At 36.7% G+C, this 72,089-nt stretch overlaps 4 protein-coding genes across 4 annotated transcripts; 2 read left to right on the forward strand and 2 right to left on the reverse strand.

Annotated features, from left to right (window-relative positions):
* Positions 1–8,608: 8,608 nt before the first annotated feature.
* LOC140812584 (ethylene-responsive transcription factor ERF096-like) lies at positions 8,609–9,145 on the forward strand. The gene has a single exon (XM_073170899.1). The coding sequence runs from the start codon at positions 8,621–8,623 to the stop codon at positions 9,008–9,010; it is 390 nt and encodes a 129-aa protein (XP_073027000.1). The 5' UTR covers positions 8,609–8,620; the 3' UTR covers positions 9,011–9,145.
* An 18,791-nt stretch (positions 9,146–27,936) lies between these two features.
* LOC140808156 (uncharacterized) lies at positions 27,937–30,267 on the reverse strand. Its single transcript, XM_073165202.1, has 3 exons — positions 29,825–30,267; positions 28,062–28,126; positions 27,937–27,980 (listed from the first exon to the last, which is right to left on the reverse strand). Exons 1-3 carry the CDS (start codon positions 30,265–30,267, stop codon positions 27,937–27,939), a joined length of 552 nt encoding a protein of 183 aa, XP_073021303.1.
* Positions 30,268–31,356: 1,089 nt separating this feature from the next.
* On the reverse strand, positions 31,357–32,004 carry LOC140808160 (uncharacterized). The gene has a single exon (XM_073165211.1). The coding sequence runs from the start codon at positions 32,002–32,004 to the stop codon at positions 31,357–31,359; it is 648 nt and encodes a 215-aa protein (XP_073021312.1).
* Positions 32,005–38,794: 6,790 nt separating this feature from the next.
* Positions 38,795–39,175, forward strand: LOC140808171 (ethylene-responsive transcription factor 14-like). Its single transcript, XM_073165222.1, has one exon. The coding sequence runs from the start codon at positions 38,795–38,797 to the stop codon at positions 39,173–39,175; it is 381 nt and encodes a 126-aa protein (XP_073021323.1).
* Positions 39,176–72,089: the final 32,914 nt, after the last annotated feature.

A 72,089-nucleotide genomic window follows, 5' to 3' on the forward strand; every position in this document is an offset into this window, starting at 1 on the left:
ATTTATTTAAGATGAGCATGTTATTTATGTTATTATTATTATGTTCTCTTTTTAGCTAAAGTTGCTACTATATCTGCTAATCTAAGTTCAGTGCCGATCCTAAATGGGACAAATTTTAAGGAGTGGAAGGAGAACATCCTTATTGTTCTTGATTGCATGGATCTAGACCTTGCAATCTGGACAGAGCAACCTGCTGCTCTTACAGATTCTGACGTGGCGTACCTGAGGCTTTTAGGGGTGCGGTGTCCGACAGTGTCACCAAAGCTAAGGATTATCTCGATGAGATAGAGAAGCGCTTTGCCAAAAGCGATAAGGCGTAAACAAGCATGATTCTGAAGAGTTTGATTTCCATGAAGTATAAAGGAAAGGGAAATATCCAAGAATATATTATGGAAATGTCTCACCTTGCATCGCAATTGAAGGCACTTAATCTTGAATGGTCAGAAGACACGCTTGTTCATTTAGTGCTGGTTTCTCTTCCAAACCAATTTAGTCAGTTCAAAATCAGTTACAACTGTCAAAAGGTGAAATGGTCTCTTAATGAGCTCATTTCTTATTGTGTTCAAGAGGAAGAGAGATTGAAGCAAGACAAGACTGAAAGTGCCCTATTATGCAAGAACCTCTAAAGATAAGGGCAAGGAAAGAATGAATGAGGCTGCTAAAAGTCTATATGCAAAGATGAACAAGCAAGATAATGACAAGAAAGGTTGTTTCTTCTGTGATAAGGATGATCATGTCAAGAAAGATTGTCCTAAGTACCATGCATGGCATGCAAAGAAAGGTACATTTTCAAGTTTGGTATGTTCGGAAGTAAATTTAGCTTCAGTACCAAGAAACACTTGGTGGTTAGATTCCGGTGCTACTACTAATATAAATGTTTCAATGCAGGGTTGCCTGAGCTGTCGAAAGCCAAGTGATGTTGAAAGATGCATTTATGTAGATGATGGCAAGTCAGTCGAAGTGGAAGCAATAGAGAATTTCATATTGTTGTTAAGTACTGGTTATTATTTACACTTAATAAATACTTTTTTTTGTACCGTCATTTAGACGAAATTTGGTTTCTGTTTCTAGTTTGGACAAATATGGTTATTGTTGTTCTTTTGGAAACAATATGTTTAAGTTATATATTAACTCTAATGTTGTTTGAACTGTCGTTCAGCTACACCATTCATGCTTGGTGAGCCTCGCATGGTGTACTGCAAGACGATTCCACATTCCTCTAGTTATTGAGCAAAATGTCCTGGACGTTATTCCCCTGAACCGTCATTTCTACCATAATATTCACCACCACGATCAGATCTGACTTTCTTAATTCTTTTGTCGAGTTGATTCTCGACTTCAGTCTTGAATGACTTGAAAACGTCCAATGTCTGTGATTTTTCATGAATAAGTATCATGTATGCATATCTAGAGTAATCATCAATTAATGATACAAAATATTGTTGACCATTCCAAGAAGGTGTTGGAAATGGTCCACAAATATCAGTATGTATCAATTCCAATATTTCGTTGGCTCATTATGCATTATCTTTCTTTCTTTTGGTATGTTTGCCTTTGATGCATTTGACACAATTGTTCAAATCTGTAAAATCAATGGAGTCCAAAATTCCATCTGATACAAGTCGTTCAACTCTATTTCTAGAGATGTGTCTTAATCGCTTGTGCCATAATGCACCAGAATTTTAATTATTAAACTTACTCTTAGTACCACGTGATTCCACATTTAGGGTTTCAATATAAGAAGCGTTTATTTCAAAAATATATAGACTGTCATAAACTATAAGTGAACCAGTTCCAACAACATTAGAATTAATAGATAACCTAAACATATTGTTTCCAAATGAACAACAATATCCTATTTGTCCAAACTAGAAACAGAAATTAAATTCCATCTAAACGACAGTACAACAAAAATATCTATTAAGTCCAAATAATAACCAATACTTAACAACAATCTAAGATGCCTTATTGCTTCCACTTCGACCGACTTGCCATCACCTACATAAATGCATCTTTCAGCATCATTTGGCTTTCGACAGCTCAGGCAACCCTGCATTGAAACACTTATATTAGTAGTAGCACCGGAATCTAACCACCAAGTGTTTCTTGGTACTGAAGCTAAATTTACTTCAGAAAATATCAAACTTGAAAATGTACCTTTCTTTGCACGCCAAGCATGGTACTTAGGACAATCTTTCTTGACATGATCATCCTTATCACAAAAGAAACAAACTTTCTTGTCATTATCTTGCTTGTTCTTCTTTGCATATAGACCTTTAGCAGCCTCATTAATTCTTTTCTTGCCCTTATCTTTAGAGGTGCTTGCATAATGGGCACTTTCAGTCTTGTCTTGCTTCAATCTCTCTTCCTCTTGAACACAATAAGAAATTAGCTCATTAAGAGACCATTTCACCTTTTGACAGTTATAACTGATTTTGAACTGACTAAATTGGTTTGGAAGAGAAATCGGCACTAAATGAACAAGCATGTCTTCTGACCATTCAAGATTAAGTGCCTTCAATTGCGATACAAGGTGAGACATTTCCATAATATATTCTCGGATATTTCCCTTGCCTTTATACTTCATGGAAATCAAACTCTTCAGAATCATGCTTGTTTACGCCTTATCGCTTTTGGCAAAGCGCTTCTCTATCTCATCGAGATAATCCTTAGCTTTGGTGACACTGTCGGACACCGCACCCCTAAAAGCCTCAGGTATGCCACGCTTGATGATCAGAAGACTCGTGTGGTTAGAGCGTTCCCAGTACTTCTCATATCCAGCCCTCTGCTAAGAGGAACTAGAATCTGTAAGAGCAGCAGGTTGCTCTGTCCTGATTGCAAGGTCTAGATCCATGCAGCGGAGAACAATAAGGATGTTCACCTTCCAATCCTTAAAATTTGTCCCATTAAGGATCGACACTGAACTTAGATCAGCAGATATAGTAGCAACTTTTGCTGAAAAGAGAACATAATAATAATAATAATAACATAAATAATATTCTCATCTTAAAAAATTAGAAGTAAATGGCAAATCCCATCTCAAGATACCTAGTGCAATATCAATACCAAGTTTTTGGACAATAATATCATTTGCAAGTCGTACTCTTGTGGTAATGATCAAACATTAACAATAATACATGACAAATAAGAAATCTATCTTTGGATAGATTGCTTATTTTCATAAAATAAACAAGTAAAATCTTGTAATTGTTACATGTTCATTATCACAAGAAAATGAACCATTTTGTCAAGTATAAATTTTCCTTTGGGCCGATCAACACTCACACAAACATACTCATTTTCACTTTATTTAAAACCTTAATAATACCCTAATATCTCAAATAAAAATAAATAAATTTAAATAACAGCGGTCACTTTGGCGACATATAATTTAAATTTAATTTAATTTGAAATATTAGATATTAATAGACGTATAAAATTTATTTAAAAAATTTAATCCATTATGATAAACTAAATGATTAAATTTAATGAAATCAAATATAAAACTGTGGCAAAAATAAATGACATTTATATAAAAAGTATTGTCATTATTTTAAATAATAACCGTGCCCTTTATATAAGGATTTGGAAAATTTTTCACTTGTTTGTTTTGATTTGTATTTCCAAAAACCATAAACGCACCGTTCAATTTTCAACCAACCAATAATCACAGACACCGATAGAGTCATTTTGGAAGGGAAAAGAAAATTTGGTTTCAAATGCTCAGAATCGGTGGAGACCCAATCACCATTGGATTGTGCATGAAGAATAATTAATTAACAAATCCACAAAATCCATTCGAAATTAATTTGGAAGGGAAATAAAACAAAAACGAAAAAAAAGGACAAAACATTGTTTAGCCCACAAGATTACGGCAGATTAAACATAATTTGTTAAATAACAAAAAATTATAATCTTAATCTTCTAATCGACCGTGGAACAATCATGGATATGACAAAAAAAACTTCTGAAAATTTTCATAATCATAATCGACTGTAGTGAAATCGAAACAATTAATGAAGGAAAAATAGTTTCTTAAGAATTTGGAATAGAGTGCTCTGATACCAATTGATGAAACGAATTGGATTTCAAATCTCGACACAGGGAAAAAAATCCATAAATTCTATCTAATTCTCAAGAAATCACTCAAATAATAATCAGAATTGCGGAAGCGTACCGGAATCCATGACTTGTAGACGATTATTGGAAATGATCTTCAATCTTGCATCCAAAACCAGAGAGTTCTGTTGATGGGAAACAAAACAATACGCCGTACTACAAAATTGGGACCATAACCTCATTTTATAATAAAAAAAATTTCATTATTTCTAATTTGGCCCATCAACAAACCAGAAATATCATATATGGTATCCACACAATAATATCATGATAATTAAGACATTAAGTTAATTCTTATTCTAAATTAGACCACATCAATTAATGACTTAATTAATTGATGACATTAAACATTTATAATTGCAATTATGACCCTTAAAATTCTAACACTTTCTCGATATAGCATTTATGAGATAATCAAAAAATACCTCGAGAACGATCCCGATGTATCTGAATACCCAGTATAAAAGATGCATCACCAAGATCTTTCATCTCAAAATTCTTAGCTATAAATCTTCCTTTGGGCCGATCAACAATCACATAAATATACTCATTTTTACTTTATTTAAAACCTTAATAATATCCTAATATCTCAAATAAAAATAAATAAATTCAAATGACAGCGGGCACTTTGGCGACATATAATTTAAATTTAATTTAATTTAATTTGAAATGTTAGATATTAATAGACGTATGAAATTTACTTAAAAAAATTTAATCCATTATGATAAACTAAATGATTAAATTTAATGAAATCAAATATAAAACTGTGGAAAAAATAAATGACACTTATATAAAAAAATATTGTCATTATTTTAAATACTAACCGTGCCCTTTATATAATGTTTTGGAAAAGTTTTCACCTGTTTGTTTTGATTTGTATTTCCAAAAACCATAGACGCACCGTTCAACTTTCAACCAACCAATAATCACAGATACCGATAGAATCATTTTGGAATGGAAAAGAAAATTTGGTTTCAAATGCTCCGAATCGGTGGAGACCCAATCACCATTGGATTGTGCATGAAGAACAATTAATTAACAAATCCACAAAATCCATCCGAAATTAATTTGGAAGGGAAATAAAACAAAAACAAAAAAAAAGGACAAAACATTTTTTAGCCCACAAGATTACGGCATATTAAACATAATTTGTTAAACAACAAAAAATTATAATCTTAATCTTCTAATCGACCGATGAACAATCATGGATATGACAAAAAAAACTTCTGAAAAATGTTATAATCATAATCGGCTGGAGTGAAATTGAAACAATTAATGAAGGAAAAATAGTATCTTAAGAATTTGGAATAGAGTGCTCTTATATCAATTGATGAAACCAATTAGATTTCAAATCTCGACACAGGAAAAAAAATTCCATAAATTCTATCTAATTCTCAAGAAATCACTCAAATAATAATCAGAATTGCGGAAGCGTACCGGAATCCATGACTTGTAGACGATTATTGGAAATTATCTTCAATCTTGCAGTTTTCTTCCAAAACCAGAGAGTTCTGTTGATGGGAAACAAAACAATATGCCGTACTGCAAAATTGGGACCATAACCTCATTTTATAATTAAACAAATTTCATTATTTCTAATTTGGCCCATCAACAAACCAGAAATATCATATATGGTATCCACACAATAATATCATGACAATTAAGACATTAAGTCAATTCTTATTCTAAATTAGACCACATCAATTAATGACTTATTTAATTGATGACATTAAAAATTTATAATTGCAATTATGACCCTTAAAATTCTAACACTTTATCGATATAGCATTTATGAGATAATCCAAGAATATCTCGAGAACTATCCCGATGTATCTGAATACCCATTATAAAAGATGCATCATGAAGATCTTTCATCTCAAAATTCTTAGCTAGAAATCTCTTGGTGTCATTTAATAACTCTATATCGTTGCTAGCGAGCATGATGTCATCAACATATAAAACCAGAAAAATATACTTACTCCCGCTGAACTTATGGTACACACAATCATCGACCAAATTCATCTCAAAACCAAAAGAGATGATCACTTGATGAAATTTGAAATACAATTGTCGAGATGCTTACTTGAGCTCATAGATAGATATCTTTAATTTGCAAACCATATTATTTGTGTCTTTGGACAAAAAAATTTCTGGTTGCATCATATAAATCGTTTCATCAATGTCACCATTTAGAAACGCAGTTTTTACATCCATCTGATGAAGCTCAAGATCGAAATGCGCCACCAAAGCCATTATAATTCTTAAAGAGTTTTTCGAAGAAACCGGAGAGAAAGTCTCTTTATAATCAATGCATTCTTTCTTTGTAAATCCTTTAGCGACAAGACGAGCCTAATATCTTTCCATATTTCTTTTCGAATCCCTCTTGGTTTTAAATATCCATTTGCAACCAATGAGCTTCTTACCTTTAGGCAATGGGACAAGATCTCATATGTTATTTTCCTTCATGGACTTTATCTCTTCATTCATGGTATCATCTTTTGAGAGTTAGAACTTTCCATGGCTTGACGGAAGTTAATAGGATCATCCTCCATTAATCCAATTTCTGTCTCATGTTCTTGAATAAATACAATGTAATCATCTGGCACTGCATTTCTCTGCTCTCTAGTGAATCTCCTTAATGGCATAGGTGCTGAAGGTGCTTGAGTTTGTTCATCTGGAATGAGGGGATCTCTAATATTATCTTCCTGTATTGTGTCTTGTTCAAAGTGAGGAATGCGATCCTGATCAATGTCTAAGACACCTGTGGGAATATTTATATATTCCTCTTCAAAGAAAATATCTCTTACTTTATCTCCCCCGCAAACTCAAAATCCTCAAAGAATCGGACATTTCCTGACTCAAAAATCGAATTATTTGTGGGATCATAAAACTTGCACCCCCTGGATCTTTCAGAGTATCCAATAAAATAACAACTAACCGTCCTTGAGTTCAGTTTCTTTTCATTAGGCATGTAAGGCCTTGCCTCAGCTGGACATCCCCAAACGTGCAGATGCTTAAGACTGGGCCTTTTACCCGTCCAAAGTTCATAAGAGGTTTTGGTCCCTACCTTAGTTGGAACTCTGTTAAGGATATATGATGTGGTCTTTAGTGCTTCTCTCCATAGTGATTCTGGTAAGATAAAATGACTTATCATACTCCTCACCATGTCGTTAAGCGTTCTGTTTCGTCTTTCAGCAACACCATTCAGAGTGGGCGAACCCGGAAACAGAGTTGTACGCTAAGTGCTGTTAAAAGAATCTACGTCAGGAACCATACGTTGCGACTACATGGTTATGCTGTTAGAAACGGTCTGTAAAACCATATTAATATAACCCACGACATTACAGTCAAAAAGGTAAAATGTTTAGTTTATTATACAGAATCATGAAGATATATATATATATATATATATATATATATATATATATATAATATTGTCACGTATCAAATTCAAACAGCGATAAATTTGAAAAGATTTATGAAAATAAAGAGCTCAAATAAAAATTTTAGGGGCTAGTACTGAGTTAGGATAAATTGAAATTTGAGAAAAGAGAGTAATTGTCGGTAGCATAAATAGTATTGAGAAACCAAACAAATGTTTCTCGTAAATAGTACGAAAGAAATAAGTTAAACAAGAAACTAGAACTTAAATAAACAAAAGACATTAAGATGTGTAAAAAAAAGACGTCATAAATTGCTAAATCATGTTCGTAATATTACCCTTTAATCCATTAACAATATTATGCACTTAGCAATCAGAATCTGTCCTTCCATTTATTAGCATCAAGACATTCCCGAATTCCTAATTTCATCCCAAAGTTGAAACGACGCCCCCCTGCTGAGGCAATACATGCGTCACCAGGTGACATCATGGCAAAACTGATCGATCATACGGAAACGCCATCAATTTTTTTTAAATCCCGAGTGCTTTGAAACTTTAATAATATCGCCAGACACGAAAACAATTACTATTTTTAGATTCTTACACTTCCACAATTGGGGTCGCTTTCTGCTTATCACAAACCAATCTAAATTACCTCACGATTAAATCTTGTTCCAATTTCATTTGAATTTCCATTTTCTTTAAATTTCTCTAATTTTATCTCAATAATAGAGTATACTTGTTTTTTTAAATAAATAATTAAATAAAATCAACAATTTTAATTGTTGGTTTTGAAATAAATTATTAAACACCTTCGAATGAGAAATTTTTTGTGTTTGGATATTGCATCTCACGATAATCTCAAACGATACGCCTTTTAATCAATTATTTTTCTATAACTTAGTGGGCATCTAAATACCATTAACCCCTAATCACCTAATTAGGGTTTAGGACCACGAGAATTTTGACCTTCTAGCCAGATTCAACTCTTTTTCCACCCCCAGTCCTAATACATACATACACACACACACACACACACATATATATATATATACACATGACACGACTATATATACAAAAGGACCCAGTCTTGTTTACTGTGAACGAGTAAAAATCAACATGGATGGAAACCGGAGAAAGGAGGCGAAAGAAGACAAAGAAGTTGGCGGGGAGGTGAAATACAGAGGCGTCAGGCGGCGGCCATGGGGGAAGTTCGCGGCCGAGATTCGGGACACGAATAACTACGGTGCTCGAGTGTGGTTAGGGACCTTTGCGACAGCAGAAGAAGCTGCAAGAGCTTATGATCGTGCGGCCTATAACATGAGAGGTTCTTTAGCAATCCTCAATTTTCCTAATGAGTATCCTTCATTTTCTTCTCATGCATCGTCGTCATCAAGATCGAACTACGAGGCCGGGAAAGGGAAGGAAATCTTTGAATTCGAGTACTTGGATGACCAAGTGTTGGAGGATCTTCTTGACTTCGGAGAGAAGTCTGGCAAAAACAAATAGTTTGGTCTCGATTCTGTAAGAAGGCGCATTTTTATGACGAATCATATCGATATGATAAGCGATTGGTGGGTTTTTTTTTGTTGAAAGCAAATTTGTCGCACTTTTTCTGTATAATCGTTACTATATAAAAATGGATATTTGGCACCTTACTTACATGCATTAAGCGGCAGTCTTCTTTGATCCAATCTCCGATCAATCAACATTTTCTTTTTCTTAAGTTTTTTGTGTTCTTGGTTTGTTTCTTTCTTTTTGATTTGTTGACAGCTGAAAGATAATCAATGTGATTGATAATACACAGCGTTGATCCTTTCTCGGAATTTAATTCGATCTTTTTTGGTGATTGTGTTGGGTTAAACCTTTTGCCCTTTTTCTTTGGGGTGGAGGACTTTATAAGTTTGGCTACAGAAAAAAGTTTAACCCTTATAGAACTCCAGATCCATTCAATCAGAAGGTTTTATTATCGTGGCTAGTTTATGGATCTCCTGACACCAAATTAAACTTCAAGTTTGGGACGAGATCTCGGGTCCAGAACCATTTGTAACAAATTATATACATATTTTTTAAAAAAAACAAAAAAAATCAATGAAACCGTAAGACGGGTCAATTTTGTTATATGGATTTTCTATCCGACCCAACTTGGATTGACTCATCTCAGGGACATAGATCATGGAGATTGTGAAGTGAATATACCTGCTTGTAGAAAAATATTTTATTATACCTTTTTCGTTCCCAAATGGTGTTTAAGTCTGAAATTCAAGATCGACTCAAAAAGGGTAAAAAAATTCGAGCTCAAGTTTTTGCGTCAGTGTTCCAATTCGACGCAAGCATGAGCTATTCAAACAATAAAGTCAACATATTTTGCATGACATCATCTAAATTACATCACCAATTAATCATCATAAACCAGTTATCTCATAATCGCAAACATTGTACTTAGTAATCTTTTTGTTTTTTAAAAACTTATGAGAACGTTTTACGTGTCAATTTTGTGACAGACTCTTGAAAAGATATTGTTTTTATGCTAAAAGTATCACTTTTCAGTGCATGTTATGGAATGTATCAACTCGTCTCACATATATATAGCCATCATCATACCGTCTCACATGAGATACTTATAATTATATATATATATATATATATATATATATTGTCGCAAGCGCATGTTGAATTAATGAACCAAGGCTTGCCGAATCACGTACGTAAGCGGGCGGTGCTCCATTTGTTTTCTTAATTGTTGATTAAATCGTCAGCTCTGCTAATTTTATAATACTAGTATTTAAATACTAACTTATGCAATATCATGAATTTTGAAATCCTTATCACCAAATCCATGGATCCCAAGTTATATTAATATAATTATTCAATAATTTAAAGTTGTAGGCTGCGTAGTCATGTGTATAATAATCCCAATGTGATATATCATTCTGTTTTTTTTAAATAATTATTGTTATATATAATAATACAAAAACTCTCATGAAACCATATTACCATCAATTTTGTGAGATAAATCTTTACCCCGACTTGGTTCATGAAAAAATATTATTTTTTATGTTAAAAATATCATTTTTTTTCTTACGCAAATATGATCATCGTGTCAACTTATTTTATATATATAAATCCATGATATCTTATAACAACAGACTATCTCAAAAAAGAATCGACGAAGTGATGTAATGGAGCGAAGATCTCATTCCATCATCATGACGTCAAAGTTGCAGCCGTCATCTTGTTTATATTTGTTCATCGTATAATAATGTAATAATTTATTGTATCATTACACTAACTAATTTTTGTGGACCACTCTTTTACGATGTCGAATCACTCTACTGAAAAATAACTACTATTAATGCTAAAAAATATAATAATTAATTAATTAATAATAGGAATAGTTCGTTTATGAAATGATAAAGTATATAAGACATTTCAAACTTTTACGCTCAAACTCGAATCGACCCCAAATATATCGATTATTGATTGAATACGATTCTTTTTCAACTACGAGTTTATATACAGCTCATATAAATTTAAGCATCAATGCATCTTTAGCACAATGATTGGCTTTCTCACTAATGAATGAAGAATAATAAGAATTTTCCAATCAAAAGGACTTGTAAAAGTGGTGTGCATGCATATGCAAATATTCAACGAGTAGAGATAGTTCCGATAGATAACTAGTAAATCTCATAACCACACAATCTGTGCATTTAGATTAAATTTTGTTTAAAATATAATTCTATATAGAATAAATTTGTGTGGTATATATAATTATTGATATTCAGGTAATTTTTGTTTATGTTTTTGTTTTTATGATTCGTTTTCTTCGAAAATAATTATATTAAAAGAAAGGAAATCTTGAGAAAGAAAACTTGGTGCGACTTTGATGTAAAAAAATAAACAGTACGACATCTGAAGTTTTACAATATAATATAGAACTATAAAGAATCATGAGAGGGTCCAGTGACTAAATAATGTCCGGACCAACTTAATGCGCAGATAAAATAATCATTATATTGTCTTTATTTTATACGAAACACTGAATAACAAGGACTAAAATTAAAATAAATTATCAATGTATTGGATTAAAACTAAATTTTGACCACTTTTATGAGATTAAACATTGAAAAATTATTAAATTATAAAACTAAATATGTATTTATTAGATCAATTAAATTTTGATAAGTTTAACAAAATGTCAACTGAGATAAAATGAAAACTAGAACGGTAAACTAATTCGTGAAGACTACCGAACCGGTAGAATGTCAGAATTCTGCAAACACCATTTTCAATATACGATTGTTAGAAAGGACAATGACGTGAAAAACGACGTGGCTAACTACTACCTAGTTTAGAACGATAATCAGATTTCATTTTGCCGACCGCTGGATCAAAGCCTATAAATAGAGAAAATGAGCTACAGTTTATCTCTCTGGAAATTAAAAAAAAAATCTATTATTCTCAAGTTACCAAGAGTCTAACTGATCGGAATTTTCAGAAGCACACATTTAAAATATTATATCATATCATAAGCATCTATTTTTAGTGTTGTTTTTCATTATGAAATACTTGTATTTAGATAGCAAGAAGTCTTATTGATCAACTTATGTTAAGTTTGCGAGATACTAGGAGTTTCAGTTATATAGTGGTAAGCCTGGCTGAATCGAGTTATTACAAAGTGTTGTAATTTCCATTCTTCTAGTGAAAATCCTTCCTGAGTGAATAAGAGTTATTCACGTCTCCGAACATCCAGAAACAAAATCGTGCAATATATATTTCAATTACCACGTCCTTAGCTTTATTTTCACAACCAAATTGATTATTATTTTAACTATTTTTATTTTCAAACTGTATCAGTGAGCTTCCTTCCGTGCAGTACCCAACTTCTAGCTTGTTGATATCTAACTGACTAGAATTCCATTTCAGTATTGCTAAGCCTAACTGAATATTTTCAGAATTTGTGATTATTTATTCAGTCTCTCTAAATCAATCTTCTCAGATACCAATCTTCGATCCTAACAAGTGGTAACAGAGAAGATTAATTATTGTCTTCGATCACTAAATCCTAATGACTTCCTTCAACAAAATTCGCATGTTTTCCAAAGAGGACTTTGACGGTTGGAAGATCAGGATGCAGGATAATTTAGTTGCACAAAATGATGATACGTGGTACATCATCATAGATGGACCAACGAGAATCATGAAAGCCAATATTGCCATTGCCATTTCTGACGGTGCTCCACAGATGATTGAAAACATCAAAATGGAATGGAATGGTGAAGATAAGAAAAAAGAAAAATCTAGATAATGTTGCCAAAACACTGGATAAAAATACCTTTGCGATTTAGGGTAATGTTGGATAAAAATCTGGATAATGTTGCTAAAAAATTGGATAAAATACCTTTGTGATTTAGGGTAAATTTGGATAAAAATTTGGATAATGTTCCCAAATCTGGGAGAAACTAAAGCAAATGTGCAAGGGTAATGATCAAACTAAGAAGAACAAACTTTCTTTTGCGATTTAGAAATTTGACAGCATCAAGATGAAAGCTGGGGAGTCTATGTCAGACTTCGACGAACGAGTGAGAAATATCATAGTGGAACTAGTTGTTCTTGGCAAAGAGTATGAAAATCGTGAATTAGCCTTGAAAGTGATGAGGACACTTCCGCAAGATTAGGATACCAAAACTATGGATATGCATTAAGGCATATGAATTTGAACATGAGACGATGGCGAATCGACTGCCAAATTGACGAATAAGTCAGCCGAGCAGTTAAGTAATGTTGTTATGTCATTTTTTTTATAAAAAGTTTTGGTAAGTTATTAAGGAAGAACTAGGGAAATTATCAAAACCCAAGTAGACACATTCATTACAAGAAAGAGTATCCCGATGAGGATAAAATGTGTTTCAATTGTGGGAAAATTGGTTATTTCATAACCTACTGCCCTAAGCAAAAGAACAATGATCGAAGACCAACTGACAAAGAAGGATGATCTCACGACGAGAAGAAGAGATTCAAGGGTGACAACAAGACATTCAGGAAATGAAGATATCAGAAAGTTCTAGTGGCCGAGGAAAGTAAGGCCAAGGGGGCAGATTCTGATTCTGACTCATCTGAGTCATAGAGTTCCACTTGTGGGAGTGATGCTGAAGAGGTGCAATGACTCATGACCAATGTTGAACTAGAATCCATCATTGAAAAGGTATTCTGTTTCAGCTCAACTGACTTTACATAAGATGACCTTATTATTGTATTTCATGATATGATCAATGAGTACAACAGACTTTCTCAATCATTCGAGGAATTCAAGGCTAGGCAGTCAAGTCTGTCTGACAAAGATACTGAGCCTAACTCAAAAGAGTCAGGTGAATTGTTAGTGAGTATATGTTGAGCATTAACAGTTAACTTCCAAGAATAAGAAATTAACTGAGCTGATCAAATTTTGAAACAAGTCACCAGTCAATCTAGAAAAGATGCAACAGCTGCAAAAATCATCAGAAGATAAGACTGGTCTTGGTTTCAGTAGCAATGAAGGTACTTTTGAGTCAAGTACCCAATCAAAAACAAACATGTGCAAAGAGAAATACTTTCACTTTGCTAAGTCCAGTAGGAGAACATAAGGGGCCAACTGTTCAAATTGATAAACACGTTGAACAGATGAACAAGTACAAAAAGTTTGGTATTGGCTACGAATCTGAGAATTCTAATACTAAGCCTAACTGGTCTGGAAATAGATTCAGTTTGTTAAGGCACAACTCAATGAGAGGTAAGCCCAACTAATACTACAACTTCAAGCATGTTCAAAAGAGATTATGACATACCAATAATGACAAAAATACAAGACAACATTTTGTTTCCAATACACACAGAGCATCACATACACACACACACATGTTTTTGCACAACCTTTTCTGAACAAAGAAAGTGGACGGCCAGTTAGACTAATCCAAATGTAGGTTACTAAGGTACTAATCCCATTTGGACCCAAGTAGGATTGAGTACCAATTGATTTAATTTGTGAATGCAGGCCAACAAACAAGAAGGGCTGAAGATTTCAGTCTGATATTTGGACAGTGGCTGTTAGAGAAATATGATTGGCCAAGCCCAACTGTTGACTGATGTAATCAAATACAAAGGACTTGAGATTACTTTTGGAGACAATGTAAAGGGTAAAATCTTGGGTAAGAATAAGATTAGTCACAGATTACTATTTATGATGTGTTATTGTTGAAAATCAGTTATATAATTTGATCAATATCAGTAAGCTCCGTGACAATGGTTACTTAGTTGAATTTCATAAGAATAATTAAATATGTTGATAATCGTACTTTGTTAATTGGAATTAGAAATGTTAAAAATTATAAGATTGATCGGAATAGTTACTCTCTAGACTCACCGACATATTTTGCTGCCATTAATAATGATAAACAATGGTTATGAAAAAAGATTGATTATCTTAACTTAAGATAAATTAAATTTTGTGTAAATTGAACCTAAATGATGGATTGTCTAGTATAGAATTTCTTAAGAACCATGTTTGCTCTGCTTTTCAGTTAGGTAAACACATCAGATCTAACTTTAAAATAAAGAAACCAAACAGAAGAATAGATGTTTAGAATTATTGTTTATTGATTTGTTTGCTCCTATACATGTAATTAGCTTAGGGGGAATGAAATATATCATTGTTATCATTGATGATTTCTCTAGATTTATATGAATTATTTTCTTAAGTGGTGAAGATCATACACGTGGCCAACTAATTAGATTTCTTAAACGCGTTCAGAATGAAAAATCAAGTTCAGTAATAAGGATTAGAAGTGACCACGATAATGAATTTTCTAACAAAAATTTGGATGCATATTTATCAGAACAGAGAATTCAGCATGATTATTTTGCAGCAAGAACACCTCAACATAATGAAGTTGTTGAACGAAAGAACATAACTCTAAATGAAGTTGCCCAAACAATGTTTGCTGATTATGATGTTTACTAGATATTTTTGGCAAAATCACTTAACATCACATGATGAACAAAACCGATCTATGATCAATAAGAAATCTAGTAAAAATCCATATTATGTAAGCCTAATATCTCGTATTTTCATATATTTTGTTGTAAATGCTATATTCATACTAATGGTAATATTCATATTTTGCCTTCGATGCTAAATCGGATGTTGGCGTATTTCTTGGTTATTCATCCACTACAAAAGCTTACTATGTATTTAATAATAAAATATTAAATGTTGAAGAAACATTTCATGCTTTGTTTGATGAAACGAACTGATTGACGATAAAACTAACCAAACTGATCTGATAGATGAAATTTGTTGACTTGAGAGACAAAAACGAAGTTGAAATCAATGTGAACAAAAGGTTTCATCAGTCACATGAATAAGATATTTCAGATCAGTCAGCTAGACAAAGAAGTAAAGAACATGAGAACTACGCTTACAATGAGACTTATCTGAACGGAACTAACTTGAACCAGAATGATGATATTCAAGCTGCCGACAATCCAATTGATGTAATTCAAACCATTGAGAATCAAGCTGACGTGAATCAGATTGAGGGGAACCTAATTGATTCTACTCCAAACAACACTGACAGAAATCTACTTGGACCAAATTACAAATGGTGTAAGACACATTTACTATCACTGGTGATCCGTAACATTTCAGCCCCCTGAAGAACTAGACAACAAATTATTAATGAATTCTGGCATGCTGTTTTTATTTCAAAATTAGAACCTAAAAAGAAAAATGAGTCTCTTTATACATGAGTTGGATATAAGCTATGCAGGATGAATTGAGTCAGTTTGATAGAGTCTGCTTTGCCTGATCACGTGTTTATACTAATGGTATAAACATTCTTTGAAAACTATCAGTTTATCCACGATTTATCAGATAAAATTTTCTATATTGAAGTAGTTTTTTTATTACTAGTATAATTTCGTATTTCCACAAGCACCATTTGATGTGTACGATTGTCAGAAATGACAGTGACGTGGAAAATGACTTAACCAACAACTAGCTCATTTGTAATGGTAATCAGATTTTATTTTGTCGACAGTTGGTTCAAAGCATATATATAGATAAAATTAGCAATCAATCTATTGCTCTGGAAATATAAAAAAGTTTATGTTATTCTCAAGCTATCAAAAGCCTAATTGATCGAAATTTTCAGAAGCACAAACTTAGAAGATTATGTTAGATCATCAATGATCTATTGTGAACATTATTTTTCATTCTGAAATACTTGTATTTTTATAGTAAGAAGTTTAACTGATCATCTTATATTAAGTTTGTGAGATACTAGGAGTTTCAGTTAAGTAGTTGTAAGACCTAATGTATCGGGTTACACAAAATGTTGTGTTGGGTGCAATAATTATTTCTGCTTGATAGAGCGATCGAACCATGATGCTTAAGCTGTTATGCGGCTTAAATGAGTTAAGTTGCACCATTATCATCAGCTATAGCTTTTGGTAAAGTGGTAAGCGCTCAGCCCTATAATTGATATCAGAGCCAAAGTCACGGGTTTGATTTTCATTGATTGCAAGGAGTACAATTATTGAGAGGGGGATTGTTGGGTGCAATAATTATCCCTATTTGGTAGAGCGATTGAACCGTTGTGCTTGAGCTACTGTGCGGATTAAAATATTTGGGTTGCACCATTACCACCAGCTATAGTTTTTGGTAAAGAGGTAAGCACTCGGTCCTACATGTTGTAATTTTCAAAGTTTTATAGCGAAAACATTTCCGTGAGGAAAAAAGGGTGACATAAGAGTTATTCAACTCTTCGAACATCCAGAAACAAACTTTTGCAATTTAATTTAAATTACAGTTTCCTTGTCGTTATTTCATCACCAAAGTGATTATTAGTTAAGCCATTTTTGTGTTCAAACTATGACAGTGAGCTTTCTTCCGCGCAGTACCCAGCTGCTAGTTTATTGACATCCAACTGACGACAATTTCATTTCAGTGTTGCTAAGTTCAACCGAGATATTTTCCAAATTTGTTTGAGATTATTTATTCATACTCTCTAAGTCAATCTGTTTTTTTCTTGAAATTATAATTTAAGTAACGCTTTTGATATATGATTATATTTTGTGTAAAATTGATAGGCTCATATGCTATTATTTTATTTTATATTCCAAAATGGGGAAATGGGGTTTCGGTGTTTCACTTTGGACTCTAATGCTCACCGCCACCATTGATTATGAAGAGAAAATTAATTTAAAAAAATTAAACATTAAATAAATATCAAACACCAATCTTAAATTTCCAAAATGGATACTCTAAATTAAATTCAGTGTTTTCATACAATAATTCAATAAAAAAATTAAATTTTGATTTTTTTAAAATAAATCGTGGGTATTTATAGCCCATCCACTACCTATACTGACGGACTCGTTTTGATCCGTCTTCAAATAAGTCGGATCCCTAAAAAAATAACTCTAACTCTCCTATTTTCTATAGTAAGACACACCAGCTCGATATACCTAGCTAGCCTATTTTGATTATTCTAAATCGAAATACGATATATTTTTAAATTAAGAATTAAAAAAGTATGTAATATATACATAGATGTGACGAATTCAGGAAGATCTCACTCCATCATGATCACGATGACGTTATAGCTGCTGAGCAACATTTGGAAGTCGTCATCTAGTGTGTTTATTATATACATAAAGAGAATTTAACAAGAATCTCGAATTCGAGAGCTCGTCCCAAATTTTGATTTTGAGTGCCAACGAGCCAAAACGCATTTACATATATCGACTACTAGTCATTGGCCTCAAACTTCTACAATATTTTTTAAAAAATTTGGGTTTGATCCTTATACATCGATTAATATATTTCAATGGTTTGAATGAACATGTATGATTTTTTAACTATATATATTTTATGAATTTATTCATATTTATCATATGATCTGCTTTCCGTTCTATTTAAATTTGAAAATTAAGCATCATACATGTAATCAGCCTTTCCCAAATAAAAAATAGTTGTCAAAGTGGCCGTCTCCCAGTAGCCAATTTTTTAAGAGCAGAAATAGTATCTAGTGATTGGCCTTTAACATTAAACTAATCATCAATTCAAACAAATATAAGCCTCACTTCAATTATTATTATTATTATTATTATTATTATTATTATTATTATTATTATTATTATTATTATTATTTACGTCGTTATTCCGTTGGTAGTGTGACCAATAATTGTTTATGTTGGATAGAGAAATTGAAATGTGATGCTTGAATTGTTGAATGAATCATCGATTATAAATTTTGATAAAGAGATAAGCGTTCGGTCTATGTAATCGTCAAAATTTTATGATGTGAACTCCTATGAAATAAAATTTTACACTATTATATTGAGCAGATTAATCCGAACATAAATTTAATCATTAAATTAATATTATTATATTTATTTATTTATTTAACGTAGCATTTCCTAATTAAAATTCGATGGATCGAGTCGAACAAGTTAATCAGCAGATGACTATTGGGATGATGCAAAATGGTGATTACTCGTTAAGACGTAATCCATTCAGATGTCACCAAACAATACCCGCCTCATTATTAGTTATGTTAGTAAATTTTTTATTACATAAACAAATTGAAGACTTTGTTTTTTAAAAAAATTTATTGGACGAGGTTTCATGTAAAATCATTTAATAATTTAAATGGGTTGTGTTGATTCTCTCGGTTCTTTCTGGTCAACTTTGATTAGAATATTATAGCAGGTTTCTTGTTTTTAAATTAATTAATTGAAAGGAAAGAAACCAAACTTAATTAAATATTTAATATTTTCCATCCAAATAATTTCATACAGTCTAGGTGAATTTTCCTTAATTTTTCATGTGTTACAGACTGTTAAATTAATATTTTTAACGAAATTTTTTTATTTAGTCATGATTTTTCAAACGTTATGGTTTCGAGATGATTTTTCGGAGGAAGATACCCGAGCACGGAAGAAGTTTGATTTTTATAATTTACGCGGAAAATTATTGAAGTAAATCGGCTCTTTTAATAATTTCGGGAGATGAAAAATTTATTTGTTTAAAAGGGTATTTTTATTTAAACTTTCAGCACTTTTATTAAATTTTTTTAAGTTTTTTAAATGTTGAGTTTAACACCTTAAGTAATTTATAAAACACAATTTTAATAAATGAATAACACCTTATGCTAATGTAGTGACCCGTTCCAGAATCACCTACTAATCAAGAATTAAGCATGCAATTAACTAAATTAATAACAATCAGAGATAATTGCGGAAATGGTCAACAAACGATAGATATACAACCCAAATGAAGTCCAGAATAACTCAGAATAAAAATATGCGGTACAACCATATCGAAACAAACACTACTGAAGAACTAAACCAACCGGCTACTCAACGTCCTCATCATCCTCCTCCTGAGCCATCCAACCTGAGGCCTGCCCCGTGGGAATGGGGTGTCCAAGATAAACAAAACCGAGGACGTGAGCGATAAGAACGCCCAGTACAAAAGCATGAGTATACAAGCCTATATGAAATGCACATGCTATGATATGATACCAGGGTAGTCAAGAAACGGGAGTCACAAAAGATCTCAATATGCTCAGTCTAGAGGCGCCAAGTGGATAGTGCCGCGCGGTACTCCTCTGGGTCACTGCATCCACTACAAGATCAGACGTGGACCTAAAATGTCCCGGATCACCGAAGCCCTCCGGACCCGTCGGCCACTGTGTACTCTCGGTGTCCATGCGTCCACAAGACAGGGCTGAGCGGCCCCACAAGATATAGCTTATCTCGAAAGAGATACAGCTCAACAATAAAGGCTATCTCGAAAGAGATACGGCTCAAGATGAAATGCAACATGCAGCAATAAGCGTGACATAATAGCATGCATCATATGACATATATCAATGCAGCAAATAATCATGCAACACATATAAGAATGTATACTCGACCAGGATATCTCGGATAGTACTTTCGTACATCTAGTAAAGCAATCCTAGTCCACAGGAAATCCTATCAATCGGGTCTAGTCCGTCGTCAGCCCTGACAATATTGAGCTCCCTGACTGACCTTCTCGGACCGTCGGCTATGCCCGGCTGCTCTGTCCCGGGCTTCTCTTCCCTTTCTGGGCTGATCTTCCCTTCCCGGGCTGCTCTTCCCTTTCTGGCTGCTCTTCCCTTCCCGGGCTGATCTTCCCTTCCTGGCTGCTCTTCCCTTCCCGGGCTGATCTTCCCTTCCCGGGCTGATCTTCCCTTCCCGGGCTGCTCTAGAGAGCTAAAACTTGCATTTAAACACACAGTACCCCCTCCACAATGAGAAATCCCATGGCCTATTTATAGACCTCAGTCTGCATGAACGTGTCAACCAAATCCCATGCATCCGGACATCTGTCGCTAGGCAGCATGCACAAAGACACCTCACCTTACATGCATGAACGTGTCAACCAAATCTCATGCATCCGGACATCTGTCGCTAGGCAGCATGCACAAAGACACCTCACCTTACATGCATGAACGTGTCCAACAATTACCATGCACTTGACACCTGCCCGGTAGGCGTGTCAACCAAATACTATTCCCGGGCTGCTCTTCCCTTCCCGGGCTGATCTTCCCTTCCTGGGATGTTCTTCCCTTCCCGGGCTGATCTTCCCTTCCCGGGCTGTTCTTCCCTTCCCGGGCTGATCTTCCCTTCCCGGGCTGCTCTTCCCTTTCTGGCTACACCTCGGCTTACTCACACAAACTCTAAAGCCAAATTACACATGATTTACTTAATTAAAGATACTTAATCATGTTTATTTAAATAAATAGGATTCGGGCTACTACATTCTCCCCCACTTAAAAAGATTTCGTCCTCGAAATCAGGCTAGAAGAAGAACGAAACGAAATCACAGCATCGAAAAACAGCTAAAATACTGTTGAATACAACCGATGTTTGGTTTACAACGGAAAAACACACATACATCCATAGTACAACTACAGTACAACTCAAAAGAGCTCTGGATGCTCTGAACGCATACGGCTCTCTAACTCCCAAGTGGCTTCTTCAGTGCCTCTGCGCTGCCACTGAATTAAGACAAGAGGAATGATCTTATTCCGCAACACCTTGTCTTTGCGATCGAGAATCCGAACTGGTCGTTCCACGTAAGACAAATCCGAATCAAGTTGAACTTCAGAGGGATGTAAGATGTGAGACTCATCTGCTACATATCGTCTCAACAAAGATACGTGGAACACATCATGAATACTTGATAGGTACGGCGGCAATGCAAGTCTGTAAGCCAAATCTCCCACGCTTTCCAATATCTCAAAGGGACCAATAAATCTTGGAGATAGCTTACCCTTGAGACCAAATCTCAAAATCCTGCGAAAAGGCGAAACTCGGAGAAACACTTTCTCACCTGGCTGAAATTGAAGAGGTCGACGCTTGGTGTTCGCATAACTAGCCTGTCGATCCTGAGCAGTCTTAATCCGCTTCTTGATTACTGCAACCTTATCAATAGCCTGCTGGACTAACTCCGGTCCCTCAACATGTCGTTCCCCAACTTCGTCCCAGAATAACGGAGTACGACAACGTCGTCCATACAACGCCTCAAATGGTGCCATACCAATACTACGATGATAGCTGTTGTTGTACGCGAACTCAATCAAAGGCAAATGATCCTGCCAAGCGGTTCCGAAATCCATAACACAAGCTCGCAACATATCCTCAAGTGTACGGATAGTCCTCTCTGACTGACCGTCGGTCTCTGGATGATAAGCAGTACTCAAACTTAGTGAAGTACCCAATGCTGACTGGAAACTACCCCAAAATCGTGAGGTAAAACGAGGATCTCTGTCACTAACAATACTGACTGGCACTCCATGCAAACGTACAATCTCTTGAATATACAATCGAGCCATACGATCGAAAGTGAAATCACGGTTATATGGCAGAAAATGAGCAGACTTGGTGAGTCGATCCACCACTACCCAAATAGCATCACTGTTCCTCGAAGACAATGGCAAGTGAGTAATGAAGTCCATCGTGATATGCTCCCACTTCCATTCAGGAATAGGTAAGTTCAACAATAATCCTCCCGGTCGACGGTGCTCTGCCTTAACCTGCTGATAAACTAGACACTTGGAGACAAACTGATAAATGCTGCGCTTCATCCCTTTCCACCAAAATCGTGTCCTCAAATCTTTATACATCTTATTACTTCCCGGATGAACACTCAACTTGCTTCGATGAGCCTGAGACAAGATCTCTTCCCTCAAAGTATCATCCTCTGGTACTACAACCCGGTTAGACAAACACAGAAGACCATTAGACTGATAATGGAAATTGCTATCTCCACCAACTAACCGAGCTAATCTCTGAGTCTTGAGATCAGACATCTGAGCATCTCGAATCCGAGTGAACAAAGTTGGCTCAGATAAAATAGTAGCAACACGAATGCTCTCCATACCTTTCCGATGTTTGAACTTAAACCCCAACGAACAACAATCCTGGACAGCACTAGACATAGCATTGGTCTGAAGTGCAGAGGCTCTCAGCATCGGCTGTGAGATTCGCAGAACCTGGATGGTACTTGATCACACAGTCATAATCCTTAAGTAAATCCATCCAACGACGTTGTCTCATGTTCAACTCAGCCTGAGTGAACAGATACTTCAGACTCTTATGATCAGTAAAGATTTCAAACTGAACACCGTACAAATAATGACGCCAGATCTTCAGCGCAAACACAATAGCTGCCAACTCTAGATCATGAATAGGATACTTTTCCTCGTGAGATTTTAACTGTCTGGAAGCATAAGCGATCACATGACCATTCTGCGTCAACACACACCCTAAGCCTTGAAAGGAGGCATCGGTGTAAACACTGAAACCATCAGATCCTGACGGTAACGCCAAAACAGATGCAGAAGTCAGAAGTCGACGAAGCTCTCTGAAACTATCTTCGCACTCAGATGACCACTCAAATGGAACATCCTTCCGAGTAAGCTGCGTCAATGGTCTAGCTACCTGAGAGAAATTCACGATGAAGCGACGATAATACCCTGCCAGACCTAGAAAACTACGGATCTCGGCCACTGTCGTCGGACGTGACCAATTCAGCACTGCCTCAATCTTGCTAGGATCCACAGAAACTCCTTCCTTGGAAATCACATGACCAAGGAATAGTACACGATTAATCCAGAACTCGCACTTACTCAGCTTAGCATACAATTGCTTCTCGCGAAGAATCTGCAACACAATCCTCAAGTGCTGGGTATGCTCTTCCACACTGTGAGAATAGATCAAGATATCGTCGATGAAAACCACAACAAACTGATCTAGAAAATCCTGAAAGACTCGGTTCATCAGATCCATGAACACCGCTGGCGCATTTGTCAATCCGAATGGCATAACTAGAAACTCGTAATGCCCATATCGAGTACGAAATGCAGTCTTGGAAATATCATCATCTCTGACTCTTATCTGATGATAACCCGATCGCAAGTCAATCTTGGAGTAAACAGAGGTACCCTGAAGCTGATCGAACAAGTCATCAATACGAGGTAATGGATACTTGTTTTTGATCGTCACACGATTCAGCTGGCGATAATCAATACACAATCGCATCGATCCATCCTTTTTCTTGACAAACAAGACTGGAGCTCCCCAAGGTGAAACACTCGGACGAATATAACCTTTATCAAGAAGATCCTGCAATTGCTGCTTCAATTCCCTCATCTCTGACGGAGCAATACGATAGGGGGCACGAGAAATCGGTGTAGTCCCTGGCATTAACTCGATGCCAAATTCCACCTCTCTAATCGGAGGAAAACCAGGAATCTCATCTGGGAAAACATCAGGAAATTCACAAACCACTGGAATATCATCTGTACCAACACTACTTGTGGATGAATCAATCGCATAGATGAGGTAGCCTTCCCCGCCCGACTCTAAAGCACGACAGGCTTTCAGAGCAGATACCACTGGCATCGGAGGTCGCGCTCCCTCACCATAGAAAAACCAACTAGAGCTCTCAGTCGTACGAAACTGAACAAGCTTCTGGTAACAATCCACAGTAGCTCGGTAGGTAGTCAACAGGTCTATACCCAGAATACAATCAAAATCTTCCATCTCTAGGATCATAAGATTCGCAGTCAATTCGTTACCCTCAAAATCTAAAGGACAACCCATCACTAGACGCTTTGCTAATACCGAATGACCCATCGGAGTAAAAATGGAAAGAATGACGTCTAGAGAAACATACGGTAACTTATGACGCTTAACAAATCGTGCAGAAATGAATGAATGTGATGCTCCGGTATCAATAAGAACAAAAGCAGGAATACCGCATAAACAAAAAGTACCTGCTATGAATCTCCCTGTCTCATCTGCAGCCTGATCCTGGTTCAGCGCAAATACCTGACCTTGGGCACGAGGTCGAAGGTTTGAACTACCCATTGCCTGACCCTGCATCCTCTGCTGAACAGTCGTCTGAGATCCGGAACCAGATCCTGCTCCACCTCGCAACTGAGGACAATTCTTCTTAAGATGACCCATCTCTCCGCACTGAAAACAAGCTCCCGCGGCTGATCGGCACTGCTCCGATGGATGGTTCTTTCCACAATGCACACAAGAAACCTTCTTCTTACCAAAGCGAAAAACACCGCTAGATCGAGATCCAGATCCAGAAGAAGAAGAACCTGACTTCTTGAAAGACTGAGATCGAGGGCTCAAAGTATTCGGAGGTCTAGAAGAAAGAATAGACCTACCACGCTGGAGACTGACCTCTGCCTGGCGACACCGGTTCACTAACCCATCATAAGAAGTAGGATTATCGCAGACAGTGACTCGATCAAAGATCTCCTGGTTAAGACCCTGAAGGAAATGGTCATACTTGGCCTCAGAACTGCCACTAATATGAGGAGCAAAGGGCAACAACTCGAAGAACTTCTGCTGATATGCATCAACAGACATACTACCCTGCTTAAGATTCAGAAGTTCAATCGTCTTTGACTGGCGAAGGGCTGGAGGAAAATATAGCTGCATGAAAGCTGCACGGAATTCGGCCCAAGTCACCCTACCCTGAGCCTGGACTATCGGCGCAGAAGTCAATCGCCACCACTTGCGCGCACGGCCCTCGAGAGGAAAACCAAGGGTCTCCATCTGCTGCTCTTCGGTGCATTGAAATGCACGGAAACAACTCTCCATGCGCTCTAACCAATCCTCAGCAATATCGGGAGTCTCGCCACCGACTAAAGGCTTAGGCCCCATCTGAATGAAACGGTGCATCTCAAAACGCCTAGGGCCATCACGATGATGACGATGTTCACGATGACGCCTACGATCGTCCTGGTCACCCCAACGACCTACACTCCCATGACTACTCTCATCACCAAGGTGGTCAGCCATCGCTACAAGATAGAATGGGGAAAATGGTAAAATGGTCAACGAAAATCCCAAAACAGAATCTATATCCCAAAATCATATGCATGCTCTGATACCATATATGTAGTGACCCGTTCCAGAATCACCTACTAATCAAGAATTAAGCATGCAATTAACTAAATTAATAACAATCAGAGATAATTGCGGAAATGGTCAACAAACGATAGATATACAACCCAAATGAAGTCCAGAATAACTCAGAATAAAAATATGCGGTACAACTATATCGAAACAAACAGTACTGAAAAACTAAACCAACCGGCTACTCAACGTCCTCATCATCCTCCTCCTGAGCCATCCAACCTGAGGCCTGCCCCGTGGGAATGGGGTGTCCAAGATAAACAAAACCGAGGACGTGAGCGATAAGAACGCCCAGTACAAAAGCATGAGTATACAAGCCTATATGAAATGCACATGCTATGATATGATACCAGGGTAGTCAAGAAACGGGAGTCACAAAAGATCTCAATATGCTCAGTCTAGAGGCGCCAAGTGGATAGTGCCGCGCGGTACTCCTCTGGGTCACTGCATCCACTACAAGATCAGACGTGGACCTAAAATGTCCCGGATCACCGAAGCCCTCCGGACCCGTCGGCCACTGTGTACTCTCGGTGTCCATGCGTCCACAAGACAGGGCTGAGCGGCCCCACAAGATATAGCTTATCTCGAAAGAGATACAGCTCAACAATAAAGGCTATCTCGAAAGAGATACGGCTCAAGATGAAATGCAACATGCAGCAATAAGCGTGACATAATAGCATGCATCATATGACATATATCAATGCAGCAAATAATCATGCAACACATATAAGAATGTATACTCGACCAGGATATCTCGGATAGTACTTTCGTACCTCTAGTAAAGCAATCCTAGTCCACAGGAAATCCTATCAATCGGGTCTAGTCCGTCGTCAACCCTGACAATATTGAGCTCCCTGACTGACCTTCTCGGACCGTCGGCTATGCCCGGCTGCTCTGTCCCGGGCTGCTCTTCCCTTTCTGGGCTGATCTTCCCTTCCCGGGCTGCTCTTCCCTTTCTGGCTGCTCTTCCCTTCCCGGGCTGATCTTCCCTTCCTGGCTGCTCTTCCCTTCCCGAGCTGATCTTCCCTTCCCGGGCTGCTCTTCCCTTTCTGGGCTGCTCTTCCCTTCCCGGGCTGATCTTCCCTTCCCGGGCTGCTCTTCCCTTTCTGGGCTGCTCTAGAGAGCTAAAACTTGCATTTAAACACACAGTACCCCCTCCACAATGAGAAATCCCATGGCCTATTTATAGACCTCAGTCTGCATGAACGTGTCAACCAAATCCCATGCATCCGGACATCTGTCGCTAGGCAGCATGCACAAAGACACCTCACCTTACATGCATGAACGTGTCAACCAAATCCCATGCATCCGGACATCTGTCGCTAGGCAGCATGCACAAAGACACCTCACCTTACATGCATGAACGTGTCCAACAATTACCATGCACTTGACACCTGCCCGGCAGGCGTGTCAACCAAATACTATTCCCGGGCTGCTCTTCCCTTCCCGGGCTGATCTTCCCTTCCCGGGCTGTTCTTCCCTTCCCGGGCTGATCTTCCCTTCCCGGGATGTTCTTCCCTTCCTGGCTACACCTCGGCTTACTCACACAAACTCTAAAGCCAAATTACACATGATTTACTTAATTAAAGATACTTAATCATGTTTATTTAAATAAATAGGATTCGGGCTACTACAGCTAAACTTTCAGCACTTCTCGTTTCTGAAATTATATACATACATACATACATATATATATATATATATTTATATATATATATATACGTATATATATATATATATATATATATATATATATATATATATATATATAACACCAAAATGAGAAAGAAGCAACAAATATCAATGCAGGTAAACCGAGAATCGGCCAGGTGACATAAACGCAAATATCGGAGCAAACTAGATTTACCGTATCTCAACAAATTCGAACTCCAAAAATCACATTACACATATAATGAATTTCAATCATGGAAGCTCATTGAAGTTGTCAACATGTTGATAGAACCTTGAAAAAAAATACAATTATTCATGAAATATTATCAATAAGACAATAAATTTTAAATCAATATTAAACTATTTAAAGTACCACATATTGATCCAAATTCTTCTTCATCTGATCTGTCGTATTTTCTATCATTTTCTGCAGTTGACCTGATAAACGAAACATTTCCATGCTTATTAATATTAATGGAGTTATATACTTTGAAAAAAAAACTCAAAATAAACAAAATTAATCAACACATACCCGTCTAGCAAATTTGGACAGTTACGCTTGTCATGTTTCACACCTCGACGTAAGAAACCATGACACTGCCTGCCCTTTGATAATTTTAATCTCTTCTCACATCCCTTTGTTCTTATTTTAGATGGATCAATGATACCAATGGCCTCTGCACAACTCTCCTACTTTGATTTCCACTTATTAACGTTCTACTAAAATTCATCTTCTTCATTTTTCTATCAATATAATAAGATGGTTCGGCCAAGAATTTTTTCCCCTATTCACTCAAAGATGCAACATCAAATAAGGCGGAAGATTTACAAGATAACCTCAAATATCTTGATATCAAACTCCTCTCTGGATCGTCAATCATATTTTGTTCAACCATACGATAAAATGCTCCAAATTTTGCATCTCGCTTCCGACGTTTCAGAATATACTTATCAGGCAAGTGAAACACTTAAATGATACGAAAAAAAAGATAACATATTTTTGCACAGAATAGCTTCAAACTGAAATTTCATACGACTAAATGATATATTATATTTGTATGTCATGCGTAAAAACCCTTGGTTCCGACGAAGAAGAACCTTGAGAATTCATCGTATTGTAAACATCAAACTCAATTCTCATAGATGCTTGTTACACATAATGACCATGACTCCGATTGATTTCTTCTTGAAACTCTAAACTTTTAGTTTTTTTTGTAAACCTTCATCGTTTGAGATTCCAATAGTAGTGAGCCACTTTTCGAAAACTCTAAATCTTGATCCCCAAATCATAAATTTCAAATTTTGAAGTGAGCCACTTTTCGAAAACTATAGTCTAAAATTTTGGGTCTTCAGAGGTTTGGTGTTATTGTTACATCCAATGGGTATGATACTGCAGGGTGTATCTTCTAGGTTTCATACTACTTTTCTATTAATGGTTTTGATGTTCATGAAGGTTCATCTAGTGGGTTTGCTACTATTGGTCTATCTAATGTGTTTGATATTGCATGGCTACCTGATGAGTTTCATCAAGTGTTCCTGAAATGAAAAAAATGCTACGATCTTAATTTCAATCTCTTCTTTGGAGTGATAGATATTAATTGTTTATTCAATCAATTTATGACCAGTAAATTGAAAGCTTTAAAACAAGAAAACACAAATAAACAAATCAAATATATAATTAATGATTCAAAAATATAGTTTCGACCAGGGACGAAACCAGAAAATATTTTGATCATGGGCTAAATGAATCGATAAACAACATTAAATAATATAAATCAAGTATTTAAAAATTAACTAATATTACAGAGTGATACAAACCAGATATAAACTACTGAAGATGTGCCCTGCGGTTTTTCATTGAGTAAAACTCATAATTATTGAATCAATGTATATCCTTGCAGTAAACTCTCTTTCAATGTAGACAATCATAGAATCTGCCAATAACTCTTCTTCCATCTTATTCTGGAGAAATGTTTCAGAAGTTTCATAACTGAGAATGATCTTTCTGTTGTCGCAGTAGAAACAGGGAGCATTAAAACAAGACGAATCAATCTGTCAATTAAATGATAATGACGTGCCTTTTCAGTCTCTAGTAATCGTCGACATAATTCAGAAATAGTACAAATATTTTGAAACCTTTCATGATGGATTATATCAAACTTATAATGATCCAACTGACTTTTCAGATAATGTAGTTCTTGTTCATTGAAATCACTAGGATAGAATTTCTCTGCAAGATTGTAAATATCATCAGCATTAAACAACTTAAAGTTGTCTGGAGGTTCCAAAGCATAGCTAAGTCTAAGAAGTTCTACATCCCCATCATTGATTCTGCTATTGAGTTCTTCCACTTGAAAATCTATTGCAGCATTAAATACATCAAAACGGTAATGATGGTCAAATGTAATAGAATCCCTTTCCTGGATCGAATGTCCTGTAGCATATCTATACCAAGCATTCATATCTGGTATCTCAATACCATTATTTTCACAAACTGATTGCACGATCATTAGAAGAATATCATAACCTTCTGTTCTCAAAGTATGAAGTAAATCTTTGGTAGTTGAGACAAAATCCATTGCATTTAAAATGTCCAAAGACTTCTCTTGCGAAGCTCGACAAAGCTAATCTGTGATCCCCATAATCTTATGCGTTAAATATAGGATAAATATGAAATCAAATGATCTCAATGCAATCAAAAAACATGTAGCTTCCCCTTGTATAGAATTCGAAGATGCTTCCTCCATCATGTGCTCAAGCACAATAATCACAGAGCTGTACATATCTATCATACTGCAAATCGACTCAAAATGAGAACTCCAACGCGTCTTTCCAAATCGTTGCAAAGTATCAATCTGATTAAGGCCAGTACCTGTGTGGCAAACAAATGAGAAGTGAAATGATTAATGAGATATAAAATGAGAACTCAATTTTATTAATAAGAAATCATATAATTAAGTCTAGTACTTGTCTCGCGAATACCAGTAGCTACCATTGTTGCGTTTTCAATAGCTTGGGCAGATTGCAACTCAGTGTGACGTTTTGGAGATGCCTTAATAAGATTACAAATAGAATTCAATTTGGAAAAAAATAGACAAATATAACTCTCCTTTTCAGCAGCAGCCACCAACACTAATTGAATTCTATGTGCAAAACAATGAACATAATATGCTCAAGGAGAATCCCTCAGAAAAAGAGCTTGCAGTCTGTTCCATGAGCCACGCATATTGCTAGCTCCATCGTATCCTTGACCCCGAATATCTTTGATATGCAAATCATGTCGCCCAAGAACATTACATATTTCTTTTTTAAGTGTTACTGTAGTGGTGTCAGAAACATGCACAATATCAAAAAAACGCTCCATTAAGAGCCCTTCACAATCAACAAATCTCAACACAATAGCCATCTACTCTTTGTCTGATATGTCTTTAGCGTCATCAATCAAAAGACAAATTTTGCACTCCCAACCTCTACACGTATTTTCTTTCTCACTCTCTCAGCAAGAATATGCAAAATTTCTTTTTTAATATCTATTGATGTATACTTTGCATTTTTTGGTGCTTTTTCTAAAACAACATTATTAATGTTAACATCCATTTTTCCCATAAGCTTGATCATTTCTATAAGATTACCTTGATTTTTTGAATATGAAGATTCATCATTTCCTCTCAATGCACATCCTTGCAAACAAAACCAACGAATGCTTTCAATTGTGGTGTAAGCCTCAAACGGTTTTTCTTCACTTCTTCTAATGTTTGTGCATTCATTACATTATCAATGTGACCACTTACATTCATCAAAGCACTCATAGATTCCATGACATTGTTATGTGGTGAAGTGGGACTTCCTGTATGCATCAATAAAGCACATCTTTTCTCATCATTAACTGTTTTCCAACCTCTAAAACCATCAACTGTAAATGCAGCATTACGAGCCTCTTTTCCTTGGAAAAGGAAACATGGGAAGCAAAATGCTGCATCTTTATTAGGAAAGTACTCCAACCAAGGAAATTGCTCAAACCAATTTTTTTGAAATCGCCGGTATTGTTCTCTTAATTTGGTTCGCGGATACTCCAAAACAGGTTGATATGGCCCCCTTAAGATATAAGCTCGTCTGATTGTTTCTCTTTCATTGATAGGACATTGCCAAATGGGAGTACTCTTGGCCGGATCTAGTTGAACATAACTGCTAACATCACTATCCACTCTTTGATACTTGATCGGATGTTGCTCATCATGGTTTGAGATCTCATCATTAGTTGGAGAATGCTCATCTCTAGTTGGTGTACTAGCTTTAGGTTTAAAATATGAAAACATATTTTTCTTCTTGTCTCCTTAAGATTCCATTTTAAAATCAACCTATTATATACAACAAATGAAAAAGGACCAATATAAAAGCTAGAAATTGATAGCGAACAACTCAAAATCGATATAAAGTGAATACATGACACCGACAATGGAAACTTAAAATCCAGTTTCTGTCAAGGGAAAGAAAATGGAAGATCTAGTAAGCAATAATAATCATCACATTAAATTAACCTAATTGCATCAGATAGAAATTATACATTCATGTTCAGCAAAAATACATCTAAAAAATCATACATCCAGTTTGCTGTTATATCTATCATGTTCCATGTGATTGAATTTGTGGTGAAATTGTGACCATAAACATGCAAATGTGAAGTTTTCTTTGAAGACATTAATCCGCAAACCAAAGACACGGCTCACGAGTTCCAGAGGAAACATAAACGGGAGAAGTACAGCAAACATGAGACAAATAAAGGTTCTGATAAACTTCAAACTCGATACAAAAATAAAAAAGATCTCTCTAATATGCATTATAAATCTCTGTGCAATAGGACACAAATTTTTCAGCACCTTTGCATTTGCACAAAAAATACATAAAAAATAGAACAAAACCAACATTCTACTGATTCATACAATAGAGAAATAAACCGCGATTATAAGAAAAATCAATTGCAAGCAATCTCGAAAACAAAATCAACGACACAGCGTGTGAAAGACGACTAAACAGACACCCACCGGAAAGATCCATTTGTTGGAGCTGAAAATGATGAAATTTGAAGCTTCTTGTGCGAAGAGAAGTGAAAGAACCGATGAAAAAATCTTTCCCTACGCTATGAAATACCCTCAAAGAAATGAGCTAAAAAAATGGGCTCAAAAAATTTATTAAGTTAAAAAAAGAAGGCTAAAACTTAAAAATAAAAAAAAAAAAATCAATGCAAACTACTACTTTGGCCCAAAAATGTAGCCTGGGCTAGAGCCCACACCAGCCTTTGGGGTGGATCCGTCCTTGGTTTCAACTAAGCTACGTCACCTTCTAGAAAATTAAATTAATTGATGATAAAATGAAAAATAAAACAAGACATGTTTTTCTGCACTCCTAGTAGCGTTGGGAAGCTTGAAATTGGTGTGGTCCTGCCTGCTTCGTGTTTTCATCTTAACACAATGTAGTGAAAATGGCGCGGAGGCGCTGTCATCTCTGTCCAGCTTCTCTTATTTACAAGGTCAGTGCGGGGGCAACGACTTTTGGGTTTTGGGGAGCCTGAACCTCTGCCCTTGGATTTTGTTCCATTTCACCAACTCCTCATTTTTCTTGTATTTCACTTCCTGTTGGTCACAAAGTATTTGCATAAGCTTGATTCCTACAAATGACACAAACTACCAAAAATGCATAAAAATGCTCTGAAACGTTAACATAAGTATTGATTAAGACAAATTATAAACGCAAATATTGCACTTATCACCCTAAACTAAGAATTGCCTAATTGTGTCCAAGTTTGTAATGCCCAAGAATTTGATTAACGTAATCTGAGATGATTAACGTAATCTGATATGATTATAGATGCATTATGCCGAGACCGAACGGGGCCAAGTAGATGAATTATACAAAATTGGACAGAACTAGTGGCGCCCGAGCGGTAGTTTTTGACCGCCCGAGCGCCAATGTTCAACAGAAATGTGTCTCGGGCAGAAGATGTGGCGCCCGAGCGGTAGAATATTACCGCCCGAGCGCCAATGCATGATAAGAGTTGAAATCGGGCAGAACATTCGGCGCCCGAGCGGTACTTTCTTACCGCCCGAGCGCCGACGGGGATTCAAGAAAATAGGACTCGTTTCTTTCAGCATGAAACGTGGGATGTATATATATTTACATATATATATATATATATATACGTATGATTCTTCAGAGAGAAACAAAAGGAAAGGAAAAGAATCGAGAGAAGAGTTCTGAAAAAGAGTGAAAAATCCTTACGCCTTTATATTTCAATCTGTCCGTCAGATTTTGAATCCGACTGCGGTACCGAGTTCCTAGCAGCGTAGGCTACAACTGGACATAAGTTTTGTTACGTTTTGATATGTTCTGAAATTATGGTATCGTCAGAATCTGATACGATTCATATATGATATTCTTGGCATGTTAGACATCGTATAATCGAAACTGGATTGAGAAACAGATACCATATGAAATTGTTATGATTTTCGGAATTGTTTTGGAATCAATTGATATCAGAATTGAATTGTTATCGAGTACGAGATGTTGGGATTGATATCTGACTGATATGGTAGCGCTGGATATATTGAGATTATGACATTATGTTGTTGAAACAGAATTTGATTAAATTCTGATTATATCCAGTATTGGTTGAGTGGTGTATTGATACCGTACCCTCGATATTGTTATTGTCAGATTGAGTATTGACAGGCTTTGAGTTCGAGACTTCGACATGGTTAGAATATCAGAAAGAAAGGTATAAATTAATGTTGAGTTGGGATTGCACAACTCGAGTGAGGTTTGACTCGAGTCTCCCTAAATCACATACTGTCATTTATTGCATTGATATTTGCAATTGATAAGATTTATGATTGTAGTCTATTGATTTATAGCCACTGCATGTAATGACTACTGATTCGCTAGTCATCGATTGATTTGCTTAGATACTGAATGCATGTATTGATTACTGAGTCGTTGAGTCATAGGCTGATTCGCCTAGTCACCGGCTGATTCGTCTGGTTATTGACTGATTCGTCTAAACTTAAGCTGATTCGCTTAATTACCGGCTGATTCGTCTGGTTATTGACTGATTCGTCTAAACTTAAGCTGATTCGCTTAATTACAGGCTGAGTTGTCTGATTATTGGCTGATTCGCCTAATTACCGGCTGATTCGTCGGGTTATTGACTGAGTCGTCAATTCTGCGGCTGATTCGCCCAGACACTGATATATTAATTATATCGATGCCGTTTAGAGATTGATTCATTCCTATCGACTGAGATTCGATATAATTACCTATATCCAGACATCGGGATCCCTAGGTTAGAGTTGAGTCGAGTCTGAGACGACGCGTCAGTGAAGTCGAGTCTAAGACGACGCGTCGGTTGAGTTGAGTTTGATACGCCATGTTGATTTACATTGGTTATATCATTCATGTTTATTGAATACTTGATATTGATTTAAGTTTTCTGATATGAGACATGTTATGAATAATTCTTATATGCTTTCGTATATGCTTTTATATGATTGCATGGTACATTGTTTATACTGGGATATTTATATCTCACCGGAGTTATCCGGCTGTTGTCTTGTTTTGTATGTGTGCATGACAACAGGTGGGGCTGGATCAGGGTCAAGAAGAGGATGAGAGAAGATTAGATAGCGTGGAGATCCGGGCTTCGAAGCAACATAGGATTCAGCACTGATATGTAGTTGAGCCTAGTTGAATTCTTGTAGATAACAAGAGATTTGTTTGTTCATGTTTAATATGTAATTTGAGTAAATTACATTACGTTTCCGCTTTGTATTTTAAAAAAAAAAATTTAGACCCTGTTTATTCTAATTGATTAATTAGTCCCAATGATGATTATGATTATGATTAGCGTCCGGATCCCCATAAAGTTCGTGTACATGGTAACAATCATGTAGAGCGTAAAAACTTGTATAATATTTTACTTTCCTGACATGGACAAGGAGGATATTTAAAATGGGTTGCAAAATTTAATATTCTGAAATAATTATTAACTAAAGAATTATAAATAGGGAAATTGTTTTTTTTATATGTTCATGATCTTCTTGTGATTTTAATCATTTATGTTCTCATATTTCAGTTTTAGCTAGTCAGTTTATTTGTTTTAATTTTAGTCATTTTTCCCAATACGGCATTGAGGTGGCGCAGACGTGTATAGGTCCAAAACGGTGTTCCAGATGAAAAGTGAATAAAATTATCAAAAATCGAAAGATTCATTAATAAAACTGAAATTTGAAACTATAGAATGTAAAAATAACAAAATTACATGACCAAAAATATATTATAAATATTTTGAAAATAATTAATTATTAAAAAAATATAAATATAATACTGTTGGAAACTTAATTTCGGAGTTTGACAAACTGAGCGTGAAAAGGATGAGCAACTGATCAAGAAGACTGAGTGTAACTGAATTAAAACAAAACGTAAACTAACAGTTGCCCAAACTGAAGATTAGTGTGTATTTAAGGCAACTGAATCAAGCTAACTGAACTTTGTAGTCAACTGAATGATCAGTTGGAACAAATCAGTTAAACTGCAATCAGTCGAAAGCAATCAGTTAATCATATCAGCTTTGTCAACTGATAAATCAGTTTTACACGTAATCAGTTAAGGAACGTAGCTATTAACCGAAAATTGTACAAGAGCGTACTCCAACCCATAGTGGGAACTCGGCATATCAGAAAAGCTACAGTATACGATTGTCAGAAGAATGTTGACGTGGCTATACAACAAATATAAAGTTTCAAATGGATTTATTGTTACCGTTGGAAGCAAAGCCTATAAACAACCGAGAAGATCAGCTGAGCGAGAGTAATCTGTAATCCAAAAATAAGCAATCTGTTATCAGGCAAACTATGTGCATACTCTTTCAGTTCTAAATCTCGCAAAAGCTCACGCTTAATATATATTCATAGCATTGAGCTTAAAAGCACAAACTTTCACTAGTATATTATTCGATCTTGAAGAGATCGGTTGTGCTAAGTAGTTATGTATCAGTTGAGTACTGATAAACTGTATTGAAACTAAGAGTTCCAGTTTAGCATTGTTAAGTCCAAAACTGAAGTGGATTTGTACAAATTAGTATATAGATAAAATTTTTTTTTAGTAAATATCATATATTTGAGATAGAAAGGGGTGACGTAGGAGTGTTCGAAATCTCCGAACATCCCCAAATCTTGTGTCCCCTAATTTCAGTTTTTATTCTTTCTGTCACTCAGTTTATTTCATCACTGTCATTAGTTAACTGATTGACATTGACAAACAAGATTCCTGAATTCAGTTTATCACTAAACTGATTCATTATTGAAAGAAGTTGTGAAAACTGTTAAGCGTTTGTTCAACCCCCTCTTTATAAACACTTATTCACTCTCAATCGATCCTAACAAATACTTAGGATATTTTCAACCGTACTCGATTGTGGAGGATTTCTACAAAATAAAAGACAAATATGGCTCCTAACAATCTACATATGAGCCGTCCAATTTGGAGATTGCTACATTGATTTTTTATATTTGGAGGATCACTGTGGCAGTGGAGTATGAGTTTGGAGGATGACATACTCCAAAATTACATAATGGTCCATTTTTATTTATATGTTGGTCCATTACATTTTTTTTAATCACATTAATTAATTTTATTGCTACTTTTTTTTTTTTTATCTTTTTAAATTTATTTCAAGTTTTTTTCCTATTAATTTATTGTAATTTTACTATTTGTAAGAAACACAAATCGAAAATAATGAATAAAGTCAAGAAAAAAATACATTACACAATTTATTAAAAATACTTATTATAGATTTAAGTTAACTTGATATTAATTAAACATATGAGATCTTTGGACATAGAAAATAGACAATTACTAAATGATATATCATCATCAAATTTTAAAAACGCACACAAACAAAAAAAAAAAAAGACAAATTTTTAGTTCATTACGATAATGACAACACGTTAACAAAGGTCAGACTCGGATGATGAAATTCCACCGAGACAATGTCCAAACAGAGTAGAAATCTCGTCAGTGTCATCCCCCCCCTCCCTCCCCCCCTTTTTTTTTTCTCTTCCGGTTATCAATACATTACATAATAAATAATGAAAAATGGAGGACTTAGGTTGGAAATAGCCTTAATGCTAGTAATCAATAACATCCATCATTTTCTTCACATGCGTTGTCGTTATCGAGATCAAAATTGAGGCCGGAAGAAAGTCTATGAATTCACGTACTTGAATGACAAATTTTTGGAGGATCTTCATGATTTCGTAGACAATTCCGGTATTGACTTTTTCTGACTTCCATCGTTGACTCTTTATTGTTTTTTCCTTTTTTTAAAACAATATTTAATTTGATATTTTTGGGTGATAATGCAACGATTTCTGTCACCATGTGGTAGAACGACCAACTGTATCCTTGTTGCCCTTTCATTTCGAGCTTTAAATGCTTGGCTTTAGAGAAAAATCGAATCCTTCAAATGAAAACATCAAACCAAGTCTTTTCTCCGAAATCCGAATTGCTTCGCTCGATTCAAAAAAGAAATATTATTATTGAGCTCAGTTAGGACCATAACTCGAACCTAATTTTGAGGATGCCTCGATAAAAATTAATATTTAGTGAAGAATTGATTCAAGTGGATTTCAAATCAATAATTACATTGATGTAAGAGTAGGTCTTTTGGAGACGGTCTCACGAATTTTAATCTGTGAGACGAGTTAACCCTACCGATATTAACAATAAAGAGTAATATTCTTAGCATAAAAAGTAATATTTTTTCATGGATGACCCAAATAAGAGATATGTCTCACAAAATACGACCCGTGAGATCGTCTCACACAACTTTTTGCCTAGATTTAAATTAGAATCAAGTTATTTTTTCAAATTGAAGTTAATAGGTTTATCAAATGTCGCCATAAAAATTAAATGAATTGACTATCCCGTTTAATATTCCAAAATGGTTGGTTCTATTTATATATATATATATATATTAAAATTAATTATCATACATATATATCATCTATAAATATACATGACCGAGACTTGTTTACTAGAAAAGTAAGAGTCAAGATGAATGGAAACCCAAAAGAAAATGCCAAAGAAGGTGGCGGGGAGGTGAAATACAGAGGGGTCAGGCGGCGGCCGTGGGGGAAGTTCGGGGCCGAAATTCGGGATACCAATAACTATGGTAACCAAGTGTGGTTAGGGACCTTTGCCACCGCAGAAGAAGCTGCAAGGGCTTATGATCGTGCAGCCTATGACATGAGAGGTTCTTTAGCAATCCTCAATTTTCCCAATGAGTATCCTTCATTTTCTTCTCATGCACCATCGTCTTCGAGATCGAAAAATGAGTCCGAGAAAGGGAAACAAGTCTTTGAATTCGAGTACTTGGATGACAAATTGTTGGACGATCTTCTTGACTTCGGAGAGAAGTCCAACCAAAGAAAATAGTTTGGTCTCCATATTGTGTTAAGTGCATTATGTTGTACGATGAATCGTGCAGAGGACAAGCCATAGGTTCTTTTGATATCGAATTGTTGCACTTCGAATTCCTATGTATTATCGTTATCCCATTGGGAGCTTGAAATAAATGCATTAATTAAGCAGCATTCTTAGCTTCTTTGTTTATCTTTGAATTGAATAACATATTCATCTTGTTTATCTCCATGGATTAAGGGCAGGCCGTGCCCCACCTTGAAAGGGCCTCTTGGTTATTTTTATAAAATTGTTATAATATTCATATTATTTTAGTTTATCGCAGAAAAATTATCTAAAAATTAAATAATAGTAGGTTATTTGTGAAAATCTGAAAGCTCATATTTATAATATTAATAAGTAATATTTTTTTATAAAAAAATAATAATTTTTCATTGGTTACTCAAATAAGAGATTTATATCACAAAATTGACGCGTGCCAACTTCTCAAATAAGTATTTGTGAATAAAAAGTAATTAAGCATAGATTTTCATGACAAACATGTAGAGTCATAACACTACAAAAATTGCTAATTTAGCGACGACTTTCAAAACAAAGCAATGGTATTTCAAATTATGTCGCTAACCTAACCATCGCTAAATTGAATTTTCCCACAATTTTTTTTTTTAAAAACGTGGTAAAATTAGTGACATCGCTAATTGAAACAATGGCTAAAACTAGCGACGATATTTGTGACGGAATATTAAAACCATCGCATTAATAACATAGTGACATTTTTTTAAATAATTCTATCGCTAATTAATTGCGACACACATGTGTGTGTGTGTTTTGGAAATATGTATATAGATGCATGTGTTAGATGTATATCTGTAGTATAAAACTTAATACGTCTGTTAGATGTATATATGTAGTATAAACTTTCATGAAATATATATATATTTTATTGTTAAGATGCATGTGAAATAATATTACTTTTTGTTAAATTATTTAATTTAATTACTATTTAATTATATGTTAGAGCTAACTAGTATATATAGATAGATACATGTTCTTTCTGTATGTTAATTTGATAATAAGCACATAATTGCACATAATTGTTAATGTACTTAATGTATATTAGTTGTAAAAAAATTTAAAAAAATAAATTTTATTAAAAAATCTAAAAAAATTTGTATATAATTTAATCAAAGTTAAGTAATACATATGCTAAATTTGAACGTTGTTTATAAATATTTGTCATGTGTAATTTTTAGTTTAATAAAAATATAATTATAAATTCAAATATTATTATAGTTATTATTTAAACTAATGTAATATTTAATGAACTTATACTTTTAATTATTAATTCAATATTATGCTCAATTTTTAATATTGTTAAGTTATGTAAATATATGTATGATATATACCTTAAAATATTTTATTTAATTCAATATTTTTTATACATTAAATCGATCTTATGTGTATTATTATTATTATTAAAGATATTTTATTTTGTAGGTAAATAATGTACGTTATAAATATTTAAAAAAAAAACCATCAAATTTAAGTCAAAATAATCAATTCAATTGTCAATTTATTGTAGACTAAAATGGATAACAATGGTAGAACTTGGATGTACCGTACGTTGGAAAATGGGTTTTTAACCCATGAGTATTGTACTGGTATAAAGTTATTTTTGTGTTTGCCTACAGTCATCCAGAGTTTATTAAATGACAAAGTAAGTTGCCTGTGATACCTCAAAAATATTAGAACAAAACTTATTTAGATGGTGATACATTTAAAGTAAACTTAGGATGATATAGATTGTACATGATTATTTACTATTGGTACTATAATGGGGAGAAGTATGTTAGTTCGTTATATCAAAATATTAATATTGATGCTCTGCCTTCTTCGTACCACGTTTTAAACGTAGTTAGGGAACCACAAATGATTGCATATGATGATTCCGATGTGTTCGATAATAATTTTCAATAAAATTTAATTTCAAAGAAAATTTTGAAAATAAAATTAACGACTTCCATAAAGAACAAGCACCATCAACCTATGTAAAATCATTGTATGAGTTAATCAAATCACCCGAGAATGATCTAGGCCAGAAACCCACATGATCACTCTTTGTTGTTTGTTTTGGCGAGATTATTAAAGATGAGGCATGAGCATAATATGTCTGAAAGGATTTTCAATGACATGTCTATTGTGGTGTAGACAATGCTTGAATAAGTGTAAGATATATGAACATTACACTACAAACATAGTATGTGTAGATCTCATAAATCAAATAAGCAAATTCCATACAAGAAGATGTATTCTTTTCCAATCACCTCTCGTCTACAAAAGTTATATGCTTCAACTGCTATAACCACACATATTCGGTGGCACCACGACCACCATTATAATGGTGAAACAATGACACACCCATCCGATTCACCAATATGGCGCCATTTTGATTCCATACACCCATCTTTTGCATACGATATTATATGACATTAGGACTATCGATTGATGGATTCTAACCTTTTGGTCAAAATGGTCAACAATATTTATCGTGACTTGTGATTCTAACGCCTTATAACCTTCTACCTTGGATATGTATGAATGAATAGTACATGTTCCTTACTGTTATTGCACCTTGAGTTGTGTTGATTTGGACGATAAACGATTTCCCAGCTTACGCGATGTTATCAGGCTGGAGCACAGTTGGAAAACATGGATGTCATCAGCTTGCCGGGCTTCTGAAGGTCTTCTGCTGAACTACCTATCAGCTGGACAATCAGTTGAACTGGTATTTAATATATCAGTTGAACTGGTTCAGTTTGGAAAATCAGTTGGTGCTTTCAGTTTGCGTCTCGATAGCTTCAGTTTAGGCTCGGTAGCTTTCTGCGCACTTAGGTAAATTTATTAGAAACAAAATAACAAGCTTTGTTAACATAAAAATCAAGATTGCGAACATGAAATGTTCCAACAATTTCCTCTTTTTGATTATCACAAAACTTGAGCAATTAAAGCGATTTATTTAATGGAAAAAAATTAGTACTAATTCTCCCCATTTGTGAGAATAAAAAACATTTAAGTGAAAAAAATTTCAGTTCGAGGGATAATTAATGGAAACTTCCCCTCAAGAACTGAATTAAAAATGAGTTTAAAACAATTTTCAGTTCGAAGGATACGAAAGCTCCCCCTCAAGAACTGAATTAAAAACTCCCCCTTAAAAATATAATCATTTACGTGATTTGATGAAGTTTTAGCATCTTTTAACATTCAAGCAGTTTAGGAAACAAATCTTAGGATAACAGTTCAATTACATAGAAAATAACTGGATAAACATGATTTTATTCAATCAGATATGCGTCCCTTGTATCATACATTAAGCACACCAACATGTGTAAGGGAAATTGATACTACAATATCAAATTTTAACAAAATCAAATATAAGTTAGTTAATACATAATAGAACTGAATATACCAACAACTGATTGCCTTGAATGCTTTGAATGCTGCATCGATCTTGAGTTTCTTTGCCAGAATAGCAGCTAATTTGCCTTGGACTTGATCTCTGTGCTGGCTAACTGGTCGAGCCGACTCAAACTTGACTCAACTTATGTTGAACCACATTGATCATCTATTTGATCTGATATGTCCATGAAGCGGTGGTATATTGCTGATGATTAAGCTCTTAATCATCCAACATTTCAGCGTAGTTGGGTTTCGTCTGTGGATCAGCTGAACTGGTAGGCTGGCAACTGAAATCTTGTCCACTGACCAGTTTAGTTGTTCTACTATCAGTTTGGACTCAAAATCCTACAAGCTGCTAAAACAACAAAGTTACAGAGTCGAGAGAAGTGCCTACAATTTTAGTTGCGGATCCAAAAATCTTCTCTCTTCCCACGGTAAACACATATAAAATTTTTAAGAGATTTTTGAAATCATTTTAAATAAAATTTTGAAACAAATTTAAAATATTAGCTTTCAAATGTTTTTCTTAGAGCAACTAGCTTTGAGATCAATTGAAGGAGTAGTTCTAACACATGCGAGGGTGCTTCAAACACAATATTTTCCATGAGCTTCAATAGCTCGTGCTCTAAGAATGTAAACACCGATTAATTATATCGAGTTTGGTTTTAAACCAAGCGGAAAATACTCGAAATAGACTTTCGTTAAGAAATCTGACTAAGTTGAGATTCTTTTAACTTGTGTAAACTGAATAACTGAAATAAGTAGGATCAGTTCTTGTATATATCAGTTCAGTTATGGTGACAACTGAACTGATAACAACTCGAACTGATCAAATCAGTTTGAAAACAATAGTTAAACAGTTAAGTACACAAGATATGTTTATAGATGTTCGAAGACTTCAACTGCTCTTACGTCACCCCTTCTACCACCTCGGGTATGATTCACTAGAAGACTTTGATTTATACAATACCTTGTACAAACCCACTCAGCTTAGGACTTACACCACTGCCTAACTGAATTCGTAGCATAGACTGAAGGCATCACCTTCCAACAAACACTTGTTTAACGTCTGTATGTTAAATACTACATACACAAGTTTAATGCCTTCGTGCAAGACTTACTCGACTTATCAATAAGCTCTACTCTATCTATATGTGAGTTATTGTGTGTGAGTGAGTGAGAACTGATATATGAATACAACACTCTATGAATACAACACGGAAGTGTTTTCACACACTGAGAGAATTGTGCTTCTAATCTAAGCTGATAACACGTTTAAGAGTTCCCTCAAATCTGGACTGATTGCTTCTTGTAAGCTGGTATATGTTGAGTGTGCCCTTCTAATCTTCTTATGATTTACACACTTCAATTTGTTGATGGTCTATTGTATTTTATAGAGGCTTCATGACCGTACATCAAGACTCATCAAATTTGCAGTTGAATATGTTCCTCGATATTTATGACTTGTCCTTTCTGACAGTTATTTTGGAATGTCTTGACTTTAGGCTCTGCTGCAACGTTCATTATTGTACTTTGATTGGAAAATCTCTTTCCTTAATGCGCTCAGCTGGATTTCACTTAGATAAGCTTGTCGTGTTCTGCAATCTGGTCGGCTCCTAACTGATGTTCTGAACTGGTCAGTTGAACTGATGTGGCGAAATAAGTTGGTTCGTCAGCTGAACTAATTTCATTTGTTAAGTTGAACTGGTCAGCAAGGCTCTTCATCAGCTGGCCAGGCTTCTGAAGGTCTTCTTGTGGGACCCCGGGTCCGACGTTAATACTAATAATTATAAATGTAACGAACCAAACGATTTAATAAAACACATAATCTGTGGTTCACAAACCGACATAAACATCGTCAAAATAATTTATATTTCTCAAATGTTTGAAATTTAACATGCCAAAATAACTATTGAGAAAAAATAATCCCAACATCATAAAATAGTTCCTAAGACCCGAAAATCCCACTCTAACTCGTATCTCCTCGCCTGGAGCTGGACTCTGGCATCCCAAGCCTTGCCTCACCTACCTTCAAGCACATGAAAACAAGATGTAGCCAACATTCCGGTGAGTATAAACCCAAAATTATACAACTAATAACATATATAAATTAAAATGACAAATAATTCATATGAAATTCATAAAATGCAATATAATCAATGTATTATCAGAAGCTGTGGGCTATCAATAAATCTCAATATCAATTGAATCATATGGTCATAGAGTACCCAAGGGAAGAGAATCACCCAGCAACATCCACCGAATCATCCGCTCGGAGTGGAGTGTTGTGTTCTACAATCCCAAGACTATGGTGCACCTATAGAAAGTGTTCAGGCCACAGCATCGATCTCCGCATACGCTATGCCAACTTAACTATACCCCCATACGTCCAACGAATCAATAAATCAAGGCGACCTTCTCCATATCAAATCTGAATCGACAAGTGGCTCAATATGCAATGTAATGATGCAAATCAATATCATCATCTCGATATCATAATAAACTCATCTCAAGACAACAATCATCATCAAATCACAAATAATTCATCGAGCCATAGAATTTTCAATTTAAAATTATAATGATACTTTTACCTCGCATGTTACCGACCGTAACATACCTTTCAAATATTACCAAAAAGATATCGAAAGGTATAGTTAAGAAGTCTTGAACCCCTGAAGTCTACTATAACTCAAGAACTCGGATCATTTATCAAAACAGAGCAGTTTTTGTACAAAATTCATAATTAATTTAATATTGCTTCAAATCAAGATCCGCAAATTGGATATGCAAGAAAAATCAAATCCAAACAATTATTATTCACAAAGTTTTGTCAAATAAAGTCATTTATTCAGTCGTTCATAATGTGAAACATACAACAAATTTCACATGAATTCTGCGTCAATACATTTCTCGCACATTTTAGTATTTTGAGCATAACTTCCTCAATATCCAATGGAATCAAGACAATTTGGCATCATTTTGAAGGCGAGACAATGTTATATAACTTTCATTTGAACATCAAATCCAGAATCCCAACCAATAAATCCCAAAATTCGAATAAACAGAAGGCATGTATACAAACATGCACTAACTCGAAGTTCCAGACCAGTTTTTGTAAAAATCATATATCTCTTTCAATTCTTCCTGGAATTGAGTGATTTAAGAACCAAATCAAAGTTATCTTGATGATATACAAGTTGATGAAGACCCTAACTCAAAAATCCAAATACAACTATTCCATATACACGAAATACAGAAGGTGTAAAAATTGTTCTTTGCACATAAAAAATAAACCATTCTCGTATCCTTTTTAAATTCAAACCAACTCAAATACAACATCTTCAACATCTTAATATCTCAAATATCAACTCAAATATCAATTATAAATTTCAACTCATTTTCAAACTTGAATAAAATTGGGAAATACTTACGTCATCTTGAAGCTCATGATGAGAGGATCCCAAAGTTACATTCATTTCATATTTTTGCTGAGCGAATCACTCATAAAATGTGGAAGAAGTTAGAAAATGGAGAGGAGATGGATGAGGGTTTGCGTGAAGGAGGAGGTAAATGATTGGTGGAGGTGAAGGTAAGCTTACATATTGATTTTTCGCGTCTGTAGCGCCTTAGCGCCACTTTCTAGCGCTTCGGCACCAAAAATCCCGTAGCTCTAGCGCCTAGGCGCTACTATTATAGCGCCACATCGCTTGAATAGTAACTCATGAACAATATTTTTTTTTTATTTTGTTTCAATTTTTTATTTAAAATTCAGGCATTACACTCCTGCTGAACTACCTATAAGCTAGCTAGACAATCAGTTGAACTGGTCTTTAATATATCAATTGAACTGGTTCATTTGGGGCAGTCAGTTGGCACTTTCATTTTGCGTTTTGATAGCTTCAGTTTAGGCTCGATAGCTTTCCGTGCACTTAGGTAAATTTATTAGAGACAAAATAACAAGTTTTGTTAACATCAAAATCACGATTGCGAAAATAAAATGTTCCAACACAAACATAATGTCTAGGAATATTAAACAAAGTGATATGACGCATCAAAATGAACAGATCTCTATCATTTTATGTTAGTTGGAGAAGACATTTCCACCCATTTTCTTCGAATCCATGTAAAATCTATGATACATACGAAGCCCGCGTTGTGGTTTCCAAGTAATTAAGATAGATGTATCCTTTTGAAAGATTTCTATATAAGTTGAAGAACACTGTGTGCAACAAATAATGGGTTGAGGGATCTATATGCAATGCATACTTGGTTAGAGAGGCATTTATATTTTGTCAGCATTACTTCAGTGATTCATTAATGAAAAACTAGGCAAGTACAATTTAAGGACGTCAACGATCAGAACTTAGATATGTTAACCATATTTCGACATAGTTTTCGATCTATTTTGCTACTTATGTTCTGTTTATTGTGTTGAAATCAAGCCCTTCGTCTGATACGAAAAGTATATCCATCAAGTAGATTCATTTTTTAATTAACAATTATAAGTTCTAACAGTTTTATACAAACTCGTAATGGAATTTAATTAATTACAGTATGAACGAGAATACCATACGTGTACGAAATCCAGATATAAATGTTTCTAGTGCTGAGGAGTTGTTGCAGACAAATTTTTTGGGTTGGTTCATGTAACGTACCGAAAATTTGAAGGTCCACCTGAACCACATGTATGCAAGTTAGTAAATTTCTTTGGTATTTTATTAAATTGTTTTAAAGCATTAAATGCATGTTTATATCATTAATTTGTGTTATAATTAATTTCTTATTTATAGTTCATGCATAATGATTTTTAAGATACATTTCGCACTCGAACGAGGAACGGAGATGAGGGAATTATCAGGAAAATTATTTTTATAACCTGATTAATTTTTATTAATTAATATAAGGTGTTTTAAATGTTTTTTTTTTCAAGAAATGAGCTTTTTTGGGTATTTTTACCCGCCAGAGTATATTTTTAATCAGTACGTAAATTTTATCGAATCGGTGGATTTTTGAGTGCTCAGGAAATATTTTCAAAAACTCACCTAAACGAAATATTTTCTGGGAGGGTGTTTGGATTTAATGGACCTACTTTTAAGCTTATTGGGTTTGAAACCTCTATTAAAAGTTCCTAGGGCCCATTAGTACACACTTATCATTTTTAATTATTCCTTAATCATCCCCTAAACCTAATATTTCTTTAAATCAGCCGACACCTCCCCACCTCCACTCATTTCTCACGGATTTCAGTAGTACAATACCAAAATTCCATCGGCCAAGTATTTTTCTTTCAAGAAAAGTTCTACGGCGCTTCCCTGACGCTCGCGACGTTATTGCGTATTTATCATCAAGGGACGCTTTTATCTCGTTTTATCTTCACTCACGCTATATATATACTGAAATACACGATTATGCGTGTTCATCTTTCGATCTTTCTTGTGGTTACTTTTTGTGAAAGGTTTGACATGAAAAATTCGAATTTCCTTGAATGAATCTCATGTTTCTTTGTGTTGTGCAAGGGGCTGCCGGTTTTTGGGTTTCTAAGGGCTGTACACGATGGTGAGAGGGTTTCAATAGGATGGAGTCAATGTTTAGATGGGTTAAGTCGAGGGTCGATCGATTTTTTGCTGTTGAAGTGTGTCACAAAACCTGTCGCCCTAGGTTATTTAAAATTATGCAACTTATTGGTTGGTTTTCTGGAAATGTGTTCAACATAAGATTTGTAGCACTCTCTGGTATCTTCAATTCAATATTAAATTCATAATTTTTTTTATAAGAAACGAGGAATATATGATTTTTATCGTAAAGTCGCTCAAGCTGTGTAATTTCTGTGTCTAAAAACTCCTCACCCTCGGTTATTTAAAATCTGCAACTTATGAGTTGGTTTTTTGGAACTATGTTCAACATATGATTTGTATCACTCTTTGTTATCTTAGAATCGATATCAAATTAGTAATTTGCTGATAAAAAACGATGGAGATATGATTTTTATTGTAAAGTCGCTCAAACTATGGAATTTCTGTGTCTGAAAACCTGTCACCCTCGGTTATTTAAAATTATGCGACTTATTGGTTGGTTTTCTGGAAATGTGTTAAACATATAATTCGTAGAACTCTATGTTATCTTCGATTCGATAAAAAATTCATAATTTTCTGATTAGAAACTAGGGAGATATGATTTTTTTCGTAAAATCACTTAAGCTGGGAAACTTTGTGCGCATACACTGAAGATTTCCAGAAAACTTTATGTTTGTTTCTAGTCCTAAGTGGTCTGAAATAAGTGGGTTGGAGGCTGGTCATGGAGGTTTGAGTTATGGTTCGAATTAGGAAAATTTTGGTTAAGTTTCGGTTGATTCGGGTTAAAACCGGGACACCGGTCCAAGTTTTAAAACGAACCTATTAAGTTTTGAAATGATCTCGAGTTTCCGTCTAAAAAATGCTTATAATTATTTTTTGGGATGTTTTAAGGAGTTGATAAGCTTCGGGTCGAAATTTAGAGGTCTTTGGGTAAAACGGTCATTTTGGGTTTCTAGAGGCAAAATGGTCATTTTGCACCCAAGGTGAGTTTTTAGTCCTGGTAGCGCCCCGAGCACAATTTTATCACATTTTAAATGTTTACGCATCACGTTTATGATTTTTATGAAATTATGATAAATACGGCGCATGCTTGGTTTTAAAAAAAAAGTTACGTATATGCTTGTTTTTATTAAGTGGTGATATGATAATGTTTTTGAAGGACGGGAATTGATTGTGGCTGACGATGTATATCTATACGATGACATGAGATATGATGAGTTGAGGCCAAGGCTCAGTGGACGGGTAATGCTGTCGTTGATGTCCTCGCCGCCCGGTACCGTGGTTATACGTAGATAGATCCATCGAATAAAGCTGATACGAAAGTCACAAATAATGAACTGAATTCAATTAAAAAGAACATGTATACGTATATAATGACACGATGATACATGCTTTGACACGTTACGATTTTATACGAGATGTTTATGTTACGCTTTTGAATTCATGAAATATATGTTGATTAAGGTATTTTTCACTGTTGTGTGCCATGTATATGTACTTGTTATTCTGGAACAGGTGTGTTGAGTCTTTAGACTCATTAGGCGTGTGTGATGCAGGTGAGCTTGATGATGAGGGGACTGGATATGCCAAACTCTGAGTAGGCAGACCTGGTGCGGTGACACGACCCGAGGACCGCATGTTTTCCGCATTATGATTTACGAGATTTGAGAGGATATGAACATTTGTATACGTTGATGATTTTAGATTTTTTATTCGTTTATGTTTACATATAATTTGGATGAGTTTGTTATTTTTAAACTGCACTAGTTTTACCGTCAAATATTGAAGATCATTTTTAAAATGTTATCTTTTTCAGTAGGGCGCATGCATGCAAAACATTAGAGTATTTTCGAACACGTGACCTTTTTTTAAAAAAAATTATTTTCACACTTTTAAATGAGTAGACGTTACAGTTCATGTAGTGACCCGTTCCAGAATCACCTACTAATCAAAAACTAAGCATGCAATTAACCTAATTAATTATAATCAGAGATAACAGCGGAAATATGGCCAACAACAATAGTTATACAACCCAATCGAAATCGAAGTCTAGACTAACTCAAAATGAAATATCCAGTACAACCATATCGAATCAAATGGAAAACACTGAAAACTAAACCAACCAGCTACTCAACGTCCTCCTCCTGCTCCTCCTGAGCCATCCAACCTGAGGCCTGCCCCGTGGGAATGGGGTGTCCAAGAATAAACAAAACCGAGGACGTGAGCGATAAGAACGCCCAGTACAAAAGTATGAGTATACAAACCTATATGAAATGCACATGCTATGATATGATACCAGGGTAGTCAAGAAACAGGAATCACAAAGGATCTCAAAATGCTCAGTCTAGAGGCGCCAAGTGGATAGTGCCGCGCGGTCCAACCTCTGGGTCACTGCATCCACTACAAGACAGACGTGGACCTAAAATGTCCCGGACCACCGAAGCCCTCCCGACCCGTCGGCCACTGTGTACTCTCGGTGTCCATGCGTCCACAAGACAGGGCTGAGCGGCCCCAAAATATAGCTTATCTCGAAAGAGATACAGCTCAACAGTAAAGGCTATCTCGAAGGAGATACGGCTCAACATGATATGCAATATGCATCATAACTCGTGACATAATAGCATGCATCATATGACATATAACAATGCAGCAAATACTCATGCAACACATATATGAATGTATACTCAACCAGGATATCTCGGATAGTACTTTCGTACCTCTATCACAGCAAGCCTAGCCTTACGCAACACCGCTAATCAGGTCTAGCACAAGCCTACGCATCAAAAGCATACTCAATCAATACTACCATGCTCGACTAGCAAAACCAGTACTCCCTAGTACTACCAAAGGTTTAGGGTTTACCTTCGTCCGTCGACAGCCCTTTGATGTCGATTGCCTTGAAACTCAGGCGCCGCTACGCTACTACTCCTGGCAGCTCTTGGCTATCGCTCGACCAACAACTAACCCTAGAAACCTTCCAAATCCTCTCAACTATGAGGCAAAATCATGAATTGGCAAGTCACAAATGAGAAATCCGAGCACTATTTATAGGCCATGTTCGGATCCTCCGAACAACACTTCGGAACGTCCGAACGCTACGTGTCCATTGGCTCTTGACAGCTCATGATCGGATCCTCCGATCATACACTTCGGACCGTCCGAACATGCATGGAAAAATGACGTGTCGATCAACACTTGACACCTATGATCGGATTCACCGAACTACACTTCGGATCGTCCGAACTCTTCGGTGCTTCCGAATCCTCTTCGGTCCGTCCGATCATGACCATAGCCAAAATTACACCTTAAACCTTCTTAATCACCATTACTCCGTTAATTACCCAATTTGGAATTCGGGCTACTACATTCTCCCCCCCTTAAAAGATTTCGTCCTCGAAATCAGGCTTAGAGAATGAACAAAACGAAATAACAACATCATTAATACATCTCAATTGTTGTTGAATACAACTGATACTATGATTACAACTGAAAACACAAACTTATACAAAGCACAACTCAAAAGAGCTCTGGATGCTCCGAACGCATACGACTCTCTAACTCCCAAGTGGCTTCTTCAGTGCCTCGACGCTGCCACTGCACTAAGACAAGAGGAATGATCTTATTCCGCAACACCTTATCTTTGCGATCTAGAATCTGAACTGGTCGCTCCACGTAAGACAAATCCGTATCAAGTTGAACTTCAGATGGATGTAAGATGTGCGACTCATCTGCTACATAACGTCTCAACAAGGATACGTGGAACACATCATGAATACTTGATAGGTACGGCGGCAACGCAAGTCTGTAAGCTAAATCTCCCACACATTCCAGTATCTCGAATGGACCAATAAATCTCGGAGACAGCTTACCCTTGAGACCAAATCTCAAAATCCTGCGAAAAGGCGAAACTCGGAGAAACACCTTCTCACCTGGCTGAAAATGAAGAGGTCGACGCTTTGTGTTCGCATAACTAGCCTGTCGATCCTGAGCAGTCTTAATCCGCTTCTTGATTACTGCAACCTTATCTATAGCCTGCTGGACTAACTCCGGTCCCTCTACCTGTCGTTCCCCGACTTCATCCCAGAATAATGGAGTACGACAACGTCGCCCGTACAACGCCTCAAATGGTGCCATACCAATACTACGATGATAGCTGTTGTTGTACGCGAACTCAATCAAAGGCAAATGATCCTGCCAAGCGGGTCCGAAATCCATAACACAGGCTCGCAACATATCCTCAAGCGTACGGATAGTCCTCTCTGATTGACCGTCAGTCTCCGGATGATAAGCAGTACTCAGACTCAGTGTAGTACCCAAAGCTGACTGGAAACTACCCCAAAACCGTGAGGTAAAACGAGGATCTCTGTCACTAACAATACTGACAGGCACTCCATGCAAACGTACAATCTCCTGAATGTACAATCGAGCCATACGATCGAAAGTGAAATCACGATTATACGGCAGAAAATGAGCAGACTTGGTGAGTCGATCCACCACTACCCAGATAGCATCGCTGTTCCTCGAAGATAATGGCAAGTGAGTAATGAAATCCATCGTAATATGCTCCCACTTCCATTCTGGAATAGGTAAGTTCAACAACAATCCTCCCGGTCGACGGTGCTCTGCCTTAACCTGCTGGCAAACTAGACACTTGGAGACAAACTGATACACGCTGCGCTTCATCCCTTTCCACCAAAACCGCATCCTCAAGTCTCTATACATCTTGTTGCTTCCTGGATGAACACTTAACTTGCTTCGATGCGCCTGAGACAATATCTCGTCCCTCAAAGTGTCATCCTCTGGTACTACAACCCGATTAGATAAGCACAGAAGACCATTGGACTGATAATGGAAATTGCTATCACCACCAACTAACCGAGCTAATCTCTGAGTCTTGAGATCAGACATCTGAGCTTCTCGTATCCGAGTGAACAAATTGGGCTCAGATAAAATGGTAGCAACACGAATGCTCTCCATACCTTTCCGATGCTTGAAGTTAAACCCCAACGAGCAACTATCCTGGATGGCACTAGTCATAGCACAAGTCTGAAGTGCAGAGGCTCTCACCTTGCGACTAAGCGCATCAGCTGTGAGATTCGCAGAACCTGGATGGTACTTGATCTCGCAATCATAATCCTTCAGCAAATCCATCCAACGACGTTGCCTCATGTTCAACTCAGCCTGAGTGAACAGATATTTCAGACTCTTATGATCAGTAAAGATTTCAAACTGAACACCGTACAAATAATGACGCCAAATCTTCAGTGCGAACACTATAGCTGCCAACTCTAGATCATGAGTGGGATACTTCTCCTCGTGAGATTTCAGCTGTCTGGAAGCATAAGCAATCACATGACCGTTTTGCGTCAACACACACCCTAAGCCTTGAGTGGAGGCATCGGTGTAAACACTGAAACCATCAGATCCTGACGGTAACGCCAAAACAGGTGCAGAAGTCAGAAGTCGACGAAGCTCTCTGAAACTATCTTCGCACTCGGATGACCACTCAAATGGAACATCCCTCCGAGTAAGTTGCGTCAATGGTCTGGCTATCTGAGAGAAATTCACGATGAAGCGACGATAATACCCTGCCAGACCTAGAAAACTACGGATCTCAGCCACCGTCGTCGGACGTGACCAATTCAGCACTGCTTCAATCTTGCTGGGATCCACAGAAACTCCTTCCTTGGAAATCACATGACCAAGGAATACCACACGATCAATCCAGAACTCGCACTTACTCAGCTTAGCATACAATTGCTTCTCGCGAAGAATCTGCAACACAATCCTCAAGTGTTGGGCATGCTCTTCCACACTGTGGGAATAGATCAAGATATCGTCAATGAAAACCACCACAAACTGATCCAGAAAATCTCGGAAGACTCGGTTCATCAGATCCATGAACACCGCTGGCGCATTCGTCAATCCGAATGGCATAACTAGAAACTCGTAATGCCCATAACGAGTACGAAATGCAGTCTTGGAAATATCATCATCTCTGACTCTCATCTGATGATAACCCGATCGCAAGTCGATCTTGGAGTAAACAGAAGTACCCTGAAGCTGATCGAACAAGTCATCAATACGGGGTAAAGGGTACTTGTTTTTGATCGTCACCCGATTCAGCTGGCGATAATCAATGCACAACCGCATCGATCCATCCTTCTTCTTGACAAACAAGACTGGAGCTCCCCAAGGCGAAACACTCGGGCGAATATAACCCTTATCAAGAAGATCCTGCAATTGCTGCTTCAGCTCTCTCATCTCTGACAGAGCAAGACGATAGGGGGCACGAGAAATCGGTGCAGTCCCTGGCATTAAATCTATGCCAAATTCCACCTCTCTAACCGGAGGAAAACCAGGAATCTCATCTGGAAAAACATCAGGAAATTCACAAACCACTGGAATATCCTCTAGACCAACACTACCTGTGGATGAATCAATCGCATAGATGAGGTAGCCTTCCCCGCCCGACTCTAAAGCACGACAGGCTTTCAGAGCAGATACCACTGGCATCGGAGGTCGCGCTCCCTCACCATAGAAAAACCAACTAAAGACTTAGGCCCCATCTGAATAAAACGATGCAAATCAAAACGCCTAGGACCATCCCGACGATGACGATGTTCACGGTAACGCCTACGATCGTCCTGATTACCCCAACGACCTACACTCCCCTGACTACTCTCATCACCAAAGTGGTCAGCCATCGCTACAAGATAGAATAGGGAAAATGGTCAACGAAATCCCAAAACAGAAATCTATATCCCAAAATCGTACGCATGCTCTGATACCATAAATGTAGTGACCCGTTCCAGAATCACCTACTAATCAAAAACTAAGCATGCAATTAACCTAATTAATTATAATCAGAGATAACAGCGGAAATATGGCCAACAACAATAGTTATACAACCCAATCGAAATCGAAGTCTAGACTAACTCAAAATGAAATATCCAGTACAACCATATCGAATCAAATGGAAAACACTGAAAACTAAACCAACCAGCTACTCAACGTCCTCCTCCTGCTCCTCCTGAGCCATCCAACCTGAGGCCTGCCCCGTGGGAATGGGGTGTCCAAGAATAAACAAAACCGAGGACGTGAGCGATAAGAACGCCCAGTACAAAAGTATGAGTATACAAACCTATATGAAATGCACATGCTATGATATGATACCAGGGTAGTCAAGAAACAGGAATCACAAAGGATCTCAAAATGCTCAGTCTAGAGGCGCCAAGTGGATAGTGCCGCGCGGTCCAACCTTTGGGTCACTGCATCCACTACAAGACAGACGTGGACCTAAAATGTCCCGGACCACCGAAGCCCTCCCGACCCGTCGGCCACTGTGTACTCTCGGTGTCCATGCGTCCACAAGACAGGGCTGAGCGGCCCCAAGATATAGCTTATCTCGAAAGAGATACAGCTCAACAGTAAAGGCTATCTCGAAGGAGATACGGCTCAACATGATATGCAATATGCATCATAACTCGTGACATAATAGCATGCATCATATGACATATAACAATGCAGCAAATACTCATGCAACACATATATGAATGTATACTCAACCAGGATATCTCGGATAGTACTTTCGTACCTCTATCACAGCAAGCCTAGCCTTACGCAACACCGCTAATCAGGTCTAGCACAAGCCTACGCATCAAAAGCATACTCAATCAATACTACCATGCTCGACTAGCAAAACCAGTACTCCCTAGTACTACCAAAGGTTTAGGGTTTACCTTCGTCCGTCGACAGCCCTTTGATGTCGATTGCCTTGAAACTCAGGCGCCGCTACGCTACTACTCCTGGCAGCTCTTGGCTATCGCTCGACCAACAACTAACCCTAGAAACCTTCCAAATCCTCTCAACTATGAGGCAAAATCATGAATTGGCAAGTCACAAATGAGAAATCCGAGCACTATTTATAGGCCATGTTCGGATCCTCCGAACAACACTTCGGAACGTCCGAACGCTACGTGTCCATTGGCTCTTGACAGCTCATGATCGGATCCTCCGATCATACACTTCGGACCGTCCGAACATGCATGGAAAAATGACGTGTCGATCAACACTTGACACCTATGATCGGATTCACCGAACTACACTTCGGATCGTCCGAACTCTTCGGTGCTTCCGAACCCTCTTCGGTCCGTCCGATCATGACCATAGCCAAAATTACACCTTAAACCTTCTTAATCACCATTACTCCGTTAATTACCCAATTTGGAATTCGGGCTACTACAGTTCAAATGCTATGTAAGACAATATAATTAATATTATTAATTATTAAATCATGTATGCATCAACAAACTTAATTTTTTCGTAGGCAATACTACAAACCACTGAATTCAATTATCCTATTATTAAGCAAGTTGCATTTGGATTGTAATCCTACTAATGATACATCATAAAAGGCCACCAATAATTCTGGGGTTCAAAATCGCGGTCATTCAAGTCATGGTGAATTTACTGAATTATATGGTCAGTTCGAAGAAATAAATGAGGTTGAGTACTCAGCTTTAACACTGAAATAAACCATTCCTTTTAAATGTACTCATCCTAGATTAAAAACACGCATACACAAGAAATATGACATTGCCAATAATAAAAAGAAAAGAATTTTAGGTTATTATGAACCATTTTTTTTTGCTACACAAGTTTAACAAATTGTGTACTTGACTTACCCAACAAGTAAAATTCATATTGGCTATACGTGAGCAGTTTAAAAAAACACATATGTTACATATATGGAGTCGAGTGTAAATGCAGTTGATGCAACAAAATATACTTTTCAAAGCAATGAAAGTAAAATTAATGTAATCGAAACTCAATTTTTGTTGACATCACAAAATATTTTCAATGTAACTGATCAATACGATAATAATCATGATGTGAATAAAAGTGATAATGATAGAGATGATGTTCTGGCATCAATCAGAGTTATCAATGCATATTTTTTTCACCTATGGTTGTTTTTGTTCAATGTACCATGTATTTCTTTGTGTAATATAATAATCTACTCATGTGATTGCTTCTATTTAAATTACTTAATGTAAATTTGAGATTGAAAACTTCAGTTTGAGTATTTAAATATCAGTTTTGATGCCTGAAATACCAAATATTTTTTCATGTATTTTGTTTACTTTTAACTTATAGGTATATATAATATGTATGGCTTTACATCAAGCTGGACAGAGCACATGTGGATAACTGTATAGTTTTATCGGTGCAGAATGGCATGTAAATTGTTTTATTACGTTAAATAAATTACTAAAATAAACTGTATTATATTAGTACATATATTGGAGTTTGTTAATTTATTACAATATTTAATTAAATTATCTATAACAGATTTACGCTGACTAATGGTAAGGCGTCGAGATACATTACTTCTCGCATTGAAGACCTGACTTAATGGGCATTCGTGGAAGTATGTCACACGTTAACAGAGGCAGTGATACTCACTCGGATGAGTTCGTTGTAAGTACTATAGTACTGAAACTTTACTTTGTTTTTTAAATTGATTTTGTATATGTTAAATTTTCTGATTTTATTTTAAATTAATTATAAATATTACTTCAAAATTAGCAGAAAATTAAAATATCAGTGGACCTAAGAAGATGATGAATTGATAAGAAATATGTTGTTTAAGCAATGTGGTAACCTTTACCATCACACTTGTGGAGAAATTCTGGGTGGTACCCTCAAATAGTAAGCGAGGAACAATGGGCAAGCTAGAATGTTGTTTCAATAAGTCAAGATTCGAAAGCAAGACCTTCAAAGAATAAGGACAAAAGAAACAACGAGCATGTTGGCCCAGGGACTGGCATGACCAAGCATATTACAAGATCGAATTCATATTCTGAACTTGAAGCTACTCTAGTAACTAAATTGTTTATTTTCAAAGTTTTCTATCGCATGTATTTATTATAATCATACTTATTACAATAAGTAATACTATTATTGTTATTGTTATTCAATTTTGAATTCAGCGTCAACGGTCTGGGCGAGACCCTACATCATGAGAGCTATACGTACACACACATACATGGAGATGGGAAGTTCGTTGATGAGCGGTTACGATGTGTAAATGTAAATTTTATGATCAAAATTTATTGAAGTAATTTTATGCCATAATTCTTAAATTTATGTAATTCAAATAAGTAATAAAATTTATATTCTTCCTCATAGGAAGCTATGAAGACATATATAGTTGAGTTGTTGATGCCATACAAGGATGAGATGATTTCGGAAGCTCCTAGTACACATGAGGTCAACACAATATTCAAATGCATTATACAAAAATTTAAAATAAAAACATATTGATCGCAATTTAAGTGTCGCTATATTTGTGGCATTTTTTACAATACTTCGCTAATGGTCAACGACAACCTATATTTCGACGAAATTCAAAATCATCACTAATGCGCAAACCACCTTTTTTTGTGTAAGATTTCTAAATCACACACAAATTGTTGTGGAAAACCCATAAACCGCAGAATCCATCACGTTAAATCATTAAGAATTTGACTGAAAACTTAAGCGGAAGCGTACCTGAAGCCATAATCCTGAATTGTTTAGAACGTGTCTTGATCTTCCAGATCTACGCGTTCTTTCCTTGAGAGAATCCTTTAGTTTCTCTTCAGAACTATTTTCTTAATGGGGGAGAGAAATAGTGAAAGTGATAACACGAGATCTGGGGACCATGACCCATATTTATAGATAATGTTTATCAATATCTTCTGATATCTCTGTTTTAGCCCATCATAAAAACAGAAATTACACTTATGTCTCTATACATTAAAGGCCCACAGCCTATTAGATGCATTAAAGCCCAATAACCCGAAACATTAATTGATCACTTTATTTTGGGCTTAGCTTAATAGACAACCCACAACACATAATTATTCACATATAAGCCCATATAAATAAATTGATCCAACAATCTCCCACTTGGGCTTTATGTGCAACTTTATAATTATGTTTGTGAAATAACCTTATGAGCTCAAAATTGTTGTCATTCCGAAATGTATCTATAACCAATCAGGTCCATCAATCACATCAACATAGGATCAAAGCAGTCTTCGCTACACTCAAGGTAACTAGACCCATCAATGGTCACATCTGCCAACACAACTGAATGAAATGGATCATGAAGTGGATGTGTAGCATGGAAATTTCATGCAATGTGACCATAACGTGCCTATTTCCAACTGGTCCTCCCTTTAACCTTATTGAGATCAAACTTTAAATCATAATCAGAGTGTGACTTAACTTGAAATTTATTTCTGCAGAAAATAAATTTACATAACTGTAACTGAAAATGTCTATAACTTAAAAGCATTTAAAATAACAAACTCCCACTAAAACTGAATTTCCTCAATTGACATAACACCCATACTAGCAGTGTGCTCATGAAACTATTTGGGTGTAGGAATGTAAATGAGCCGAGCCGAACAGTATCAGGCTCGGGCTCGGCTCGTTAAACTATTTTCTCGGCTCGGGCTCGGCTCGGGCTCGTTACGAGCCTTTGGTTTGAAGCTCGGGCTCGGCTCGTTCGGAAGTTAAGAAGCTCGAGCTCGGCTCGTTAATGGCTCGTTTATCTTGTTTAATGAGCCTGGCTCGGGTTCGGATCATTAAACAAGCTCGTTAAGTGAGCTCGTTTCTGCTCCGAATCCAACTCCAAACCACAAAGTTATGCAGAAGCGGCATTCAATGAAAGAATCTTCAAATCTACGTTCATCTCCAATTCAATACTACCTTTATTACAATACAGCAGAAAGGCCTTATTTGAAGAAGAGTTCCAGCAGATCATATGTCAATGGTGTTAGAATTAGTCCCGTTTTGAATATTCCTCCTACTTACATTGCTAAAGGTACAATAATAAGTTTCTTTGGGATCGGTTCTTTTTTCTAATGATCGTACGCGGTTTAGAGGTGGACGGGAAAGGGGTCTCGCTACCTATACACGCTCAAATCTACCGATTTCTGCTTCGATAATGGTCGACCGGACCTGGGCTACGACCGGAGACCCTCAGCGACGGCGAGCGGAGGTCAGGAGGCGCGGATTCGGGGGGAATAGGTGAGGTTACGGGAATAGCCGAATAGGGTTTGGGATTTGGAATAGATGAAGATGAGGTTACGGGAATATGCCATTATTGCCATAACATTCACATTTTTAATATAATGTTTAATTTTTAATTTATTATTATTTATCATACATAATTATTTAATATTATAACTCATTAATTATCTCAAATTCGAGCTCACGATCTACCTAAACGAGCCGAGCTCGAGCCCGAGCTCGTGAACCACTTAAACGAGCCGAGCTCGAGCTCACGAGCCAGCTAAACGAGCCGAGCTCCATTTTGAGCTCACGAACCTATTATCGAACATGTTCACGAGCTAACAAGCCGAACATCATTAATCTCAAGCTCGGCTCCACAAAATTGTCGAGCCCAAAATAAGGCTGGGGCCCGGCTCGATAAGCTTAACGAACGAGCCCGAACGAGCTTTTTAACGAGCCGAGATCCGAAAAGCTCGCGAACAGATCGGTTCATTTACATCCCTATTTGGGTGGTAGTCCCTTAGTAAGTGGATCCACAACCATGGAGTTTGTACTGATATGCTCAATAGACAACTTTCCACTCTGAATTCTTTCTTTAACAACCAGAAACTTGATGTCAATATGTTTTGACTTCGTCGAGCTCCTGTTGTTATTGGAATACATAACTGCTGATTTGTTGTCACAATGTAATCTTAGTGGCTTTTCAATGCCATCAACAATGCGCAGTCCCGTGACAAAATTTTGCAGCCATATTCCGTGATTGGATGCCTCATAACACGCTACAAACTCAGCTGCCATGGTGGAAGAAGCTATAAGTGATTGTTTAGCACTCTTCCAGGAAATGGCATGTAGTGACCCGTTCCAGAATCACCTACTAGGCAAGAACTAAGCATGCAATTAACCTAATTAACCATAATCAGAGATAACAGCGGAAAAAGTCAACAAAATAATGGTTATACAACCCAATCGAAGTCTAGAATAACTCAAAATAAAATATCCAATACAACCATATCGAATCAAAACAATACCGATAAACTAAACCAACCAGCTACTCAACGTCCTCCTCCTGCTCCTCCTGAGCTGTCCAACCTGAGGCCTGCCCCGTGGGAATGGGGTGTCCAAGAATAAACAAAACCGAGGACGTGAGCGATAAGAACGCCCAGTACAAAAATATGAGTATACAAACCTATATGAAATGCACATGCTATGATATGATACCAGGGTAGTCAATAAACAGGAATCACAAAGGATCTCAAAATGCTCAGTCTAGAGGCGCCAAGTGGATAGTGCCGCGCGGTACACCTCTGGGTCACTGCATCCACTACAAGACAGACGTGGACCTAAAATGTCCCGGACCACCGAAGCCCTCCCGACCCGTCGGCCACTGTGTACTCTCGGTGTCCATGCGTCCACAAGACAGGGCTGAGCGGCCCCAAGATATAGCTTATCTCGAAAGAGATACAGCTCAACAGTAAAGGCTATCTCGAAGGAGATACGGCTCAACGTGAAATGCAACGTGCAGTAATAAACGTGACATAATAGCATGCATCAAATGACATATATCAATGCACCACATAATCATGCAACACATATATGAATGTATACTCAACCAGGATATCTCGGATAGTACTTTCGTACCTCTATCACAGCAAGCCTAGCCTTACGCAATACCGCTAATCAGGTCTAGCACAAGCCTACGCATCAAAAAGCATACTCAATCACTACTACCATGCTCGACTAGCAAAACCAGTACTCCCTAGTACTACCAAAGGTTTAGGGTTTACCTTCGTCCGTCGACAGCCCTTTGATGTCGATTGCCTCGTAACTCAGACGTCGCTACGCTACCACTCCTGGCAGCTCCTGGCTATCGCTCGACCAACAACTAACCTTAGAAACCTTCCAAACTCTCCAAAATGAGAGAAAACTCAAGAAATTGGCAAGTCAAAATGAGGAAATCCGAGCACTATTTATAGGCCATGTTCGGATCCTCCGAACAACACTTCGGAACGTCCGAACGCTACGTGTCCATTGGCTCTTGACAGCTCATGATCGGATCCTCCGATCATACACTTCGGACCGTCCGAACATGCATGGAAAATGACGTGTCGATCAACACTTGACACCTCATGTTCGGATCCACCGAACCCACTTCGGATCGTCCGAACTCTTCGGTGCTTCCGAACCCTCTTCGGTCCGTCCGATCATGACCATAGCCAAAATTACACCTTAAACCTTCTTAATCACCATTACTCCGTTAATTACCCAATTTGGAATTCGGGCTACTACATTCTCCCCCCCTTAAAAAGATTTCGTCCTCGAAATCTAGGCAAGAGAATAAAACACCATTGTAATACACTGCAAATATTCTTCATTACAACTGTATAACAATTACATCCCAGGCTGATCCTGGTTCAGCGCAAAAACCTGACCTTGGGCACGAGGTCGAAGATTCGAACTACCCACTGCCTGACCCTGTCTCCTCTGCTGAACAGTCGTCTGGGATCCAGAACCAGATCCTGCTCCACCTCGCAGCTGAGGACAATTCTTCTTGAGATGACCCATCTCTCCGCACTGAAAACAAGCTCCTGCTGCTAATCGGCATTGCTCCGATGGATGGTTCTTCCCACAATGCGCACAAGAATCCTTCTTCTCATCAAAGCGAACAACACCGCTAGACCTTGATCCAGATCCAGAAGAAGAAGAACCAGATTTCTTGAACGACTGAGACCTAGGGCTCAAAGTACTCGGAGGTCTAGAAGAAAAAATAGCCCTACCACGCTGGAGACTGATCTCTGCTTGACGACACCGGTTCACCAACCCATCGTACGAAGTAGGATTATCACAGACAGTGACTCGATCAAAGATCTCCTGGTTAAGGCCCTGAAGGAAATGATCGTACTTGGCTTCAGAACTGCCACTGATATGAGGCGCAAAGGGTAACAACTCGAAGAATTTCTGCTGATACTCATCAACAGACATACTCCCCTGCTTAAGGTTCAGGAGCTCAATCGTCTTGGCCTGGCGAAGGGCTGGAGGAAAGTACAGCTGCAGGAACGCTGCACGGAAATCGGCCCAAGTCACCCTACCCTGGGACTGGACTATCGGCGCAGAAGTCGATCGCCACCACTTGCGAGCACGGCCCTCGAGGAAAAAACTAAGAGTCTCTATCTTCTGCTCCTCGGTGCACTGGAATGCACGGAAACAACTCTCCATGCGCTCTATCCAATCCTCAGCATCATCAGGAGTCTCTCCACCAACTAGAGGCTTAGGCCCCATCTGAATGAAACGATGCAAATCAAAACGCCTAGGACCATCCCGACGATGACGATGTTCACGGTCACGATGACGCCTACGATCGTCCTGGTCACCCCAACGACCTACACTTCCCTGACTACTCTCATCACCAAAGTGGTCAGCCATCGCTACAACATAGAATGAGGAAACTAGTAAATTGGTCAACGGAAATCCCAAAACAGAAATCTATATCCCAAAATCGTACGCATGCTCTGATACCATAAATGTAGTGACCCGTTCCAGAATCACCTACTAGGCAAGAACTAAGCATGCAATTAACCTAATTAACCATAATCAGAGATAACAGCGGAAAAAGTCAACAAAATAATGGTTATACAACCCAATCGAAGTCTAGAATAACTCAAAATAAAATATCCAATACAACCATATCGAATCAAAACAATACCGATAAACTAAACCAACCAGCTACTCAACGTCCTCCTCCTGCTCCTCCTGAGCTGTCCAACCTGAGGCCTGCCCCGTGGGAATGGGGTGTCCAAGAATAAACAAAACCGAGGACGTGAGCGATAAGAACGCCCAGTACAAAAGTATGAGTATACAAACCTATATGAAATGCACATGCTATGATATGATACCAGGGTAGTCAATAAACAGGAATCACAAAGGATCTCAAAATGCTCAGTCTAGAGGCGCCAAGTGGATAGTGCCGCACGGTACACCTCTGGGTCACTGCATCCACTACAAGACAGACGTGGACCTAAAATGTCCCGGACCACCGAAGCCCTCCCGACCCGTCGGCCACTGTGTACTCTCGGTGTCCATGCGTCCACAAGACAGGGCTGAGCGGCCCCAAGATATAGCTTATCTCGAAAGAGATACAGCTCAACAGTAAAGGCTATCTCGAAGGAGATACGGCTCAACGTGAAATGCAACGTGCAGTAATAAACGTGACATAATAGCATGCATCAAATGACATATATCAATGCACCACATAATCATGCAACACATATATGAATGTATACTCAACCAGGATATCTCGGATAGTACTTTCGTACCTCTATCACAGCAAGCCTAGCCTTACGCAATACCGCTAATCAGGTCTAGCACAAGCCTACGCATCAAAAAGCATACTCAATCACTACTACCATGCTCGACTAGCAAAACCAGTACTCCCTAGTACTACCAAAGGTTTAGGGTTTACCTTCGTCCGTCGACAGCCCTTTGATGTTGATTGCCTCGTAACTCAGACGTCGCTACGCTACCACTCCTGGCAGCTCCTGGCTATCGCTCGACCAACAACTAACCCTAGAAACCTTCCAAACTCTCCAAAATGAGAGAAAACTCAAGAAATTGGCAAGTCAAAATGAGGAAATCCGAGCACTATTTATAGGCCATGTTCGGATCCTCCGAACAACACTTCGGAACGTCCGAACGCTACGTGTCCATTGGCTCTTGACAGCTCATGATCGGATCCTCCGATCATACACTTCGGACCGTCCGAACATGCATGGAAAATGACGTGTCGATCAACACTTGACACCTCATGTTCGGATCCACCAAACCCACTTCGGATCGTCCGAACTCTTCGGTGCTTCCGAACCCTCTTCGGTCCGTCCGATCATGACCATAGCCAAAATTACACCTTAAACCTTCTTAATCACCATTACTCCGTTAATTACCCAATTTGGAATTCGGGCTACTACATGGCACCTCCAGCAAGGAGATTGATGTAGCCCGACGTAGATTTCATACTATCTTGGCATCCAGCAAAATCGGAGTCAATATACCCAATGATCTCAAGCTGATCCAACCTCCGATATATGAGCATGTAATCTTTTGTTCTCTGTAGGTACCGTAAAACCTTTTTGACTGCTTTCCAATGTTCCACTCCTGGATTACTTAAATATCGTCCCAACATTCTTGTCACGTATGAAATATCTGGACGTGTACAAACCTGAGCATACATCAGACTCCCCACTACAGATTCATAGGGAACCTTCTGCATTTCTTTTTCCTCAAAATCATTCTTTGGGCATTGTTTGAGACTAAATTTGTCTCCCTTAGCCACAGGGGTATCTGTTGGTTTACAATCTTGCATCCTGTATCGCTTGAGAACTTTCTCGATATAGCCTTTCTGAGATAATCCAAGAATACCCCGAGAACAATCCCGATGTATCTGAATACCCAGTACAAAAGATGCATCACCAAGATCTTTCATCTCAAAATTCTTAGCTAAAAATCTCTTGGTTTCATGCAACAACTCTATATCTTTGCTAGCGAGTAGAATGTCATCAACATATAAAACCAGAAAAATATGTTTACTCCCACTAAACTTATGATACACACAATCATCGACCAAATTCATCTCAAAACCAAACGAGATGATCACTTGATGAAATTTGAAATACCGTTGTCGAGATGCTTGCTTGAGCCCATAGGTGGATTTCTTTAATTTGCAAACCATATTATTTGTGTCTTTGGACACAAAATTTTCTAGTTGCACCATATAAATCGTTTCATCAATGTCACCATTTAGAAACGCAGTCTTTACATCCATCTGATGAAGCTCAAGATCGAAATGCGCCACCAAAGCCATTATAATCCTTAAAGAGTCTTTCGAAGAAACCGGAGAGAAAGTCTCTTTATAATCGATGCCTTCTTTCTGTTTAAAGCCTTTAGCGACAAGACGAGCCTTGTATCTTTCCACATTGCCTTTCAAATCCCTCTTGGTTTTAAATATCCATTTGAAACCAATGGGCTTCGTACCTTTAGGCAATGGGACAAGATCCCATACGTCATTGTCCTTCATGGACTTTATCTCCTCATTCATGGCATCATTCCACTTTTGAGAGTTAGAACTTTTCATGGCTTGACGGAAGTTAATAGGATCATCCTCCATCAATCCAATGTCTGCCTCATGTTATTTATGAAATACAATGTAATCATCTGACACTGCATTTCTCCGCTCTCTAGTGGATCTCCTTAATGGCATAGGTTCTGGAGGTGCTTGAGTTTGTTCATGTGGAATGAGAGGATCTCTAATATTGTCTTCCTGTATTGTGTCTTGGTCAAAGTGAGGAATATGATCCTGATCAATGTTCAAAACACCTGTGGGAATATTTACATATTCCTCTTCAAAGACAATATCCCTTACTTTATCTCCACCCGCACACTCAACATCCTCAAAGAACCGGGTATTTCCTGACTCAAAAATCGACTTACTTGTGGGATCATAAAACTTGTACCCCCTGGATCTTTCAGAGTATCCAATAAAATAACAACTAACCGTCCTTGAGTCCAGTTTCTTTTCATTAGGCTTGTAAGGCCTTGCCTCAGCTGGACATCCCCAAACATGCAAATGCTTAAGACTGTGCTTTTTACCCATCCAAAGTTCATAAGGGGTTTTGGTCGCTGCCTTAGTTGGAACCCTGTTAAGGATATATGCTGCGGTCTTTAGTGCTTCTCCCCAGAGTGATTCTGGTAAGGTAGAATGACTGATCATACTCCTCACCATATCCTTAAGCGTTTTGTTTCGTCTTTCAGCAACACCATTCATAGTGGGCGAACCCGGCAAAGTGTACTTTGGGACGATACCGCATTCCTCTAGGAATCTAGCAAAAGGTCCTGGACGTTGTTCACCTGAACCATCATATCTACCATAGTATTCACCACCACGGTCAGATCTAACGCTTTTAATCTTTAAGCCAAGTTGATTTTCAACTTCAGCTTTATAGTTTTTGAACACATCCAATGACTGTGTCTTTTCATGAATGAGATAAACGAAGCCATATCTTGAAAAATCGTCTGTGAACGTTATAAAATACTGTTGACCATTCCAAGAAGTCGAAGGGAATGGTCCACAAATATCAGTATGTATAAGTTCTAAGACGCCGGAACACCTATTGGCTTCAAATCTCCTTTTGTTGGTTTGTTTTCCCTTTATACAATTAACACAATTATTAAAATCTGTGTAATCTAAAGGTTCGAGAATTTCGTCTGACACGAGTCTCCTTATTCTCTTTTCAGAGATATAACCCAATCTTTTGTGCCATAACGCAACTGAATTCTCATAGGTTAATTTTCTTTTAGTGCCTCTACTTGTTTGCAGGGATTCATTAAATGCAGCAATAACATCCAAAGAATAAAGATTATCATATCCTGATAAAGAACCAGAACCAACCAATTTTGAATTGAGAAACAAACTAAATATTCCATTTCCAAAAGAACAAGAATAACCAAATTTGTCCAATGCAGAAATTGAAATCGAATTTCGTCTAAAATACGGCACAACAAATGTTTCATAAAGATCCAAATATATTCCAGTCTTTAACAATATTCTATATTTTCCTATTGCTTCAACTTCAACTTTGTTGCGTCACCAACTTAGATGAATCTTTCAGCATCACTTGGTTTTCGGCAATCCAGGCAACCCTGCATAGACACACTGATGTGAGTTGTTGCACAAGAATCTATCCACCACGTGTTTCTAGGCTCTGAAGTTAAATTAACCTCAGAACAAACCATATTCAGAAGCATACCTTTCTTAGCACGCCAAGCGTGATAATTACTGCACTGCTTCTTCATATGCACATCACTGCCACAGAAAAAACAACCAGAACTTTGAGAATCACTAGGATTCTTTTGTTGTTTCTTCGAAGGCTGTGTATCCACAGCTTCCTTATCCTTTCTTTTCTTTCCTTTAACCTTCGAGGTAGAGGCATAATGAGCACTTTCTGTCTTGTCTTGCTTCAACCTTTTCTCTTCCTGGACACAGTGCGAGATGAGCTCATTCAGAGACCAAGTCTTTTTCTGACAGTTATAGCTCACCTTGAACTGGTTAAACTGAGGAGGAAGAGATATCAAAACCAGATGCACTAGCAAGTCCACAGAGAGGTCAAGTTTCAGTGCTTTTAACCTTGAAGCAAGATGAGACATTTCCATAATGTACTCCCTGATATTGCCCTTACCTCTGTACCTCATTGAAACGAGGCTTGCCAAAAGTGTACCAATTTCAGACTTTTCACTTTTAGCAAACCTCTTTTTGAGGTCTTGAAGGAAAGCCTTAGCAGCAGCAATGTCGCTAGACATTGTGCCCCTGAATGTCTCTCGAATGGCCCTCTTCATGATCATCATACACATGCGATTCAATCTCTCCCACCTTTCAAACTCCCTCTTTTCATCAGAGGTACTCTTATCCGTAATGACGGGAGGAGAGTCAATCCTTATCGCACGGTCTAAATCCATGACTCCGAGAACTATCAACAAATTCTCTTGCCACGATTTAAAATTAGAGCCATTTAACATAAGAATAGAATTTATGTTGGAGTGAATATTTGCAGGAGTCAAATCTGAACAGAGAACAAAAAACCAAAATATACATGTTCAACCAAATATCCAAATAAAATAATCAATAAATTCAAATAATGCAAACCCCCATAAACAGAATATCGAGCATTCCATTAATGTTTCATCTTTGGACAAAAGATTAACTTGTACGTGATATCCTGGCGCAACAATCAAACACTGATAGTAATTATCATGTCCGATTTATTATTCACATGAAAAACCGAACAACTATCACATGTTTACCACCACAATTGCATATGTGATTATATTAAATATTAACCTTCCTTTGGGCCGATCAATATTCATATAAATCACATATACCCAAAATCATTTTGTATTTCAAAATAAAATTAATTTCCGTAAAAGAGGTCACTTTGACGACATTTTATTTCAATCAATCAATTTTAAAAATACATATAACCTTATCATTATTTGAATTAATGAATATTTAACCTAAACCAAATAAAACTGAACCGAAAAGAAAAAAATCTAAAAAAAATTCGGAAATTCCGTACGGGTCGGGTCGGCCCGTATCTGTACGGTTCGGGTCGACCCGGGTCCGTACGACCCGACCTGAATCCGTACCTTTTTTAAAAAATAAATTTAATCCGAATTTTCGATTTTCCTCTAAAATATTTTGTTGAACAAAAACCGGAATGAAAATCGAAATCTTATACCAAATCATTAAATTTTACAACCAAATCTTTTTATCAAAACTGAAACTTTAAAAGATTTGGTTTTCAACCAAAATATTTTCCAGATCTGAAACCTTATTAAAAAAATTTCAGATCTAAGCCAAAAAAAATTTCAGATCTGAAACCGTATCAAAATATTTTCAGATCTGAAAACATATCAATATATTTTTCCAGATCTGAAGCCATATCAAAAAATTTTAAACAAAATTTTATTTTTCAGATCTGGATCCAAATATCCAAAAACTTCAAACAAATCTCAATGATTCAAACATGAATGGCTCTGATACCACTTGTTCGGGAAAAACCATAAACCGTAGAATCCATCACGTTAAATCATTAAGAATTTGACTGAAAACTTAAGTGGAAGCGTACCTGAAGCCATAATCCTGAATTGTTTAGAACGTGTCTTGATCTTCCAGATCTACGCGTTCTTTCCTTGAGAGAATCCTTTAGTTTCTCTTCAGAACTATTTTCTTCATGGGGGAGAGAAATAATGAAAGTGATAACACGAGATCTGGGGACCATGACTCATATTTATAGATAATGTTTATCAATATCTTCTGATATCTCTGTTTTAGCCCATCATAAAAACAGAAATTGCACTTATGTCTCTACACATTAAAGACCCACAGTCCATTAGATACATTAAAGCCCAATAACCCGAAACATTAATTGATCACTTTATTTTGGGCTTAACTTAATAGACAACCCACAACACATAATTATTCACATATAAGCTCATATAAATAAATTGATCCAACACAAATAATTTATTTGTTTCTCTTTTTTATTTTATACGTGTTTCAATTAGGTTTATTAAATTAATTTTTGAGAACTGATAGAGTAGTGGACTAAAAAGAAGCTCTTCTAAGTTAAAATTATTAAAATCTTATTTGAGAATCACAACGAGTCAAGATAAATTGTATGATTTAGCGATCATTTGCATTGAAAAAGTTATATTTAAGGATATTTCATATACGATATAATTGAAACACAAAGAGATTAGGGCGGTCCTCCGAAAAAATAAGGCACCGGACAAGACCAAAAAAAGGGGTCCTCTCGAATTAACCTGAATATAAGTTTATAGATTTTAATTTGCAATAATTTTTTTTTTGTTTTTAAATATTATTAATATAAAGTATGAAAATAACTTTGAAAATTTTTCGAGACGGGTCTCAAATTTGACCAAACTCATCTCAGATCCATCACGTTGTTATCAGTACTAAACTCATTTGGAGTCGATCAAATCATGGTCTAATCGAGTATTTGACCTAATCACTCACTCATGAATAGCATGACATTTTCAAACTATCCATTAACTCGCTTGCACCCTTACAGGGACTCACTCTCACCCTCTTGAATTTGGCGAATCAAGAGATATTTAGTTTGTTAGCAGTTATGAGATACGAGTGTGATAAAAGAGTTTACAGTGCCATTCCGTACGTACAGACTTTTTTTAATGACTTTTAGCGTTGACTCTCTCTTCTCTGTTTTGTATAATATTTAATTTGATTTTTTTATTTTTTTGGGAAGTTAAAGCAACTATTTCTTTCACCCTGTGGCAGTGGCAGACCTACCAACCTCTCAACTGTATCCTTGTTGCCCATTTCATTTGGAGCTTTATAGGAAAAAAATCGAGTCCTTTTAAAACCTCAACCCAAGTCAAGTCAAGTCAAGTCAAGTCAAGTCAGGTAAATTTGAACATCTTATTTCCCAATTTTTTAAAAAGGAAATTTAATTCCAAATCAAACAAAAAAATTATGTGAGATCACTTCATTAATCAATTTTATGATACAAATCTTTAGTCTGATCTAACTCATGAAAAAATATTACTTTTGTTTCAAAAAAGTATTATTTTTCGTAACAGTTATGTATTGTGAGGATTTCTCAAATGTTGGTCTTCTAGGGATTACGGTTGCTACCATTGTATCAGAGTTGGTTGGATATAGTTGGCAATTGTTGGTTAACTGGCTAGAAGGAAAGTTGATTGGATCTTTCCATGCTACAAATAAATATCGAAGGGAGTCCTGGAAATAGGGATGTAAACGAACCAAACCGTTTGTGAGTTATTCGAAGCTCGATTCGATAAAAGCTCGTTTAATAAGACTCGTTAAGATAAACATACAAAACTCAAGCTTTACAATATTCTGCTCGTTAGCTCGTGAACATATTCGTTGTTAAGTTCATAAATAATCTTTTAGATAAAAAATAATAGTTTTGATATTTGATTTATTGATTTGCATATTATTTATGAAATATATTGAAACATCTATTAAATTTATTTATTATAATAAATTTACAAATTTTAATAAGAATAATATATTTTTCTTAAATATATAATTTGCTTTTTAATTAATTTAATGAAAATTTAAATGTATAACTCATATTTATTAAGCTTGTTTAGGCTCGATAAAAGCTTGAATAAGCTCGTGAGCCATGCATATATTCGTTAAATAAAGCTCGAGCTCGGCTCGATTATAAACGAACCAAGCTCAAAGATTCAAGAGTTCGGCTCGGCTTGACTCGATTACATCC

This window comes from Primulina eburnea, chromosome 1 (assembly GCF_022965805.1).
Source record: "Primulina eburnea isolate SZY01 chromosome 1, ASM2296580v1, whole genome shotgun sequence".
Lineage (NCBI taxonomy): Eukaryota > Viridiplantae > Streptophyta > Magnoliopsida > Lamiales > Gesneriaceae > Primulina > Primulina eburnea.

Coding starts and splice junctions, on each gene's coding strand:
- LOC140812584 (XM_073170899.1), top strand. CDS start 8,621: ATGGATGGAAACCGGAGAAAGGAGGCGAAAGAAGACAAAGAAGTTGGC.
- LOC140808156 (XM_073165202.1), bottom strand. CDS start 30,267: ATGGATTTTGTCTCAACTACCAAAGATTTACTTCATACTTTGAGAACA. Junction 28,127..29,824: donor GATATAATCCATCATGAAAG/GTTTCAAAATAT, acceptor TTCGTTTATCAG/GTCAACTGCAGAAAATGATA. Junction 27,981..28,061: donor AGAATTTGGATCAATATGTG/GTACTTTAAATA, acceptor TTTTTTTTCAAG/GTTCTATCAACATGTTGACA.
- LOC140808160 (XM_073165211.1), bottom strand. CDS start 32,004: ATGTTTTCATATTTTAAACCTAAAGCTAGTACACCAACTAGAGATGAG.
- LOC140808171 (XM_073165222.1), top strand. CDS start 38,795: ATGAATGGAAACCCAAAAGAAAATGCCAAAGAAGGTGGCGGGGAGGTG.